General features: G+C 36.8%; 3 protein-coding genes across 3 annotated transcripts; 1 reads left to right on the forward strand and 2 right to left on the reverse strand.

Annotated features, from left to right (window-relative positions):
- The first annotated feature begins 23,670 nt into the window (after positions 1-23,670).
- On the forward strand, positions 23,671-24,000 carry LOC102664705 (uncharacterized). The gene has a single exon (XM_006573925.1). The coding sequence runs from the start codon at positions 23,671-23,673 to the stop codon at positions 23,998-24,000; it is 330 nt and encodes a 109-aa protein (XP_006573988.1).
- Positions 24,001-52,464: 28,464 nt separating this feature from the next.
- LOC102664822 (uncharacterized) lies at positions 52,465-53,097 on the reverse strand. Its single transcript, XM_006573926.1, has one exon. It carries the CDS (start codon positions 53,095-53,097, stop codon positions 52,465-52,467), a length of 633 nt encoding a protein of 210 aa, XP_006573989.1.
- A 2,141-nt stretch (positions 53,098-55,238) lies between these two features.
- LOC102665216 (uncharacterized) lies at positions 55,239-56,217 on the reverse strand. The gene is made up of 2 exons (XM_006573927.1): positions 55,788-56,217; positions 55,239-55,444 (listed from the first exon to the last, which is right to left on the reverse strand). Exons 1-2 carry the CDS (start codon positions 56,215-56,217, stop codon positions 55,239-55,241), a joined length of 636 nt encoding a protein of 211 aa, XP_006573990.1.
- Positions 56,218-72,089: the final 15,872 nt, after the last annotated feature.

A 72,089-nucleotide genomic window follows, 5' to 3' on the forward strand; every position in this document is an offset into this window, starting at 1 on the left:
TCATGAAGGAACCTCCAAAGTGAAGATGTCCAGATTGCAACTATTGGCTACAAAATTCGAAAATCTGAAGATGAAGGAGGAAGAGTGTATTCATGACTTCCACATGAACATTCTTGAAATTGCCAATGCTTGCACTGCCTTGGGAGAAAGGATGACAGATGAAAAGCTGGTGAGAAAGATCCTCAGATCTTTGCCTAAGAGATTTGACATGAAAGTCACTACAATAGAGGAGGCCCAAGACATTTGCAACATGAGAGTAGATGAACTCATTGGTTCCCTTCAAACCTTTGAGCTAGGACTCTCGGATAGGACTGAAAAGAAGAGCAAGAACCTGGCGTTCGTGTCCAATGATGAAGGAGAAGAAGATGAGTATGACCTGGATACTGATGAAGGTCTGACTAATGCAGTTGTGCTCCTTGGAAAACAGTTCAACAAAGTGCTGAACAGAATGGACAGGAGGCAGAAACCACATGTCCGGAACATCCCTTTCGACATCAGGAAAGGTAGTGAATACCAGAGAAGGTCAGATGAAAAGCCCAGTCACAGCAAAGGAATTCAATGCCATGGGTGTGAAGGCTATGGACACATCAAAGCTGAATGTCCCACTCATCTCAAGAAGCAGAGGAAAGGACTTTCTGTATGTCGGTCTGATGATACAGAGAGTGAACAAGAAAGTGATTCTGACAGAGATGTGAATGCACTCACTGGGAGATTTGAATCTGCTGAAGATTCAAGTGATACAGATAGTGAAATCACTTTTGATGAGCTTGCTATATCCTATAGAGAACTATGCATCAAAAGTGAGAAGATTCTTCAGCAAGAAGCACAACTAAAGAAGGTCATTGCAAATCTGGAGGCTGAGAAGGAGGCACATGAAGAGGAAATCTCTGAACTTAAAGGAGAAATTGGTTTTCTGAACTCTAAACTGGAAAACATGACAAAATCAATAAAGATGCTGAATAAAGGCTCAGATTTGCTTGATGAGGTGCTACAGCTTGGGAAGAATGTTGGAAACCAGAGAGGACTTGGATTTAATCATAAATCTGCTGGCAGAACGACCATGACAAAATTTGTTCCTGCCAAAAACAGCACTGGAGCCACGATGTCACAACATCGGTCTCGACATCATGGAACGCAGTAGAAAAAGAGCAAAAGAATGAAGTGGAGGTGTCACTACTGTGGCAAGTATGGTCACATAAAGCCCTTTTGCTATCATTTACATGGCCATCCACATCATGGAACTCAAGGTAGCAGCAGCGGAAGGAAGATGATGTGGGTTCCAAAACACAAGACTGTTAGTCTTGTTGTTCATACTTCACTTAGAGCATCAGCTAAGGAAGATTGGTACCTAGATAGCGGCTGTTCCAGACACATGACAGGAGTTAAAGAATTCCTGGTGAACATTGAACCTTGCTCCACTAGCTATGTGACATTTGGAGATGGCTCTAAAGGAAAGATCACTGGAATGGGAAAGCTAGTCCATGATGGACTTCCTAGTCTGAACAAAGTACTGCTGGTGAAGGGACTGACTGCGAACTTGATCAGCATCAGTCAGTTGTGTGATGAAGGATTCAATGTAAACTTCACAAAGTCAGAATGCTTGGTGACAAATGAGAAGAGTGAAGTCCTAATGAAGGGCAGCAGATCAAAGGACAACTGTTACCTATGGACACCTCAAGAAACCAGTTACTCCTCCACATGTCTATTCTCCAAAGAAGATGAAGTCAAAATATGGCATCAAAGATTTGGACATCTGCACTTAAGAGGCATGAAGAAAATCATTGACAAAGGTGCTGTTAGAGGCATTCCCAATCTGAAAATAGAAGAAGGCAGAATCTGTGGTGAATGTCAGATTGGAAAGCAAGTCAAGATGTCCCACCAGAAGCTTCAACATCAGACCACTTCCAGGGTGCTGGAACTACTTCACATGGACTTGATGGGGCCTATGCAAGTTGAAAGCCTTGGAGGAAAGAGGTATGCCTATGTTGTTGTGGATGATTTCTCCAGATTTACCTGGGTCAACTTTATCAGAGAGAAATCAGACACCTTTGAAGTATTCAAAGAGTTGAGTCTAAGACTTCAAAGAGAAAAAGACTGTGTCATCAAGAGAATTAGGAGTGACCATGGCAGAGAGTTTGAAAACGGCAAGTTTACTGAATTCTGCACATCTGAAGGCATCACTCATGAGTCCTCTGCAGCCATCACACCACAACAAAATGGCATAGTTGAAAGGAAAAACAGGACTTTGCAAGAAGCTGCTAGGGTCATGCTTCATGCCAAAGAACTTCCCTATAATCTCTGGGCTGAAGCCATGAACACAGCATGCTATATCCACAACAGAGTCACACTTAGAAGAGGGACTCCAACCACACTGTATGAAATCTGGAAAGGGAGGAAGCCAACTGTCAAGCACTTCCACATCTTTGGAAGTCCATGTTACATTTTGGCAGATAGAGAGCAAAGGAGAAAGATGGATCCAAAAAGTGATGCAGGAATATTCTTGGGATACTCCACAAACAGCAGAGCATATAGAGTATTCAATTCCAGAACCAGAACTGTGATGGAATCCATCAATGTGGTTGTTGATGATCTAACTCCAGCAAGAAAGAAGGATGTCGAAGAAGATGTCAGAACATCGGGAGATAATGCAGACACAGCTAAAAGTGCAGAAAATGCAGAAAATGCAGAAAACTTTGATTCTGCTACAGACGAACCAAACATCAATCAACCTGACAAGAGACCCTCCATTAAAATCCAGAAGATGCACCCCAAGGAGCTGATTATAGGAGATCCAAACAGAGGAGTCACTACAAGATCAAGGGAGATTGAGATTGTCTCCAATTCATGCTTTGTCTCCAAAACTGAGCCAAAGAATGTGAAAGAGGCACTGACTGATGAGTTCTGGATCAATGCTATGCAAGAAGAATTGGGGCAATTCAAAAGGAATGAAGTTTGGGAGCTAGTTCCTAGACCCGAGGGAACTAATGTGATTGGCACCAAGTGGATCTTCAAGAACAAAACCAATGAAGAAGGTGTTATAACCAGAAACAAGGCCAGACTTGTTGCTCAAGGCTACACTCAGATTGAAGGTGTAGACTTTGATGAAACTTTCGCCCCTGTTGCTAGACTTGAGTCCATCAGATTGTTACTTGGTGTAGCTTGCATCCTCAAATTCAAGCTGTACCAGATGGATGTGAAGAGCGCGTTTCTGAATGGATACTTGAATGAAGAAGTCTATGTGGAGCAGCCAAAGGGATTTGTAGATCCAACTCATCCAGATCATGTATACAGGCTCAAGAAGGCTCTCTATGGATTGAAGCAAGCTCCAAGAGCTTGGTATGAAAGGCTAACAGAGTTCCTTACTCAGCAAGGGTATAGGAAGGGAGGAATTGACAAGACTCTCTTTGTCAAACAAGATGCTGAAAACTTGATGATAGCACAGATATATGTTGATGACATTGTGTTTGGAGGGATGTCGAATGAGATGCTTCGACATTTTGTCCAACAGATGCAATCTGAATTTGAGATGAGTCTTGTTGGAGAGCTGACTTATTTTCTGGGACTCCAAGTGAAGCAGATGGAAGACTCCATATTCCTCTCACAAAGCAAGTATGCAAAGAACATTGTCAAGAAGTTTGGGATGGAAAATGCCAGCCATAAAAGAACACCTGCACCTACTCACTTGAAGCTGTCAAAGGATGAAGCTGGCACCAGTGTTGATCAAAGTCTGTACAGAAGCATGATTGGGAGCTTACTATATTTAACAGCAAGCAGACCTGACATCACCTTTGCAGTAGGTGTTTGTGCAAGATATCAAGCCAACCCTAAGATAAGTCACTTGAATCAAGTAAAGAGAATTCTGAAATATGTAAATGGCACCAGTGACTATGGGATTATGTACTGTCATTGTTCAGATTCAATGCTGGTTGGGTATTGTGATGCTGATTGGGCTGGAAGTGCAGATGACAGAAAAAGTACTTCTGGTGGATGTTTCTATTTGGGAACCAATCTTATTTCATGGTTCAGCAAGAAGCAGAACTGTGTGTCCCTATCTACTGTAGAAGTAGAGTATATTGCAGCAGGAAGCAGCTGTTCACAACTAGTTTGGATGAAGCAGATGCTCAAGGAGTACAATGTCGAACAAGATGTCATGACATTGTACTGTGACAGCTTGAGTGCTATTAATATTTCTAAAAACCCTGTTCAACACAGCAGAACCAAGCACATTGACATTAGACATCACTATATTAGAGATCTTGTTGATGATAAAGTGATCACACTGAAGCACGTTGACACTGAGGAACAAATAGCAGATATTTTCACAAAGGCATTGGATGCAAATCAGTTTGAAAAACTGAGGGGCAAGCTGGGCATTTGTCTGCTAGAAGACTTATAGCAATTACTTCTATCTGAATGTGCTCAAACGTTAATAGCACGTTCACTACTGGGCCAAAACAGATTCGACCGTTGCTTCACACGTCCCTCTACATTCCTCATTCAAATTTACATTTTCGTGGCATTCTCGTTTTCATCAGCATTCCCCAACACCTCTCAGATTTTCACGAAACCATTTCAAAAGCTCTGCTTCTCCATGGCTACCTCATCAAAAGATACTTCATCTCCTGGTTCACCCTCTGTACCATCATCTCCATCATCCACCAAAGCACCATCAAACCAGGAACAACCTGAATTCCATATCCAACCCATACAAATGATTCCTGGTCAAGCCCCTGTTCCTGAGAAACTGGTTCCCAAAAGACAACAGGGAGTGAAGATTTCTGAAAACCCTAGCCTTGCAACAAGTCCTAGGGAAGTAGACCCGGAGATGGATAAGAAGATCCGCAGTATTGTGAGTAGCATTCTGAAAAATGCTTCTGTCCCTGATGCTGATGAAGATGTTCCAACATCTTCCACCCCAAATGTTTCTATCCCTGATGCTGATAAAGATGTTCCAACATCTTCCACCCCAAATGCTGAAGTCCTCTCTTCATACAGTAAAGAGGAATCAACAGAGGAAGAGGATCAAGACACAGAGGAGACCCCTGCACCAAGGGCACCAGAACCTGCTCCAGGTGATCTCATTGACCTAGAAGAAGTAGAATCTGATGAGGAACCCATTGCCAACAAGTTGGCACCTGGCATTGCAGAAAGATTACAAAGCAGAAAGGGGAAAACCCCCATTACTAGGTCTGGACGAATCAAAACTATGGCACAGAAGAAGAGCACACCAATCACTCCTACCACATCCAGATGGAGCAAAGTTGCAATTCCTTCCAAGAAGAGGAAAGAAATTTCCTCATCTGATTCTGATGATGATGTCGAACTAGATGTTCTCGACATCAAGAGGGCCAAGAAATCAGGGAAAAAGGTGCCTGGAAATGTCCCTGATGCACCATTGGACAACATTTCATTCCACTCCATTGGCAATGTTGAAAGGTGGAAATTTGTATATCAACGCAGACTTGCTGTTGAAAGAGAACTGGGAAGAGATGCCTTGGATTGCAAGGAGATCATGGACCTCATCAAGGCTGCTGGACTGCTGAAAACTGTCACCAAGTTGGGAGATTGCTATGAAAGTCTAGTCAGGGAATTCATTGTCAACATTCCCTCTGACATAACAAACAGAAAGAGTGATGATTATCAGAAAGTGTTTGTCAGAGGAAAATGTGTTAGATTCTCCCCTGCTGTAATCAACAAATACCTGGGCAGACCAACTGAAGGAGTGGTGAATATTGCTGTTTCTGAGCATCAAATTGCCAAGGAAATCACTGCCAAACAAGTCCAGCATTGGCCAAAGAAAGGGAAGCTTTCTGCAGGGAAGCTAAGTGTGAAGTATGCAATCCTGCATAGGATTGGCGCTGCAAACTGGGTACCCACCAATCATACTTCCACTGTTGCCACAGGTTTGGGTAAATTTCTGTATGCTGTTGGAACCAAGTCCAAATTTAATTTTGGAAACTATATTTTTGACCAAACTGTTAAGCATTCAGAATCTTTTGCTGTCAAATTACCCATTGCCTTCCCAACTGTATTGTGTGGCATCATGTTGAGTCAACATCCCAATATTTTAAACAACATTGACTCTGTGATGAAGAGAGAATCGGCTCTGTCCCTGCATTACAAACTGTTTGAGGGGACACATGTCCCAGACATTGTCTCGACATCAGGGAAAGCTGCTGCTTCAGGTGCTGTGTCCAAGGATGCTTTGATTGCTGAACTCAAGGACACATGCAAGGTGCTGGAAGCAACCATCAAAGCCACCACAGAGAAGAAACTGGAGCTGGAACGCCTGATCAAAAGACTCTCAGACAGTGGCATTGATAATGGTGAAGCAGCTGAGGAAGAAGAAGAAGCAGCGGAGGAAGAAGAAGAAGCCGCTGAGGAAGAAGAAGATGCAGCAGAGGATACAGAATCAGATGATGATGATTCTGATGCCACCCCATGACCATCAGACCTTTATTTTTGCTTTTTACTAGCTATAGGGGCATGTCCCTTTGAACAATTCATTGCTATTGGTCTGTAATATTTTCATGCATTCTACTTTTGTCAAATTCTGTCTAAAAAGGGGGAGTAATAGTATTATGCATGATTTATGATTTTGAGTAGTAAGATACTATGTATGAAATAGTAGTATTATGCATGATTCATGATGTTGAGGGGGAGTTGTATGTATATGATTTTGAGGGGGAGACTGCTGCTGCTGATGATGACTGATGTAAGCTACTGTAACTACTAGTAGCTGATAGAAGATGCTGCAGTAAGAGCATGGAGACAGGGGGAGCAGAAAGCTGATGTCACATGAGATGTCTTGACATCCTGGAAAAGACTAGTAGCTGATAGAAGATGCTGCAGTAAGAGCATGGAGACAGGGGGAGCAGAAAGCTGATGTCACGTGAGATGTCTTGACATCCTGGAAACGACTTGCAACTTGCAGAATTTTGCTGTCGCCACTACAGATACCGCTGTGCTTGATTACTCTGATAATGAAAGTTGCTGATCCCACTTGCATAACTGCTCGTACCTGCTCAGGAAGTGTCTAAGTATGTTTTAGACAAAATTTGCCAAAGGGGGAGATTGTTAGTGCTTAGCTTTACTGAGTTTTAAAAGATTGGCTAAAATTTTGTTAAAACATAAGCACTTAGACATTGAAGGAAAGCTGGAGTTGCTGCACATGATGTCCAACGTTATGTCAAGGAATCAGATTGGGCTGCACAATGCACAAGGCAAGATAAAATGTCAAATGAAGAATTGAAGCTGCAGGATCCACGATGTCGGATACGATGTCCAGGACATCTTGCCCGAAAATACTGGACACATAAATCTGTTATATCTTTAACAGATTAATGTGCAGTTAGCAACAGATTTGGCGATCTATCTTTAGGAACGAATTAAAAGATAATTAAAGTTCGAATTACAAACTTGAATAGTTCGTTCAGGGATTAAAGATTAAAGATAAAAACTAAAAGATCAAACTTTATCTTTTAGATCTTTAAGTGCAGATTTTCAGGAAAATGATAGATCTCATCCAGCGCAAGTTGTTGCAGCCCAGATACGCACACTGCTATATAAACATGAAGGCTGCACGAGTTCTGGACCAAGTCCGGGATTGAAGAGTTATTTTGTGAGTTTTGGGACTTGAGTGTTTTTGTGAGCCACCTTGATGTTACCCTAACATCAAGTGTTGGACCTGAGTGTGTAGAGTTGATCTCTATTGTTCAGAGAGCAATCTCTGGTGTGTCTTTGATTTATTTGTAAACACGGGAGAGTGATTGAGAGGGAGTGAGAGGGGTTCTCATATCTAAGAGTGGCTCTTAGGTAGAGGTTGCACGGGTAGTGGTTAGGTGAGAAGGTTGTAAACAGTGGCTGTTAGATCTTCGAACTAACACTATTTTAGTGGATTTCCTCCCTGGCTTGGTAGCCCCCAGATGTAGGTGACGTTGCACCGAACTGGGTTAACAATTCTCTTGTGTTATTTACTTATTTAATCTGTTCATACAGTTAAATATAATCTGCTTGTTCTGAAGCGTGATGTCGTGACATCCTGTACGACATCTGTCATTGGTATCAGAATTTCAAAATTAGTTTGGGCCTTCAGCAACAATTAATTGTCTTGATAGTGTCTCTGCCTCTGGGCCTTCATCCATCTCCACTTGAGCCTTCATCCTTCTCCACTTGGGCCTTCATCCTTCTCCACTCGGGGGCTTTGTCCTTCTCCACTTAGGCCTTTGTCCTTCTCCACTTGGGCCTTTAGCCTGTATTTGGCCAGTTTCATGATTCTCATCAATAAGTCTGGGTAGACGCCACTTCCGGTGAAGGAAGATAAGTCTGGGTAGACGCCACAAGGATTACCTTGATAAGTCTGATAATTGGTTCAACAAGGAACCCAGAGAGAAACTCTCACCCAATTTTATGAAAATGCCAAAAGTCCTTTTTTATTGAAAATAAAAACCAATACTTATAGTGTATCTGAACAAAAAGATAAAAATAGACATGGGCCTTCTAAATAGGTTGGGCCAAAACTACAATAAATAAAAATTATAACTAAAAACATATTTAACTTGGGCCTTCAAATTAGTTTGGGCCTTCAGCAACAATTAATTGTCTTGATAGTGTCTCTGCCTCTGGGCCTTCATCCATCTCCACTTGAGCCTTCATCCTTCTCCACTTGGGCCTTCATCCTTCTCCACTCGGGGGCTTTGTCCTTCTCCACTTAGGCCTTTGTCCTTCTCCACTTGGGCCTTTAGCCTGTATTTGGCCAGTTTCATGATTCTCATCACCTTCCCTCTGCGGGTACAATGAAGAATCGAATATGGCGACGAACTGGATGGTGGCTTCGTCAACATCTCCGAATCTGATAATTATTTATTTATTTATTTTGTTTCTGTTTCATGAACTCTACCCGTATTTGGGCACTGACTACATCCATTGATTCTTTTATTTGTATTTATCTTGTTTTGACCCATGAAAATCATGGATGGTTTCTTTGTTTTTTTTTTTCTTTCTAATCTTAGTAGTTCAAGTATGATTTAGTTTGGACTTTGGAGGATTTAAAATTTGGATTAATTGGTTATTATTTGTGACAGATTTGTTGAAGAAATAGTTCCTAAATTTGGGATTATTCAGATTTAGGTCTTAGCTAGGATTTGGAGCAGAAAAAAAATGTTGATAGTAGGAATTAGGGAAGAGTTGAAGAAAGAAAAAAAAATGTATTAAAAAAATCGGTTCATCAAGTTTCCTTTCTAAAATCTCAATTAACATTTTCATGATAAACTAGTATTATAGAGTAGCATCTCATTTGATCATTTTTTGCGACGACAATTAAGTCCTTAATCGTCCGGAGATATATTATATTTAACATATCAAACTATCAATAGGATGGATCTATCAGTATTTTTATATAATTAGGAAAAAGAAAATAATTTTTCATCTTTTAATAGGAATGAAATTGGATATTTATAATTTTTTTTAATAAGCCAGAGAAATTTTATATATAAAATAAAGGGTACGAGTAACTAGACCCCTTTTAGTTTTACCTTAAGAACTTCTGCCCTGCAAAATAAATAACATACAACAAGAGTATATGCCCAACCCCTTCATACATAATCTGCTCCTCTTACATCAGGGAATACTCCCTTCATAAATGTACCCAACTTATATATTGATTTTCCCAGCCCATTGATGAGAACCCCTGATCGGATCAAATTTCAGTATCTCATACAAGAATTTTGTTAGATAATTTTTCAGAAAAATATATATAGAAAATCTAAAGGAAAAAAATGGATTGAAGTAAGAAATAATAGAATAACACCACAATTCGTATGAATTGATAAATTGAGATGAAGATCCATCACTTTAAATTATGAAATTCAAAAGATAAGAACTAAGGGTGTTCCTAAAAACCTAGAGAGAATTTCTTCCTGATAACTGTTAAACATGAGTTGTTTTTTATAATGAAAATAGAGTGAAAATATCTTTAAAAATGATCATTTAGCAGTTATTCATACTTAATTGTTAGGAATTGATGTTTTTCCTATTCATAGTTTGTAGATATGAAAATGAGGGATTAAAAGCGAAAAAGATGTAGGAAATAGCAAATATTTGAAGAAAAACAAAAGGCTCAGCTCAAGATGCGCTTAGCGTGGAAACAAGCACTGATGCTAAGTGAGGAAGAGGCGCGCTAAGCGCGAATACTGACACCCACGCTAAGTGAGCAAAACCCGCTAAGCGCGAGCACGCAGGCCTAAGTTCACTCCAACAACTATAAAAAGAGAGTCAAACCAAGGAGAAAAGACACACCGAGTCTTAGAGCACTCTAATACACACTCAAAGCCTGAGAACTCTCCCTTAAAGAATTTTTTCTTCTCTCTCATCATTTTCTATTCCCTTTTTTCATCCCTTCTCCTCCATCAGTTTCTAAACCCCTTTTCAAGTGTAAGACCCCTTATGGCGATGAGAGGATAAACCCTTAGTTAGGGTCTGGGAGGCCTAAAAAGTCAAAAGATGTATTGTACACTTCATATTTATCAATGTAACAGGTGTTTTCTTTCCTATTATTCTTTCTTACTTTTAATTTCATGCATCATTCATCCTTGCATTATTTTGGGGGTTAGGTGCTCGATAGAGGGTAATCCTTAATAGAAATACAAGGAAGGTTTTGCATGCATCAATTTTAGGAATTAGTCGTTCGGCAGAAGGTAATTTCTAATAGAACTAAAATAAATGAGTATCTTAATAAAATCATTGCTAGACATAGAATGATTGCACTATGCCCATGCATCAAAGCAAGCATCTAGAATTAGAACTTCATACATTTTATCTATTGAATCTTTGAAAAGAAATTTGGGAGATAGATAGGTAAAATATGTTTGTCATAGTGGGACATCAGGGGCAAGTAATCTAATAGATGTGGGTAGGATAAATTCACCTAATTGATAAAGAAATATAAAAATAATACATCTTAGGCAAATAAGGCATGTTAGGCTCTAACATTCTCATCTAATTGAATTCCCAGTTAATTCTTTTGTCTTCTATTATTCCTTTCGTCTATTAATATTTATTATTTTATATCCTGTTCTTTTAAATTCATTTTTTTACATCATTTTATCTTTTCTTCTTATAAATTGAAAATTATCCAAAACAAGTACAAAACAAAGTCCCTACGGAAATCGACACTTGAATTTCCGAGTCTTCATTACTTGGACATTTGGTACACTTGCCAAACGGTTAATAAGTTTTTGGTGCCGTTGTCGGGGACTTTGTTCTTAGTACTTGGATTCCATACATTTTCAATTTGTAAATATTAATTCTTTTATTCTTTATTTTTTTCTTTTTTATTTTACAGTTTTAATTTTATTCATTATTTTTCTTCTCCATTCTTTTCTTCTATAATTTGCATAATAGTGCTTGTTTTTGTGTATGTGTAGAACTGCAATCGAAGATTTAACTCCCCTAAATCTGGAATTTGAAGCCATTTGCAGGCGTAACAACGCTGCGAGAAAAAGAAGAGAGCAAGAAATACAAGGGAGCAACCAACCCTCACCTCCACCCTCTCCACAAAGCTACTATCAAATGGAAGAGGAGCATGCACGACGAGTGACACTAGAGGACTACTCTAGTACAACTACCCCATAATTCTTCACCAGTATTGCAAGGCCGGAGGTTCAAGCAGCCAACGTATCTTATCCCCACTCTCTCATACAGCTGATACAAGGAAACCTCTTCCACGATCTACCGAATGAGGATCCTTACGCTCATCTCACCACCTACATAGAAATATGTAACATGGTAAAGATAGCCAGTGTTCCCAAGAATGCCATATGCCTCAATTTCTTTTCCTTTTCTTTGGAAGGGGAAGCAAAAAGGTGTTTACACTCCTTTAAGGGCAATAGCTTGCGGACCTCGGAGGAAGTTGTAGAAAAGTTCTTAAAGAAATACTTTTCAGAGTCAAAGATTGTAGAGGGGAAGATGGAAATATCCTTATTCCATCAATTCCCCAATGAATCACTTAGCGAGGTGCTCGACCGTTTCCATGGATTACTCAGAAAGACGCCTACACATGGGTACAGTGAGCCAGTGCAACTAAACATCTTCATAGATGGTCTGCGACCACAATCAAAGCAACTACTTGATGCATTTTGATGCAATCCTACCCTGCAAGGGCATTGGATAGAAAACTCCAAGTAGATTGGGCTAGAGATGCAAGAGAAGACCCTAGCGTTCTTATGAGCCTTAGGGTAGATTTCGGGACCATGGGCTAAGTACGAGCCCATTTATCTTTGTAAATATTAGATTAAGGTTTCATTATTTTTGGGCCTTGTATTTAGGGCTCCATAATGTAGCTAGGGTACCCTAGAAATATAGGATTTTTCAGCCCTTGTATTTTAGGGCATCTAGACTAGTTTTTGTATTAAGGGTAGTTTTGTAATTTCACATGCACTAAGTGAATATTTGATGTGTGTTGGGAAATAAATTTAATTGAATTGGTAGAAGCCCAATCCAATTAAATTTTAGAGGGGGAGGTGAGCATTTGCTTACTACACCCCATTGCCACATCATATAGTCACACTTTGTGCATGTCCTTCATGCTTTACATGCCTCATGACACCTAAGCACACTTAGTGGAGAATCTTGAAATTGATCTTGGATTAGTGGGCTGAACCATAACTAAAATTCACTAATCATAATTAGTGAAATTTTGGCTCCAAAGTTTGGCTCCACAAATTCAATTTCAAATTCAAGTGAAATTTGAATTGAAATTCAAATTTCCCTCCAATTTTGTGTGACACTTAGACTATAAATAGAGGTCATATGTGTGCATTTTTTTTTAACTTTGATCATTTGAATATTAAACTTCAGATTTCAAAGCTCATTTAGAGCACAAAATTTCGTGCTCTTTTCTCCTTCACCCTTTATTCATCTCCTTCTTCCTCCAAGCTCTTATCCATGGCCTCCTATGGTGGTGAGCTTCTTCTAGACTCATCTTCTCCTTGAAGTGGCGTCTCCTCTCTCTCTTCCTTTCTCCATTCCGCTGCCATTCATCTTCCAAGAAGCAAAGGAATCCATTGATGAAGAAGATCCTAGGCCTACAAGCTCCAATGGAGCTTACATCATGTGGTATCAAGAGCATCTTCATCTAGGTGATGTTCTTTTGCTTCCTCTATCTTTTTGTTCGGTGAATTCTCTTTAATTCCTTGTTCTTCATCTTATTCTCCATGTATATCCTCCATTGTCTTGTGGTTGGTGCTGTTTAGAGTAGATTAAAAAAAAAATAAACCGATTAAATCTTAGATCTACACTTGTTCTTGCATTTCTATGGTTCAAATTTTGTAGATCTACTCTTGAATCTTGTTTTTGTGTTGCTTTTAGGTTCTATCAATTTTCATTCATAATATTCTTGTGCTGAACCTTTAGATCTAAATTTTGTTCCAAAATATTGATTAGAAAAAAAAAAACACAAAAATCTAAGTGTAAATCACTTAATCCATGTTGTCTTAGAGTCATGTTTAGTCATAGTAATTGTCACATTATGTTCTAAGTTTGTGTTGAATTTTATTTTGTTGATTGAATTCTAGATACATTTGTTCATGTATTCTTGTCATTCTTAGCCTATCTTTTGAATTTTGAGTCTAATTCATGCATGTTATTTAGTTCATAACATGTTCTAAATCAATTCCTAGAAGTAGTCTTGTTCTTGAACTTTTTTTTTGCTTTCTAAGTTTCCTACATGATGTCTATGATGAAGTTGAGTTGTGGTGCTGAGTTGTGGCTGAATTTGTGAATCAAAATAAGTCTTAAGCTCTCTTTAATTGTGTTATTCAAGATAATTGAGCATAATCAAACACAAATTGTAACTATCCAAGCCTTAAGCAACATAAGCACTACTCTTGATTTCTAGGTTGAAATCGCTGGTGCTGGCAGCTTGAACATACGAACTTGTATAAATTACTGGGAATTGGTCACTACGTTTTTTGAGCTGAAAGTTTTACTGAATTTTCTAGACATCTGGACAAAAATTATAAAAAAAGAACCAAGCGATTTGGATTAAAGGAAAAAATAAGAAAAATCGCACAAGTTGGCAGAAAAATCAGTGTCCAGAAAAAAAAAAAAGTGAAAGGAAAGTGTGCTTGTTGTTTTGGCTCAAAATTTGCTCTATAATTGGTGCCTATTTTATACCAATCCTAGTTCTGAAATTTCAATTTAAAATTATTGTGAAAACAAGTGCCAAAACTAGAGGTTTCTTAAGTCTTTTTTTTGTTTAGTTTTTCTACTCTACTCTAGAGCCATTTTAGGTTTCTCTTTGAGTCCTAGTTTGCTTTTTTGTGCTTTTCATTGCTTTAATTGTTGAATAATCCTTGAAAATTTATCTTGTTAAAACTCTATTGGTTTAGCTTTCATTTCATTTTTTTTTTGGTCTTTGGTTATTGCTTATCTCTTTGTTTCCTTGTTTGTGAGTTGCCATATAGGGAATTGGAAAGGAGGATTGATGCCATATCTTGAAGAATTTGAGTCAAGAAGCAAGGGGCCAGCCACCTTAAGAGCTATTGGACTAAGAATCACTCCAAATTGAGTGAAATACTAAAGAGAGAATAGCCACCACAATTGAGGACTTTTTTTTTTTGTAATTGGCAATTTGTTTTGCTTTCAAATTTTGTAACAAAAAGGCCTTTCATTGGAAGTAAGTTGGGAGCCTCCAATAGGTCACCCTACTTCCATTTGTGTGTAATAATTTTAGGCAATTTTCCCTTAGGATAGTGAGTGTTTTGTTGGGAACCTTAAATGAGGTCATCCAAACACTCTTAGGATCCGCCTAGTTTGCATTTCTTGCACTTTAATTTCTTGCTTACTTTCATAGCTTATTTCTTTTACCCTCCATTGTCAAACCGCCTAGATAACTTGCCTTTTACCAATTAGTTTTTACCTTATCTTTCACACCTCTTTTAGTGTTTATTTTGGCTAGTTTCAACCATAGTTTCTTTTACCTTTTGTTTTCAAACTCCCAACAAGAAAGAACCATAACTTGGGAACCAACATGAGTCTTCATTCTTCATCTAGTGTTAATGGTGAGGGTTCTACTCCTAAGGACCCCTTGTATAAGATATTAGATGAGTTGAGATCCTTTAAGTTGTGGAAAGAAAAACAAGAGAGAAAAGAAAAAGAAAAAAAAAAGAGTGGAAGAAATAAGTCAAGATGAAAGAGAGAAAATAAGAGAGGAAGAAAGAAGAAAAATAAGGAAAGAAATGAAAAGAGAAAAACATGCCTCCTATAGTAGTCATAACTCTTGCAAGAGCCTAAGTGAAGAACTTCGTGACTATTATGAAAGAAGGCATAGGTCACATCTTAGACCTCACTCCCATAGGAGAGAAAATGAAAGAAAGCCTCAAGAGGTTAACATTAAACTCCCATACTTCCATGGGAAGGACAATGTAGAGGCTTACTTAGATTGGGAAATAAGGGTAGAGCAAAAACTTAAAGAAAGTCTACTTTAAAATCTTATGGCTATCATTCTTATCCAAAGAAAGACCAAGGTCTAGGCATCTTAGGGGCAGCACTTTCTAAGCCCAATGATGATAAGGGGAAGACAATAGAAAAGCAACCCCCTAAGGCTAGTATGCAAGAAAAGACTAGCTCCATAAAGTGCTTTAAATGTCTTGGAAGAGGACACATTACTTCTCAATGCTCCACCAAGAAAACCATGATTGTGAGGAGCCAAGACATTTATAGTAGCCAAGATGAGGCTACTACTTCACCTTCCTCTAGTGAAAGTGAAGAAGCAAAAGGGGAAGAATCTAGTGAAGAAATCTACCCCCAAGAAGAAGGAAAACCTTTAATAGTTAAGGAGGAGTGTAAGGAGGTAAGTGTCTCCTCCAAGAGGTTAGCTAAGAAGGAAAGACATTTTGAAATAAAGACAAATATTAAAGAAATTTCCCTTCTTAAACAACCTCCACATTTTCTCCTTTGTAAAAAGACACTTGTTAGCATTGCCACACCTCTTAGGCTTGAGTTTATTCCTCAAGTAAAGGAGTTGTTGGATGAGGGTTTGGTTTGCAAGAGCTTAAATCCCTGTGCTTTGTTGGTGCCCAAAATAGGTATTATTAGGCACCAAATCCCTAAAATAGGTGGTATGATGAATGATTTGGGTGGTGCAACACTCTTTTGTAAAATCACTCGTGCACCCAACATCTTCATGATTTGTGTACATAGGGACTCATTAGGTAGGTTTGTTCTTATTTTTAGTTTCAATACAAACTTAGGTACTCATATGGGACACCTTAGGTTTGTCATACTTTTTGGTAGGAATAATCAACATGAAAATACAGAAAAAGGTACGTTCTATTGCTTTACTTTTCTTAATTTTTTAAATTGTGATCAAGGGGTTCCCATGAACCCTAAGAGAATAAAGGTCATTCCTGAGTGGCCCACTCCACCAAGTGTAAGAAAAATTTGGGGCTTCCATGACTTAACAAACTTTTACAAAAGGTTTGCCCCATATTTTTCTATACTTGTAGCACCACTCATTGAGTTGGAAAGGAACCATGTTCCTTCATGGGAAGATGCCCTGGAAATGAGTTTTCAGACCTTACCTTACTTCAACATACTAAACACCACTGATACATATGTTTTGGTTCTTTTTACAGGTGTTGAGGAAAAAAGCCCAGAGTTTCAAGAACCTCGGGATTTAAGGTCAAATCCTTTTCAAGGGGGAGAGAATGATGCAATCCTACCCTGTAAGGGCATTGGATAGAAAACTCCAAGTAGATTGGGCCAGAGATGCAAGAGAAGGCCCTAGCGTTCTTATGAGCCTTAGGGTAGATTTCGGGCCCATGGGCTAAGTATGAGCCCATTTATCTTTGTAAATATTAGATTAAGGTTTCATTATTTTTGGGCCTTTTATTTAGGGCTCCATAATGTAGCTAGGGTACCCTAGAAATATAAGATTTTTCAGCCCTTGTATTTTAGGGCATCTAGACTAGTTTTTGTATTAAGGGTAGTTTTGTAATTTCACATGCATTAAGTGAATATTTGATGTGTGTTGGGAAATAAATTTAATTGAATTGGTAGAAGCCCAATCCAATTAAATTTTAGAGGGGGAGGTGAGCATTTGCTTACTACACCCCATTGCCACATCATATAGTCACACTTTGTGCATGTCCTTCATGCTTTACATGCCTCATGACACCTAAGCACACTTAGTGGAGAATCTTGAAATTGATCTTGGATTAGTGGGCTGAACCATAACTAAAATTCACTAATCATAATTAGTGAAATTTTGGCTCCAAAGTTTGGCTCCACAAATTCAATTTCAAATTCAAGTGAAATTTGAATTGAAATTCAAATTTCCCTCCAATTTTGTGTGACACTTAGGCTATAAATAGAGGTCATATGTGTGCATTTTTTTTAACTTTGATCATTTGAATATTAAACTTCAGATTTCAAAGCTCATTTAGAGCACAAAATTTCGTGCTCTTCTCTCCCTCACCCTTTATTCATCTCCTTCTTCCTCCAAGCTCTTATCCATGGCCTCCTATGGTGGTGAGCTTCTTCTAGACTCATCTTCTCCTTGAAGTGGCGTCTCCTCTCTCTCTTCCTTTCTCCATTCCGCTGCCATTCATCTTCCAAGAAGCAAAGGAATCCATTGATGAAGAAGATCCTTGGCCTACAAGCTCCAATGGAGCTTACATCACATTTGCAGGGGGAAAAATCAAGTTGAAGACACCGAAGGAGGCAATGGAGCTGATAGAGAACATGGCGGCCAGTGATCACACCATTCTTTGTGATCGAGCATACACACCAACAAAGAGAAGCCTTCTAGAAATCACAACCCAAGATATAACACTGGCCCAAAACAAGCTATTGGCCCGATAGATAGAGGCCTTGACGGAGACCCTTAGCAAGCTCCCTCAACAACTACAAGCGGTAGGTCCCTCTCACTCTTCAGCCATGCAAATAGGGGGATGCCACATCTGCAGCGAAGCACACAAGATAGGACAATGCATAGCCCAAGAAGATTCTTCCAGGGAGGTGAAATACATAGGAGCTCAGAATCGCCACGGATTCCAAGGCTATAACCAAGGAGGACCGCTGGGATTCAACAATGGAGGACTTTCAAACAGGGCTCAAGCTGGAGGAATCATTTGCGAAACCAGTTCAACAAGGAGCAGAGAAGTCAACCGGTCCAGAATTCCAACCAAGGGGTTTGTTGGATCAAGTGGCCTCGGAATAATTAAGAAGGGGGGGTTGAATTAATTATTAACATGTCTTAACTAATTAAAAATTTATCCTTCTTAATTTTACTAGATTCAATTAGGCTTTACTACTAAGTTATGAGGAAGTAAAGAACAGAAACAATAACTTAGACAAAAGTAAAGCAGAAATAAAAAATACACAGCGGAAATATAAATAGTGTAGGGAAGAAGAAGACAAACACAAGATTTATACTGGTTCGGCCACAACCCGTGCCTACATCCAGTCCCCAAGCAACCATCGATTCTTGAGATTTTCAATAACCTTGTAAAATCCTTTACAAGCAAAGATCCACAAGGGATGTACCCTCCCTTGTTCTCTTTGAACAACCAAGTGGATGTACGCTCCACTTGAACTGATTCACAAGAGATGTACCCTCTCTTGTTCTCAGTATCACAACCCAAGTAGATGTACGCTCCAATGTGTTAAGACAAAGAATTCTTAGGCGGTTAGTCCCTTGAATCTTTGTAAGGGGAAACAAAAGATATCTCAGGCGGTTAGTCCTTTGTAATCTTTTGTTTAAAGGGAAGAGGAAGAATCAAAAGAATTCTCAGGAGGTTAGTCCTTTGAATCTTTTGGCAAGAGGAAGAAGGAAGAATCAAAAGAATTCTCAAGCAGTTAGTCCTTTGAATTCTTCTGGCAAGAGGGAGAAGGAATGAAGAAGAAGAATAACACAAGTTTTTGGAAATTGAACTTTTCTTAAATAAAGAAAGTTTTGAACAAAAACTCTTAGAAGAATGCTTTGAATGAATGAAAGAAATCTGAAAGTTGTTACTTTAAAATTCATGCCATGGTCACATATTTATAGCCATTTGATGGCTCTTGAAAAAACAAGTTAAAAGTTGTGACTCTTGGCAATTTCTTCAAAACTAGTCACTTTTTAAAAGTTGTGACTCTTTTGAAAACTAGTCACTTTAAAAGTTGTGACTCTTTTGAAAACTAGTCACTTAAAGGTTGTGACTTTTGAAAAAATCTTCAGAAACAAGTCACTTAAAGAATTGTGACTTTTGGTAATTTATTTTTCAAAATAAGTCACTGGTAATCAATTACCATTGTAGTGTAATCGATTATACATCAACAGATGTGACTCTTCATGTTTAAATTTGAAAATCTAAATGTTTAGAAACGCTGGTAATCGATTACAAGTATTGTGTAATCGATTACACAAGTTTGAAATGATTTGAATTTTTTTTATCACAAGTTGCGACTCTTGAAATTTGAAATCTAACGTTTTAAAACATTGGTAATCAATTACATGATTATGGTAATCGGTTACAGCTTTGTAAATCAGTTTTGAAAAGAATGCTGGCTACTGGTAATCGATTATCGCCTTCTGGTAATCGATTACCAGAGAGTAAAACTCTTGGTAAAAGATTTCTCTTTGAAAAATTCTCTTGAACAAAATTGTGCTATTCAATATTTTGAAAAACTCTTTTAATACTTATCTTAATTGAGTCTTCTCTTGAATCTTCACTTTAATCTTGAATCTTGATTGAACGGCTCTTTGATTCTTGAAACTTGCTTTGATTGAACAACTCTTTGATTCTTGAAACTTGCTTGACTCTTGATTCTTGACTTGAGTCTTTGGCATCATCAAAATAAACTTGGAAAGCATTGCTTCCACAGGGTTGATCTTTATGAAAAGACCAACAAGCTTGGGGAGACACTGAATCAATTCTTGCAGTCATCCATCAAGAACCTGGAGATACAAGTGGGACAATTAGCCAAATAAATGGCTGAAAAACCCACTAGAAGCTTCGGAGCCAACATAGAGAAGAACCTGAAGGAGGAATGCAAGGCAGTGTTGACTAGAAGCCACCGGAGAGCGCAAGGAGAAGGAAGGGAAGTCGAAGGAGACTAGTTTGAGGAAGGAAGGGCAAACAAAGAATGAGAAAAGGAGGAAAAAGAGAACAAGGAAGAAGAGAAAGAAGAAAATAAGAAGGTCTTAACCTCTAAGACCAAAAGCCAACTAACCCGAGAGGCTAGGAAAAAAGAGCCACCAGCCCCTCTAAAGGAGCCCCCATATCCTTTAGTACTGTCGAAGAAGAATAAGGAGCTCTACTTCAAGCGTTTCTTGGAGATATTCAAGGGACTGGAGATAACCATGCCATTAGGGAAAGCCTTGCAGTAGATGCCGCTCTACACCAAATTGATGAAGGACGTCCTCACCAAGAAGGGGAAGTACATTGACAATGAGAGCATTATGGTGGGAGACAATTGCAGTGCAGTGATACAGAGGAAGCTGCCCAGGAAATTCAAAGACCCCAAGAGCATGACAGTCCCTTGCACCATAAGGAATGAATCAGTAGGGAAGGCTCTCATTGACCTAGGGGCAAGCATCAACTTGATGCCCCTGTCAATGTGTAGAAGAATTGGAAATCTAAAGATAGACCCTACCAAGATGACACTCTAGCTCACAGATTGATCAATCACCAAACCGTACGGGGTAGTAGAAGGTGTCCTCATCAAAGTCCGCCACTTTACTTTCCTAGTGGATTTTGTCATCGTGGACATAGAAGAAGACCCTTCATGCTGACTGCCAATTGTGTAATAGATATAGGGAATAGTAATATGGAAATGAGTGTTGATGACCAAAAGGTAACCTTCAACCTTTTCAAAATTAAATACCCAGAGGAAGATATGAGGTGCTTCAAGGTGGAGGAGGTCGATAAAGAAGACATCAGTGCTCTTCAGACCACACAGACTTCACTAGAGAAAGCTTTGATCAATGTTATGGATTATCTAATCAGTGAAGAGGAGAAAGATCTAAGGGCTTGCTTGGAAGACAAAGATCGTGAAGAAAATATTCATGCAGGGGCAAACCAGTTTTGAAGAACTGAAAAATGGGAGTCCATTTGAGAAGACCAAGGTGGAGCTGAAGATCCTACCCAACCACCTAAAGTGTGTGTTCTTGGAGGAAAACGAGACGAAGCCTGTGGTGATCAACAGTGAGATAATAGCAGAAGAAGAGAACATGTTGGTAGAGGTCCTCAAGAGACGCAAGGAGGCACATATCATATATCAAAGGAATCAGCCCTGCCTATTGTATGCACAAGATAATGATGGAGGACGATTACAAACCAGTCAGACAGCCCTAGAGAAGGCTCAACCCATCAATGAAGGAAAAGGTACAGAAAGAGGTGCTCAAGCTTCTAGAGGCTGGGCTTATCTACCCCATTTCTGATAGTGCTTGGGTAAGCCCAATCCAGGTGGTACCAAAGAAAGGGGGCATGAGAGTCATTCGAAATGAAAAGAATGACCTAATCCAAACAGGGACTGTCACTGGCTGGAGAATATGCATCGATTACCGCAAGCTCAATAAAGCCACAAGGAAAAACCACTTTCCTTTGCCTTTCATGGACCATATGTTGGAGAGGCTTGCTAGACAAACTTATTACTGCTTCTTGGATGGATATTCTGGATACAATCAGATTGCGGTGGACCCCAAGGATCAAGAGAAGACGACCTTCACATGCCCTTTTGGTGTCTTTTCCTATAGAAGGTTGCCATTTGGGTTATGTAATGAACCTGCCACATTTCAGAGGTGCATGTTGGCCATATTTGCAGATATGGTGGAGAAAAGTATTGAGGTATTCATGGATGACTTCTTAGTATTTGGGCCCTCATTTGAATGCTGCTTGAAGAACTTGGAAATGGTGCTACAAAGATGCATGGAGACAAACCTAGTTTTGAACTGGGATAAGTGCCATTTCATGGTTCAAGAAGGCATAGTCTTGGTTGACAAAATTTTGGCCTGAGGGATTAAGGTAAATCGGGCCAAGATTGATGTCATTGAGAAGTTGCCACCACCATCAAATGTCAAAGGCATTAGGAGCTTCCTAGGACATGCAGGGTTTTACAAGAGATTCATCAAAGATTTCTCCAAGATTGTAAGACTATTGAACAATTTGTTGAACAAAGATGTTTTGTTTAAATTTGATGAAGAGTGCTCAGCGGCCTTCCAGACCCTAAAAGACAAGCTCACGACTGCCTTGGTGATGATCACACCTGACTGGAGTAAAGAGTTTGAATTGATGTGCGATGCTAGTGATTATGCAGTGGGCACAGTTCAAGGACAGAGGCAGGACAAGACATTCCACGCCATTTACTATGCTAGAAAAGTTCTCAATGAAGCATAAATGAATTATGCCACTACGGAGAAGGAGATTCTAGCCATTGTCTTTGCCTAAAAAAATTCAGGCTATACTTGGTGGGGTCAAAGGTAGTGATTTTCACTGATCATGACGCCATCAAGCACCTTCTCACCAAAGCATATTCAAAACTAAGGCAGATTAGATGGGTCCTACTCATTCAAGAGTTTGATATAGTTATGAAGGACAATAAGGGATCTAAGAATGTGGTGGCTGATCACCTCTCCTAGTTGAAGAATGAAGAAGTGACCAAAGAAGAACCAGAGGTAAGGGGAGAATTTCCAAATGAGTTCCTCTTACAAGCCACCACAATACCTTGGTTTGCTAATGTGGCCAACTACAAAGCCACAAGAATCATTCCTAAAGAGCTTAACTGGAGTCAGCGAAAGAAATTTCTACATGATGCCCGCTTCTATGTGTGGGATGATCCACATCTATTCAAGTTAGAAGCATACAATCTGCTGAGGAGGTATGTTATGATGGAGGAAGCACATAGCATCCTATGGAATTGCCATAATTCACCATATGGCGGTCCTCACAACGAAGATAGGACAACAACAAAGATGCTACAAGTAGGTTTCTTTTGGCCCTTAATCTTTAAAGACGCTCATGAATATGTGTGTCGTTGTGACAAATGTCAGAGAACAGGGGGAATTTCCAAAAGGAACGAGATGCCTCTGCAAAACATCATGGAGGTAGAAATCTTTGACTATTGGGGGATTGACTTTGTGGGGCCTCTCCCATCTTTATACGGGAATATCTATATCCTGGTAGTTGTTGATTTTGTGTCTAAGTGGGTGGAAGCCATAGCCACTCCCAAGAATGATGTCAGGGCAGTGATAAAATTCTTAAAGAAAAATATCTTTTCTCGTTTTGGAGTACCACGAGTCCTGATCAGTGATGGGGGAACACACTTCGCAATGCACAACTAAAAAAGGTTCTAGAGCATTACAATGTCAGACATAAGGTGGCCACACCTTATCATCCCCAGACAAATGGCCAAGAAGAAGTTTCAAATAGAGAGCTAAAGTGAATCCTTGAGAAGACTGTCGCATCATCAAGAAAGGATTAGACTTTGAAGCTAGGTAACGCTCTCTAGGCTTACATGAATGCATTCAAGACTCCTATAGGCCTATCACCATTTTAGCTGGTCTATGGGAAAGCATGCCACTTACTGGTGGAGTTGGAGCACAAAGCCTATTGGGCCCTCAAACTACTAAACTTTGATGAAGCTGTAGCTGGAGAGAAAAGGAAGTTGTAATTGTTGGAGTTAGAAGAAATGAGGATGAATGCCTATGAGTTATCCAAGATTTATAAACAGAAGATAAAGGCGTATCATGACAAGAAATTGCAAAAACAGAACTTCCAACCAGGCCAACAAGTCTTGCTCTTCAACTCCAAACTCAGGCTACATCCAAGAAAGCTAAAGTCAAAATGGTTAGGGTCGTTCGTAATCAAGGAAGTAAGACCCCATGGAGCTGTGGAATTGGTGGACCCTACAACAGGCACATCAGAGAAAAGATGGGTCCTCAATGGACAACGCTTGAAAATTTGCAATGGAGGCCAGTTAGAAAAATTAACAAGTGTTGTCTACCTGAACGATCCATAAAATGAAGAACAATGTCTAGCTAAAGACGATAAATTAAGCGCTTATTGGGAGACAACCCAACATTTTTGTTTTTCAATTGTGTAAAAAAAAAAAAGCAGGATTGGGGGATGAATCCACCATTGATGACCCCAGAGGCCTTCATCCAGCAGGTTGCTTGGTCAAGAGTGCAACCCTCTATTGATGTAGGGGGGTGAGCCCTTTGAGGTCAGAGATACCACTAAAGCTAGAGCTGGGGATGACACCATTGTAGATCTGGCGGCTAATTGGGACCCATGACCAGACTTGGGTTGAAGAAAACAGGATTTTATTCAATCATTATATATTTTTTTAAATTTTTTTCTCTCAAATAATTGCATGATATTTATGAAGTCACTAGTGCTAAGGCTTTTTTTGAAGGACATAAACACTTGAAATGCTGCATACCAATTTTGTGAAAATGCTGATTCCTTGAAGGCAAGCGTCAGTTCAAATGGTGGAGTATGAATCACAAAAAAGAGAGAAAAGGTTATCCTGTCTAAAAGAAATCATGGTGCGGTAAGCCAACAACTTTGTCTTTTCCCGATGAGTTGTGTGAAACCTACTTATGAGAGAACATCTGTTTTTAATTTCCTAATTTTGCATCATTCTTAGTCTGTTAGATTAATTACATGAAGTGAAAATGATCAAGGCCCTGTTTCTTTTTATTTTAAGCCTATTGTCTCAGATATCTCTTACCTTATTTTAGGGTATTAAGAGAGCATAAGGGTTTTAGTCATGATATGCCCCTAATTTGGGGGAGGACTAGGGTAAAAATTGTCTCAGGAAGGTGAAACAACACACGGTAAGGCACCCTCAAAAAGCTTGTAAGCCCAAAGTTTTCTTTTCCAAAAAAAAAGGAATAATAAAGGCAAAAAATAAATAGGTGCCATAAGTGCTATTAGAATAATAAATTGAGGTTGAAAAACAAATAAGTCTAGGCTGAATAAGTAGAAGTTTTTATAGGGGGGTATCTTAGTAAAATCATTGCTAGACATAGAATGATTGCACTATGCCCATGCATCAAAGCAAGCATATAGAATTAGAACTTCATGCATTTTATATATTGAATCTTTGCAAAGTATTTGAGAGATAGATAGGTAAAGTAGGTTTGTCATAGTGAGACATCGGTGGCAAGTAATCTAATAGATGTGGGAGGATAAATTCACCTAATTGATAAAGAAAAATAAAAAATAATAGATCTTAGGCAAATAAGGCTTGCTAGGCCCTAACATTCTCATCTCATTGAATTCCCTATTAATTCTTTTGTCTTCTATTATTTCTTTCGTCTATTAATATTTATTATTTTATATCTTGTTCTTTTAAATTCATTTTTTTACCTCATTTTATTTCTTCCTCTTATAAATTGAAAATTATCCAACACAAGTACAAAACAAAGTCCTTGTGGAAATCGACACTCGGACTTCCGAATCTTTACTACTTGGACATTTGGTACACTTGTCAAACAGTTAACACTTCCCCACATGAAACAACCCACAAAAATCACACCTCAATTATTTTTTCGATCCCTATTCATTGCGATCAATAATTGATCTAGATTGGGCACAAAAAATCCAAAACGATGCATAAACTAAAACAAACAAAAATTACAAAGTATACATCTAGATCCAACACAAGAAAATTTTTAAAAATACATAAACTAAATAAGCGTGTTTAGAATCTACTGTGGGCATCACTATTACTTTTGGTAGGCTCGAGAGGATTGGCCTTAGGGGCGTTAGATGAAAAAGATGCTTGGTAGTGGATGATGACAGAGCATGTTGGTGGTGGAGGACTCCAAGATCTCCATATCTTGACTTGTGGTTCTCAGAATGATGTTTGGATTGCGCTTTGTGGAGATCAAGTTTTGCATTGAGATCTGTAGATCTGAGGCATGGAAGTGCAGCAATGAGGAACATCATTTCTTCATTGTAAGCATGGCAATGGGGTGGGATGGGTTTTGTCTTCTCTCCCCCTCACCCCTGACTTCTCAAGTCCTCCCCGCCCCCGATCCCCGTCGGGGTCCAAAAATTAAATCGATCCCCGCCCTTGCTTAGGGATAGGGTTTCCTCGCCCTTGCTTAGGGATTGGGTTTTCCCACCCCGCTCCACTCTTGATCTCGTCTTGTATTTTTTAGTCATAAAAAATGGAGAAAAAAGGACAAATATTTTTTGTAATTGGACTGGATCTATTTCAACATGCTAAATTGAAATTTCAAGTAAAAAAATTTTGATCTCATTTATTTTTGGATAGTTTAAATAAATAGTGATCATGACACCTTGTTTACGAAGGTTGAAATTCCAAGTGCTTTGCAATAGATTAAGTAAAAATTACTTGCTCTCATTTATTTTTTGAGCTTAACATGGAATTAAGTAAAAATTGTACACAATTTTAAGGAAAGCAATAATTCCATACATAAAACAAGTATTAATCCATTAAAATTATAAGGTTATAATAATAATAATTTAGAATATTTATTATATCTAAATAATAGTGGGACAGGGACGGGGACTAACATACTCGACCCCATCCCTGAATCTGACTTTCTTAGTCGGGGGAAACCTGAACTCGAACCCAACCTGGGCCAACTTGATTTTCCCTTGTCAATGTTAGGGCAAGTCCAGGTCAGTCATCATGGGGATAGGTACACTTGCCATGCTTACTTCATTGAAGTCACTGGCTATTAAAGTCACTAGATCCATTCCAATTTGACTTACTTTAAAAATATAAAGAATTAAATTGAATTTGTTTTAAAAGATGTCAAACCAAACTGAATAAAAATAAGTTTAAACTATATATTTTGGTTTCCTAACTTATTTTTCGATTCTAAATTGATTCCTATGTTTTAAAAGTCCTAAAATGGTTCCCTAAAGAATTTTTTTTAGTAACATGTTTTCCCTTCAATTAGTTTTAATTCAAACAACATTAAACACCCGTCACTAGCGAGTCAATTATAACTACTCCGCCATGGAATGCAACAATGGTAACATTGTCCTATTGACCACTACTTTGGCAAAATTCACCCTAAACGACATCGACGAACTGAATTTCTTCAACATGAACCTTGTCGACGGTTACAATCTTTCCATGATCGTGGAACCATAGGGCGAAACCTTTCCACGTGTCGGAAATTACACTGCCATAGGAGCCAGAGTAGCCATAGTTGTTGGTGACACAAGTTTAAGGTCGGTTGGGTTAAAACTAAAGGAAGGACGAACTTGTTACCAAAAAATTTCTTTAAGGGATCATTTTAGAACTTTTAAAAAATAGGGGACCAATTTAGAACCAAAAAAATAAGTTAGGGGACCAAGCATATATTTTAGCTTATAAAAAAAAAGAACTAAATGTATTATAACCTATATTAAAAATGAGTCAAAAAATTAATTTTATGACATTGGCATAGTAGAATCATTTTTAGAGTGTAAATAAATATAATTTTTAGGTTCTGCACTTTTAATCAAGTTTGTTTAGGCCTGTTTGGGATAGATTTTAGTTGAGTTTTGAAAATTGTAAAAAGAACAAGTTTTTTAGTTTTAATTTTTTAATCAATTTTTAGTTTCAAAATAAATTCATTTTTAAAGTTTGTTTAGGCCTTGTACATATAATACTTGTTTTGTCCGGTGACGAAAACAATGACGACTATGACGACAACGGTGATGGTGGTGTCGACGTCGATGACGATAGCTGTAATGGTGGCAGTGATGATGATAAAAATGATGATGGTGACAATGACAATCATAAAGTTGGTGATATTAGTGCCGATGGTAGTGGCGATAGCAGACTAGAAATGTTGGTGGTGGCATGATGACGACGTTGGTAATTGGTGGTGCTGATAGCAACAAAAAAGACCAAATTCATAGATTATGTTTTTATAAAACTAAAAATCAATCACAAAACATTTTTTTATTTTGAAAATCAATGTAAAAGTGAACTGAAAGTGAGTTAATTAAAAATCATTTCATATTCATTTTTACCAAACACGTTTTATCTTAAAAATTACATTTAAAAATTAAAAATTAAAAATTCACAATCACCCCAATTGGCAAAGAAAAGATTTAAAAATTTATTTCCCTAAATCTAATCTACTCAATCACAAAATTAATTTTAAAAACTGAAAGATTGTCAATTAAAATAAAGTCTTTTGGAATTGATTTGATTTTGTTAGCTGCTAATTACCAAACGTGTACTTAATTAATTATAGGTTCCATGGATTTTAAAAAATTGACTAGTACTGTTACGTGGAAAGAAAATCACATGGAGACGGCGGTTAGGTCTATTAGGTTAGGGCTACATATGCTCATCTACTAACGTCATATTCATTAGAAGGCACACAACTATAGCTGAAAAGAGGAAAAGAAAAAAAGAAAAAGAAGTTGGCAACCGGATCCATATATCTTGTGAAGATAGAAAACTTGTATTATCCCTTTATAAGTTATTAAATATGATATTAAAAAAAGATCTTTATGTGAATTTATCTAAATAATAGTCTCTTTATATATATATATATATATATATATATATATATATATATATATATATATATATATATTTTTTTTTTTTTTTTTTCACTAAAAACTCACTCTTTCGTTTCTTTGAACATTGAAGTCATAGAAAGTGAATAGCTCGTGTGTGTGTTTTTCTTAGACAAATTATTACAATATCGTATCATATCTTGGAAGTCATTTGATCAAACTTGATGTTTGTCAATATTGGTATATACCAGTGAACTAAAACAATTAACTTTTTTAATATTTTTTTCTTATGCTTTTTTTGGGGACAAATTTTAGTGGGCGAACTAATTACCTCTACACGAAAAAAGTTATATTTTTCAACTGATCACTTCTGTTGGTTGCTCAACTTGCCTAACATAAGGTGGGTTAAAAATGGATCGAATGAGTTCAGGCAGGTGAACTCGCTTTGCTACTCCTATACAAAATTCTATATGAATTTGGATGAAATTTTTACCACATCAATCCATGAAGTTAAGGTACATGGTGAGAGACTTGGGGACAAGCCATTTTTTTTTCTTTAATTGCCTCAAGCAAAGATGCATCCATTAGCAAGATTGATCTTAAGGTTTCTAGTGCTATTGAATGAGCTTTCTTCTCAACATTTAAAAATTTGGAATGTTGTATGTCAGCTGAAATACACAAAAATAATGAAGTTAATAATTAATTACAAAAATAGATACAAATGATGCACATCCAGGATACTTTGCTAAATTTTCTTCACACGCTCCTCTAAGTCATTCTACTCATTCTTAAGGATGTTCGGGTTACTTTGTCCCAAAAGGGCAACAAACCTATGGTTTCTTTTTCATATTATGAAGAAAGTGATCAAGAAATTATAGCTTCCACTCAGTTTTCTACTCCACCTCCTTTATCAACTCTTTTGATTCATGAAACCTGATTTTTCAAAGGGAGTTCAAGTGAAAGATTGAGAAAAATAAAAAGCATTTGAGGGATATATGATGAAATTGAAATTATAAATGATTTGTTTTATCTTTTTATTGATAGTGAGTGTGCCTTTAACTTTTAATTTGATGAAGCAATAGAACAAAAACGTCGAGACAAGCCATGAAGGAAGAAATCAATGACATCAAGAATGACACTTAGGAGTTATCAAAACTACCTAAGGGTCATGAAGCAATTGAAATCAAGTGGGTGTTCAAGTTTAAGAAAAAGATTGCCGAAAAAGAAGTGGAGTTAGTTCATGTGAATACACAAGATCGATCAAGTTGCAGACTTCACTAAGCCCCTCAAGTTTATAGATTTTAAATGGAGTGAATAGACAATTTAGTCCCTGAGATTGTACCCATTTTGCATATTAGTCCCTAACTTAATATTAAATTCAAAATAGTCCCTATCTTTACAAAAGTGTTGCAAAATAGTCCTTTCGTTAAATTTTAAAGTAACGCCGTTAGTGAAGTCAATTTTAGTGCCACGTGGACTATCCAACGTGGCACTAAAGGATGACGTGGCATGACACGTGGATGTGCCTCCTAAAAGATGTCACGTCATTTGATGATAACAAAACGAGTAAATAGGCAATTTAGTCCCTGACTTTGTACCCCTGTTGCATATTAGTCCCTAACTTAATGAAAAATTCAAAATAGTCCCTATCTTTTGCATAAGTGTTGCAAAATAGTCCCTAACTTAAAAGATGCCGAAAATCGTGCTTAAAGTGTCCATGTATTGCAAAGGTTGTGCCTAGCACGATTTCTGGCGGCGCAGATTCCTCCTTGGATTCCTTGTCATCTTTTGATTCCTCTGGTTTTTTCTCTTCTTCTTTCTTTTCTTCTTCATTTGGTTTTTTCTCCTCCACTTTGTTTTCCTCTGGTTTTTTCTCTTCCTATTCAAAACACACACAAAAAAAAATCAGAACCCGGAATGATATATTGATGGTAATTGAAGAAAAAAAAAGGAAAAGAGAATGGTTATGCAGACCTCGCCCATTGGTGTTGACGGCTACAGAGATAAGGTTGTTGCTGTGGATTTTTGGTTCTTTTTATTTGTGCAAGTGTGTGTGGGTTCTTTTTCGTATATATGCCTCAATTGGTTCAGACCCATCAAATTTGAAGAAGCCACTCATTTTATCATCATCAAATGATGTGGCACTAAAATTGACCTCACTAACAACATTACTTTAAAATTTAACGAAAGGACTATTTTGCAATACTTATGCAAAAGATAGGGACTATTTTGAATTTTTCATTAAGTTAGGGACTAATATGCAACAGGGGTATAAAGTCAGGGACTAAATTTCCTATTTACTCGTTTTGTTATCATCAAATGACGTGACATCTTTTAAGAGGCACGTCCACGTGTCATGTCACGTCATCCTTTAGTGCCACGTTGGATAGTCCACATGGCACTAAAATTGACATCATTAACGGCGTTATTTTAAAATTTAACAGAAGGACTATTTTGTAACACTTTTGCAAAGATATGGACTTTTTTGAATTTAATATTAAGTTAGGGACTAATATGCAAAATGGATACAATCTCAGGGACTAAATTGCCTATTCACTCATTTTAAATGATTGGTCTTAAGGGGTCCCTTAATTACTTAAAAACTATCCCTTTTAGTCTTTGTAAAACACTTGGATTTTTGCTAGTCCTTGTTATTATAAAGTAACAACTAAAAGTTAATGTTTGTGTAAGGTTGGATTTAAAAGAGAAGTGTTTGTACAAGGACTAAAAGAGATGGTTTTTAAGAGTAGGGACTAAAAACAAATTTTTGTGTAACTATAGGAATCAAATGAGTAATTTTTTACTACTAGAAAAAATGACTTTAATATCATTATGTAAACATCGGTTTTTGATAAAACCGATGTTAACAAAAATGTGGTGACATATTTGTAAATAACATAAATTCATTAACATCAATTTTTTCAAAAACTATGTTAATATGAATTCGTTAACATTGTTTTTTCAATAATTGGTATTAACAAACTCATGTTAACATCGGTTTTTTCAAAAATCGAAGTTGTGAAATGATAACTTACATGGGTTTTTAGTGAAAACCAATGATGAACCTACATTTTAAAAAATATGTTGCCTCCATGAACCCTAATTTCTCGCGCTTTCTTCCTCTTTGTCTCGGCTCCTTCTCTCGCACCTCTCTGTCTCGGCTCCTTCTCTCGCACCTCTCTGTCTCTCTATCTCCACTCTCTTTCTATTTGCCTTCTATCTTTCGCCACCACAGCATACTACAGCGTTGTGTCTTCACACTCCGCTTTTAACGTCTTCCGCCACCGTCACATCTCATCGAGGTGTCGTGTCTCTGTCAGGTACCTCTCTTTCTGTTTCTATTTCGTCTAGCATGATGAAAAGTGAGCTAAGCAACCTAGAGGATGCACAAGCACAAGGCCAGTGCCCATATTAATAGTTGAGGAGAGTGGTGGGAGAATTTGCAAGCATACTCAATGGTGCTTGTTGTTGTTGTTGAGGAGAGGAACAAAATGATAAAGAGAAGAAATGTGGAAGTGGAACTCCATTGCCATTGCTTTGATATCTCACTCTTTCTTCTTCTCAGTTTGATGCATAGTTGTTGATCACTCACTATTACAGATCACACCTCAACTACTGTTTCTATTTATATCTATATATATATATATATATATATATATATATATATATATATATATATATATATATATATATATATATATATAGATAGATAGATAATATACTTTCTATTCAGGAATATGATTTGACAATAAAGATATGGACTTTAACAGTCATATATACAGTGACAGGATTCCAATGGTGATTACCTGCAGAGAATTTGATAATTAATCAGTATGTGAAAGAGAGAAAGTAATGAATTATCATTGATGATATGTACCTAATGATGACTTTGCTTAAATACCTTAAGTTTTGACAAGAAATTTTGTTAGACACTAATTTTCCTAGTGACAATTCACTTCATGCAATATTTATGTGTGACTCAAACCACATCAAGTCTAGAAAACTATCAATATACATTTTCCTTCAAATACATTTTTAGTGTAAGAAATTTGACGGAAGAACATAATTATTCCCTATATTCAATTGACATCATGATAATTTCTCTATTTTTTTTTCCTTCAAATACATTTTTAGTGTATAAAACAATAATTAATTTAAATTTAAGAATTCATACAAATTATTTGAATTCTTTATCATTATCAAAATAATTATATAAAATTCACTTGACCTTATGAAAATATTTTATAATTTTATAATTTATTTTAGGCTTAAATAATATTTTGGTCCCTATAAAATAGGAGTTTTTTTAGTCCTTTAAATATATTTTTTTATTTTAGTCCTTTTAAATAACAGTTTTGTAGTTGTAATTGTAATTTGTAGGCACTTTTCCTTTTGTTGTTTGCATCGTCATCACAACATTGATTGTTATTGTTAGTGACCATCTTCACAAGTATGAATGTCTTTCATGATCTTTTTTGATATGAATGCTTTTATAACTTGTGTTATGTGATTAATGACTATTGTTTTATATACAAGTTATGTTCATTATGAGTGAACCTTAGTTTCCCATTTGAGATTCAACATAATGATTCTTTCAGACAGTTTAGATTAATCGTTGTATTGAATCTTGATTTGTCCATTTGGACAGTTAAGAAAGAGTCATGTTTTTATAGTAGATTCATATGTATAGATTAACTTTCTTTTCTTAAATTTTATGAAATTTTAGTACAATGCATTTCACTTTGTTCCCTGAGTGCATACTTGATTGTGGTGGAATTCATGTCACTGCTTTCATGTCGTGTACTTAGAGATCAATCTGAAATGCTGCCGAAATTTCATCAAATTTAAGAAAAGAGACTTAACCTTTATGTATAAATCTGAAATGTTGCAGAAATTTCATCAAATTTAGGGCCACACCTATAGTGAAAAAAGTGAGGTTTTCATGTATGAAATAACTTTGTGAGTATCACAGAGTTATTAATTAGATGGATCGAAGCTGGGTGAATGCAAGTCGCATGAGCCTTGCGTATGAGGAAGGCGTTGAACAGTTCTTGCAATTTACCTCTGAAAGAAGTCGACCGAATGAGGATAGAAAATATTTTTGTTCTTGTATAAAATGTTTGAATGGAGATGACAAGTACTAGACGACATACGCGAATATCTTCTGTGTGATGGGATTAAGAAGAATTATACGAGATGGATATGACATAGTGAATTCATAGACATGCAGAGGGTGTCTCAAACTAAACCAGTTGATTTAGAAATAGGAGATCGATTAGAGGATATAATTTGTGATCTTGGACAAGAGTCTTTTCAGCAAGCACATTCCCCTATGTATGATACATTAGAAAGTGATTCGAAGAAGCCTTTGTATCCGAGGTTGAACAAGTCTTTGACGCTGTTATCAGTGGTGTTAAGTCTAATTAATGTGAATACTAGATATGGGTGGAGTGACAAAAGCTTCACTTCACTGCTTCAGGTAGTGTTGGATATGCTTCCAAAGGAAAACACATTGCCAAAAAGTTACTATTAGGTGAACTGTGTTCAATGGGTATGGAGTATCAAAAAATTCATGCATGCCCTAATGATGGCATACTATACAAACATGAGTTTGAAGAAATGCATAAATGCCCCAGGTGTGGGGTACCACGGTACAAAGTGAAAGATGATGACGAGTGTAGCAATGATGAAAACACAAAAAAAGTCCCCCAGTGAAGGTGTTTAGGTATCTTCCGATCATTCCAAGGTTTAAGCATCTATTTGTTAATGGAGATGATGCAAAAGACATTACGTGACATGCAAATGGAAGAAATTGCGATGGAATGCTCCACTATCCAGCTGATTCCTACCAGTGGAAGAAGATTAATCATTTGTATCCAAATTTTGGCAAAGAGGCAAGAAATCTTAGGCTTAGACTTGCCATTGATGGAATGAATCCCTATGGCAGTTTAAGCACTTAACACAGTTCATGGCCTATTTTGCCAGTAATTTACAACTTGCCTCCTTTGTTATGCACGAAGCGAAAATACATGATGTTGTCTATAATGATATCGAGCCGAAGACAGCCAAAAAATGACATCGAGGTTTATCTCAGTTCCTTTATTGAAGACTTGACAAAGTTGTGGAACGAGGGGTTGTCGTGTTTGATGGGTATCAAAATGAGACATTCAAGTTGCATGCAATGTTATTTTGTACCATTAATCACATTCCAGCATATAGGAATTTGAGTGGATACAGTGTTAAGGGCCATTGTGCATGCCCTATCTGTGAAGAAAACATAAGCTACGTATAATTCAAACATGGAAGAAAAATAGTATACACTCGATATCGATGTTTTATGAAACCTTATCACCCTTACCAGTGATTGAAAAAACTTTTAATGGAAGTCAAGAGCATGAAAGTGCGCCGATACCTTTAACTGGTCAGCTGGTTCTTGAGCGGGTTGAGGACATCAATACTATATTTGGAAAGACCCAAAAGAAGTTGACCAGTAAAAGTTGCATATCAAAGAAGAGGTCGATATTGTTTGATCCTCCATATTGGTTTTATCTAGATATTAGACATTGTATCGATGTTATGCATGTGGAGAAAATGTGTGTGATAGTGTCATCGAAACACTTCTTAACATTCATGGCAAGACAAAGGATGGTTTGAATACTCATCAAGATCTAGCTGAGATGGATATACGTGAATAGTTACATCCAATGTCTAATGGTAACAAAATATACTTGCCTCTAGGATGTCATACTTTGTCAAGAAAGGAGAAGACATGTTTCTGTCAGTGTCCGCGTTGTGTCAAACTGTCACAAGGATACTCTTCAAATATTAAGAGCCTTGTGTAGCTGAAAGATCTAAAATTCATGTCTTGATGCAACAATTGTTAGTCGTGGCAATTCGACACATTTTACTTAATAAAGTGAGGCATGCCATAACTCGCCTGTGCTTTTTCTTCAATGTTGTTTGTAGAAAAGTCATTGTCCCTATAAAGTTAGATGACTTGGAGAGTGAGGGTGGTATTATCTTGTGTCAGTTGGAGATGTATTTTCCTCCTTCATTTTTTGACATCATGGTTCACTTAATTGTTCATCTTGTAAGGGAAATTAAATTGTGTGGTCCCGTTTATTTATGGTGGATGTACCCGGTTGAGAGATACATGAAGATCTTAAAAGGGTATACATAGAATCTACACTGTCCTGAAGCATCAATTGTTGAAAGCTATATTGTAGAAGAAACTATTGAATTTTGTTTAAAGTACATTCAAAAGGCAAAACCAGTTGGGCTTCCTCAGTCTCGGCATGGCGAGAGAGAGAGAGAGAGGTAAGGGTTCACGAGAGCTGCATGTTATAACTCTGGGTCCAGAGGAATTGTAACAAGCTCATTTGTATATACTAAATAATAGTAAGTTCTGTCATACATAGTTTGTCAATTGTCATGAAGCCTTAGTCAAGGAAAGTACCCAAAAATGACCAAGAATAGGGTGTTGAAAGAGCATAACAAGACTTTCCTAAATTGGTTTAAAGGATCTTTGGTGATGATAATACTTTTGAAATGTTAAGAAAGTTAGCAGACGAGCCTAAAAGAAATGTTAGAAGTTGGCAGAGATACTAAATGTGACACCTTCTACCCTCACAAATAACGAATAAAAGGAAATAAAATCATGCAGAATTTTTTTCTTCTAAAAACACATTGACTTTAGATCAATTGAAAAGAATAAAAGGTTCATATATACTTAGTGAAAACATAGTAGAAATTGTTCAAATAAAAAAAAAGGTTATCCCGGCTCAAAACAAGGTCGTTCATCTGAATAACAAAAAACTAAAATAGAAGATATAACACAATCATATCATTAACGGAAATTATAACATGCGAAGTACAATCCTATGCCCCAATGTCACACTTATCAGAGCATATCCCTATCACAGACTAAGTCTCTCCATCTCTAGCGTGGAACTCATCATGTGATGGCTCACTTGAAAAAAATGGCAATCAGCCCAAACACAAACGCACATCGAGAATGAATTATCACATTCATATATAATAAAACATTAGAGCATGTAAAACATATAATACTCAAAGCTGAATTTGTATAAATAACATCACTTCACAAAATCACACACATTATTCACGTCCATTCAAGTTCACACACTCCAGAAAATAACATCAAATCACAATTGTTAACTGAATGAAAGTCAAACACATGTGTTATGCAACAAATACTCTATACTCAAGCCTACATGCAATGTGGTACCATTTTTCAGTGAAAAACCTTGTTGAGCACCTAGGAGTACATGACAAGACACACCACACAATGGGTATTTTCGATCACTCTCACTAAGTAAAATCATAGGGAGACCAGTCAGGGTCATGCTGTTTTACGAGAATGCTCCAACCATGTGAGATTGACACAGGCTTAAAGGAGCACTCAAACCGAGTGACCCCGAAGGCTTACACTCCAAAGAGTCCGTTAGGGCCTCTCCCTCCTGATTCAGGTCCAACCCAGAAAAAAAACCTATGGATTATGCAATGCACACAACTACTCAATTGTTTTCAAAATCCCAATTATTGTTTTTTAAATTATTTTAACTCATCGCACCTCATCGCGTATTAACTCATCGTCAGGTTCCCACAGTGGATCCCATCACAACTCATCGCGTATTAACTCGTCGCCCTTAAAGGGTCTTACAGTTGTGTGATTACATAATTCATAGCTCACAACTCAATACATACAACATCTCAACAATCATGTAATTCACAATTTATAATATAATAATTTATCGCATCCCATGCATCCTACACATATCATTCAATAGTAACATTTACTTGACGCAACAAAACAAAAAAAAAATATAAATTAAATTGAAATATATTAATTCAACAAAATAATAAAAAAAGCTTCTACAACAATTAATTTATAAAGTAACAAAAATAATCACTGTGAAACAATAGTTTCTATAACCTTATTTTATTTATTCCTATTATTATTATTATTATTATTACACATCACGATGAAGATGCATACTTGAAATACACTAAGACAAAAATAAACACAGTACCAAACCATTTTGTATACTTCCCAATGTTTCTTAATGCTCCAATATATATGTTAAACTGCTATAGGAAATCTCAAACAGCAAAAACAGTGCCACGAGGAATCACGTACAGGGCACTTTCACCAAAAAGCCTGATATCTACTTTATATGTGTGTGTGTGTGTCTATATATATGTAAATTAAAGCTTCACTACTACACAACCGTTTATGAATTAATATTTCCAATTATTAACATATATTATTGCACCTTGAAAGAATGCTCACCTGCCACAATCCGTTTATCAATTTAATATTAAAAATTCATTAACATATTAAACATACATACTACACCTTAACATACCAGTTCTTTTTTCTTTACCCGCTGCAATTCTTTTTAGACCATTAAACATTTGGAAAGCAACTCTTATATCCATCTTCACAACTAATTAATTATTATAACCAAAGGACATAGGGGTGCGATGCTGCTTAATGCCAAACTCAGAAAGTCCAGGCCATAAGAATCATTCATACAAAAAAAAAAATCCATTTGAGGTTTGGTCATTAACGTTAGGGGATCGTATATAAAAAGGAATTAACGCGTATATTATACAATTCAAAATTTGAAATCAAAGCTTGAAGCATGTAAATGATTCATGTAAAATTCAAAGCTGGAAACATATAAAAAAAACAAATCTTGCACGAGTAAAATTCAATCACAATGACAAGCGAAACAATTTAAAAAAACATAGAACTTAATTTTAGAGAAAAAAAGAAAAAGAAACAACCCAAAATAACCCAGAATTGATCCTCTAAGGATCCCTATACATGCTTCTTCTAATCCTCAAGTATGAGTAACTCATCCCTTACCTCAATATAGTCGCTCAAACATTCTCCATTAGCAATTGTGGCGTTTCTGATGCTCTCTAGAGCTTCTCCTCCGGTTGCTCTGTTAGGGTTCTTGTGCGTCAGTAAAAGAAAAAGGGACAGAAGGTGTTTTGTAAAAGCTTCTCTAGGTTAAAAGTAGGTTTATATAGTGGGGAAATTATGACCTAACTGATTTTATTTGTTTATCATTTATTTATAGGAAAGCTTAAAAGTTGTTACAATTCCATCCCCCTTAAAAGAAATTTCGCCCCCGAAACATACCGGTATCAAATAAGGTAGGATATGTTGGATCAATTGGCCTCTGAATAATTAAGAAGAGGGGGTTGAATTAATTATTACTGAACCTTTACTAATTAAAAAATCTACCCTTCTTAGGCTTTTACTATAATGTTAAGAAAGTAAAGAATAGAAATATAAACTTAACCAAAAGTAAAAGTGATAATTAAAGTGCACAACGGAAATTAAAAGAGTAGGGAAGAAGAAGACAAGCACACAAGAGTTTTATACTGGTTTGGCAACAACCCGTGCCTACATCCAGTCCCCAAGCGACCTGCGGTCCTTGAGATTTATTTTTAACCTTGTAAATTCCTTTACAAGCAAAGATCCACAAGGGATGTACCCTCCCTTGTTCTCTTTGAACAACCTAGTGGATGTACCTTCCACTAGAATTGATCCACAAGAGATGTACCCTCTCTTGTTCTCAATCACAACAACCCAAGTAGATGTACCCTCTACTTGTACCACAAAGGATGTACCCTCCAATGTGTTAAGACAAAGTTCTCAAGCGGTTAGTCCTTTGAAACTTTGTGAATGGGGAAACAAAAGAATTCTTATGCGGTTAGTCCTTTGAAATCTTTTATTTATGGGAAAGGGAAGAATCAAAAGAATTCTCATACTGTGTCGTTTTGAATTCTTTGACAAGGGAGAAGGGAGACACAAAATAATTCAGGTGGTTAGCCCTTTGTTCTTTTGGAAAAGGGAGAAGATAGACACAAAAAGAATTCAGGCGGTTAGTCCTTGGCGAATTCTCTTTGGCAAGGGAGAAGGGAATGAAAAAGATGAATAGCACACTTTTGTGTTCAAGGTTTGGAAAACCAGAAAACTTTAGAAAGCTTTTGGCAAAGGAAGAAGAAGAAGAAATTCAAGAAGATGCTTAACGAGATTCAAAGGTTGTAAAGGATTGTAATCAATTTATATAAAAATTCAAGTTAAGGTCTTGCTTTTAGAGACTCTTCAAGTCTGGTCAAGAAAACCATTAGAAGAGTTATAACCTTTAGAAAAACTTGAAAGCCATTGGAATGTTGGATCGAGTGACCTCAAAATAATTAAGAAGGGGGGTTGAATTAATTATTCCTAAACCTTTACTAATTAAAAAATTACTCTTCTAAGGCTTTTACTAAATTGTTAAGAGAATAAGGAGTAGAAGAGAAACTTAACAGAAAGTAAAAACGGAAATTAAATGCACAGCGGAAAGTAAAAGAGGTGGGAAGAAGGAGACAAACACACAAGAGTTTTTATACTGGTTCGGCAACAACCGTGCCTACATCCAGTCCCCAAGCCACCTGCGGTCCTTGAGATATCTTTCAACCTTGATAAAATCCTTTTACAAGCAAAGATCCACAAGGGATGTACCCTCCCTTGTTCTCTTTGAACCTAATGGATGTACCTTCCACTAGAATTGATCCACAAGAGATGTACCCTTTCTTGTTCTCAGTCAAACCCAAGTAGATGTACCCTCTACTTGAACCACAAAGGATGTACCCTCCAATGTGTTAAGACAAAGATCTCAGGATGTTAAACCTTTGATAGTTTGGGAATGGGGATACAAAAGAATTCTCAGGCGGTTAGTCCTTTGAACACTTTTGTATTAGGGGAAGGGAAAAATCAAAAGAATTGTCAGACTGTGTCGTTTTGAGTTCTTTGACAAGGGAGAAGGGAGACACAAAAGAATTCAGGCGGTTAGTCCTTTGTTCTTTTGGAAAAGGGAGAAGAGAGACACAAAAAGAATTCAGGCGGTTAGTCCTTGGCGAATTCTTTTTGGAAAAGGGAGAAGAGAATGAAAAGATGAATAGCATAAGTTTTCAAGGTTTAGAATACCAAAAAACTTTAGAAAGCTGTTGGTACAAAGAAGAAGAAGAAGTTCAAAGAGATTCAAGGCTTGTAAAGGATTGTAAGAGATTGATTAGAAAAGTATTCAAGATTGAATGAATGTATGAAAATGGAAAAGAAAGCTTTGCTTTTATAGACTCTTGATGTCTGGTCAAGAAGACCATTTAGAAGAGTTATAACTTTTAGAAAAACTTAAAACTAATTTGAAAAAGTCAAAAACCTTTTAAAGAGTTACATCTTTTGATTTATTCAGAAACAATAACTGGTAATCGATTACCAAATCAGTGTAATCGATTACACAAGGCTTTTATGTGAAAGGATGTGACTCTTCACATTTGAATTTGAATTTCAACATTCAAAGGCACTGGTAATCGATTACCAAAACATTGTAATCGATTACAACTTTTTGAAATTAATTGGAACGTTGTAAATTCAATTTGAAAACTTTTTCAAAACAATTTTGCTACTGGTAATCGATTACAAAAATCTGGTAATCGATTACCAGAGAGTAAAAACTCTTTGGTAAACATGTTTTGAGAAAAATCATGTGCTACTCAATTTTTGAGAAAAAAACTTTTCATACTTATCTTGATTAAGCCTTCTCTTGATTCTTGAATCTTGATCTTGATTCTTGAGATCTTGAACCTTGAATCTTGATTCTTGACTCTAAACTTTCTTCTTGAGTCTTGAATTGTTCTTGATTCTTATCTTGAACTCTTGAATTGTTCTTGATTCACTTGAGTTGTTCTTTGATTGATCTTTGAGTCACTTGAGTTGTTCTTTGATTGATCTTTGAGCTTTTTGTCATCACCTTTGTCATCATCTTTTTTTATCATCATTGTTATCATCAAAACACCTTTGAATCACCTTTGATTCACCATGATGCTTTGCTTCTACAATCTCCCTTTTTTTGATGATGACAACTCCTGAAATCAAGAAACACACACACACACTTTTTCCTAGTCTATCACTCACATAAATTCTCCCCCTTTGTTTTTGAATTTATGCTTATCTTAAAATTAAGTTGATTACTCATGTGAGTTCTTGATTTAATCCCATTTCTCTCCCGCTTTGGCATCAACAAAAAACCAAAGTGCGTATCAAAATTTAAGTATGCAAATATAACTAAACATTCAAACAACATTTATGAAGAACCATCAACCAAATCATGAAGCAACAATCATAAATAGATTAACTATAAAATCCACATAGCCAAATAACATACTTGTTCAACCAAACCATGCAAATAAGGAAATAGTAAATTGTTCAAATACCATAATAATAGAGATTTATTTTGATAAGTCACTAACATCTATTAGTCCTAACTCTCTTCTAATGTTATAGAAGGTATCTTTACTTAGTGGTTTTGTAAAGATGTCTGCAAGTTGATTTTTAGTATCAATAAACTCTAAAACAACATCACCTTTTAAAACATGATCTCGAATAAAATGATGTCTAATTTCTATATGCTTAGTTCTAAAGTGAAGAACTGGATTTTTAGATATGTTTATGGCACTTGTGTTGTCACATTTTATGGGAATGTGATCTAATACTATTCCATAGTCAGATAGTTGTTGCTTCATCCACAAAATCTGTGCACAACAACTACCAGTAGAAATGTATTCTGTTTTTGCTGTGGATAATGCAACACTATTTTGTTTCTTGCTATTCCAAGAAACAAGTGCAGACCCTATGAATTGACATGTACCACTAGTACTTTTCCTATCTGTTTTTTATCCAGCAAAATCTGAATCTGAGTATCCTACTAGGTTGCATAAAGAATTCTTAGGGTACCATAATCCTAAACTAACTGTTCCTAATAGATATCTTATGATTCTTTTTACTGCCATTAAATGTGAAAACTTTGGATCTGATTGAAATCTTGCACATATGCATACACTAAACATAATATCTAGCCTACTTGCAGATAAGTAAAGTAGAGATCCAATCAGACCTCTATATTGCATTGGATCAACAGGTTGACCGGATTCATCTTTGTCAAGATAACAACTTGTATTCATAGGAGTAGCCAAGTGTTTTGAGTTTTCCATTCCAAATCTCTTAATGAGTTCTTTGCAATACTTTGTTTGATTGACAAAGATCCCATCATTTGTTTGTTTGATTTCTAGTCCAAGAAAGTAATTTAACTCACCCATCATGGACATTTCAAACTCACTTTGCATATCAATAGAAAACTCCTTGCACAAAGATTCATTAGTAGATCCAAAAATTATATCATCAACATAAATTTGTACCAACAAGATATCGTTATCCTTCTTTTTTATGAATAATGTGGTATCTACCTTCCCTCTATTAAAATTCTTTTTTAATAGGAATTTACTTAATCTTTCATACCAAGCCCTAGGTGCTTCTTTTAAGCCATAAAGTGTCTTCTTTAATCTATAGGCATGGTCTAGTTTTTGTGACTCTTTAAACCCAGGAGGTTGTTCCACATATACCTCCTCCTGAATTAGACCATTTAAGAAAGCACTCTTGACATCCATTTGATATAATTTAAAATTCATAACGGATGCATATGCTAATAACATCCTAATGGCTTCTAATCTAGCTACAGGTGCAAAAGTTTCTTCATAGTCTATACCTTCTTCTTGGTTATATCCTTTTGCTACAAGTCTAGCTTTATTTCTAATTACTATACCATTTTCATCCAATTTATTTCTAAATACCCACTTAGTTCCTATGATTGGATAATCTGAAGGTTTTTCTACTAATTCCCATACATCATTTCTTTCAAATTGATTTAATTCTTCTTGCATAGCTACTATCCAATGGTCATCTATAATAGCTTCTTTAAAGTTTTTAGGTTCTATTAATGAAACAAATGCCATATTATTGCATAAATCTTTAAGAGAGTGTCTAGTTGTTACCCCTTTTGAGATATCACCGATGATGTTGTCAAGAGGATGATTTCTTGAAGTTTTCCATTCTTTGGGAAGATCATCGTTTTCTTGTGCTGTGTCATCTTGATCATTCTTGTCTTCATCATCTCTCTTTCTTTTCAGATTTCTTTCTTCATTTTGAGTATCTTCCAAAGTATCTGCAATATCATCAACAAACTCCTTTCTCGAGGAGGTGATATTAGTTTCACCAAAAGTAACATGTATTGATTCCTCAATTTTCATGGTTCTTTTGTTGTATATTCTAAATGCTTTACTATGTAAGGAATACCCAAGGAAGATACCTTCATCTGCCTTGGCATCAAACTTTCCTAGGCTTTCTTTACCATTGTTTAGAACAAAACATTTACATCCAAAAACATGTAAATGAGCAATATTTGGTTTTCTATTATTAAAAAGTTCATATGGGGTTTTCTTAAGAATGGGTATGATTAAGGCTCTGTTCATAATATAACATGCGGTGTTAACCGCTTCTGCCCAAAAGTATTTTGGAAGTGGTGTGTCATTTAAAAGAGTTCTAGCAATTTCTTCCAGGGCTTTAGTTTTCCTTTCTACTACTCCATTTTGTTGGGGTGTCCTAGGGGTAGAAAAGTTGTGTTCTATTCCATATTCATCACAAAATATTTCAAAATCATTGTTTTCAAATTCACCTCCATGATCACTTCTGATGGAGATAATTTTGAGATTCTTTTTGTTTTGAATGACTTTGGCAAGTCTTCTAAATGCATGAAATTCATCATTTTTATGAGTAAGAAATAAAGTCCAAGTATACCTAGAATAGTCATCAACAATTACTAATGCATAGTAACTTCCGCCAAAACTCATGACCCTAGATGATCCAAACAAATCCATGTGTAATAATTGCAATGGTTGAGTGGTGGAAACAATATTTTTAGATTTAAAAGATACTTTTGTTTGTTTACCTTTTTGGCATGCATCACATAACTTATCTTTTTCAAATTTTAATTTTGGCAAACCAATAACTAGATCTTTTGAAATTAGTCTATTTAGATGATCCATGTTAATATGAGCAATTCTTTTATGCCATAACCATGGATCACAATCTTTACTTAAAAAACATCTATCATTTTCAGATTTTTGTTTTAGATCAATCATGTAAACATTATTTTCTCTAAAACTTATATGTTCAATATCTTTGTCATGCTCATGTTTAATAACACATTTTTCAGAATCAAAAGATACTTTATATCCTTTATCACATAATTGACTAACACTTAATAAACTATGCTTCAAACCTTCTACAAGCAACACATTTTCAATAGGAGTAGAAGAACTCGTACCTATTTTATCGACTCCAATAATTTTGCCCTTGTTGTTGTCGCCGTATGTAACATGTCCACTATTCTTGGGGGAAATAGTTGTGAATTTGGATACATCATCCGTCATGTGCTTGGAACATCCACTGTCTATGTACCATTTCTTCCTTACTGAATCTTCTTTGTTATTATCATCAGATTTTGTCATGAGACACAAGTTGACATGGTCTTCATCATGATCTTGGAATAACCTATTCCTGAAAATACTTTTGAAAAACAAAGAATCTAAAGAGGCCATTAATCTTGAAGTTGTTAAACTATCTACAAGAAACCTGCTCTGATACCACTTGTTGGATCAAGTGGCCTCAAAATAATTAAGAAGGGGGATTGAATTAATTATTCCTAAACCTTTACTAATTAAAAAATTACTCTTCTAAGGCTTTTACTAAATTGTTAAGAGAATAAAGAGTAGAAGAGAAACTTAATAGAAAGTAAAAACGAAAATTAAATGCACATCGGAAAGTAAAAGAGTAGGGAAGAAGGAGACAAACACACAAGAGTTTTTATACTGGTTCGGCAACAACCCATGCCTACATCCAGTCCCCAAGCCACTTGCGGTCCTTGAGATATCTTTCAACCTTGATAAAATCCTTTTACAAGCAAAGATCCACAAGGGATGTACCCTCCCTTGTTCTCTTTGAACCTAATGGATGTACCCTCCGCTAGAACTGATCCACAAGAGATGTACCCTCTCTTGTTCTCAGTCAAACCCAAGTAGATGTACCCTCTACTTGTACCACAAAGGATGTACTCTCCAATGTGTTAAGAAAAAGATCTCAGGCTGTTAAACCTTTGATACTTTGGGAATGGGGATACAAAAGAATTCTCAGGCGGTTAGTCCTTTAAACACTTTTGTATTAGGGAAAGGGAAGAATCAAAAGAATTCTCTGACTGTGTCATTTTGAATTCTTTGACAAGGGAGAAGGGAGACACAAAAGAATTCAGGCGGTTAGTCCTTTGTTCTTTTGGAAAAGGGAGAAGAGAGACACAAAAAGAATTCAGGCGGTTAGTCCTTGGCGAATTTTTTTTGGCAAAGGGAGAAGAGAATGAAAAGATGAATAGCAGAAGTTTTCAAGGTTTAGAATACCAGAAAACTTTAGAAAGCTTTTGGTACAAAGAAGAAGAAGAAGTTCAAAGAGATTCAAGGCTTGTAAAGGATTGTAAGAGATTGATTGGAAAAGTATTCAAGATTGGATGAATGAATGAAAATGCAAAACAAAGCTTTGCTTTTATAGACTCTTCATGTCTGGTCAAGAAGACCATTTAGAAGAGTTATAACTTTTAGAAAAACTTAAAACCAATTTGAAAAAGTCAAAAACCTTTTGAATAGTTATATCTTTTGATTTATTCAGAAACAATCACTGGTAATCGATTACCAAATCAGTGTAATCGATTACACAAGGCTTTTATGTGAAAGGATGTGACTCTTCACATTTGAATTTGAATTTCAACGTTCAAAGGCACTGGTAATCGATTACCAAAACATTGTAATCGATTACAACTTTTTGAAATTAATTGGAACGTTGTAAATTCAATTTGAAAACTTTTTCAAAACAATTTTGCTACTGGTAATCGATTGCAACAATCTGGTAATCGATTACGAGAGAGTAAAAACTCTTTGGTAAACATGTTTTGAGAAAAATCATGTCCTACTCAATTTTTGAGAAAAAAACTTTTCATACTTATCTTGATTAAGCCTTTTCTTGATTCTTGAATCTTGAGTCTTGAATCTTGATCTTGATTCTTAAGATATTGAACCTTGAAGCTTGATTCTTGACTCTTAACTTTCTTCTTGAGTCTTGAATTGTTCTTGATTCTTATCTTGAACTCTTGAATTGTTCTTGATTCACTTGAGTTGTTCTTTGATTGATCTTTGAGTCACTTGAGTTGTTCTTTCATTGATCTTTGAGCTTTTTGTCATCACCTTTGTCATCATCTTTTGTTATCATCATTGTTATCATCAAAACACCTTTGAATCACCTTTGATTCACCATGAAGCTTTGCTTCTACATGGAAGAGTTACATCTTTTGATTTTTTTTCAAAACTTATCACTGTTAATCGATTACCAAATCATTGTAATCGATTACACAAAGCATTTTTGTGAAATGATGTGACTCTTCACATTTGAATTTGAATTTCAACGTTCAAACACACTGGTAATCGATTACCAATATATTGTAACCGATTACACCATTTTGAAATTGATTGGAACGTTGTAAATTCAGTTAAAAGCTTTTTGAAAACAAAACTTGCCACTGGTAATCAATTACAATAAACTGGTAATCGATTACCAGAGAGTAAAAACTCTTTGGTAAAAGCTTTTGTGAAAACTTCATGTGTTACTCAATGTTTTGAAAAATGTTTTTGTACTTATCTTGATTGAGCCTTTTCTTGATTCTTGAATCTTGAGTCTTTAATCTTGATCTTGATTATTCTTGATTCTTGAAAACTTGAAACTTGAAACTTCTCTTGAATCTTTCTCTTGATTCTTGAATTGTTCTTGACTCAATCTTGAAATCATTCTCATGGGCTTTTTGTCATCATCTTTGTTATCATCAAAACACCTTGAATCAATCTTGATTCATCATCATGAAGCAATGAAGCTTGCTTCTACAATCTCTCCCTTTTTGATGATGACAACCCTGAAATCAAGAAACACATACACACACTTTTTCCTAGTCGATATCTCACTTAATTCTCCATATTCTCCCCCTTTGTTTTTGAGTTTATGCTTCACTTGAAATTAAGTTAATTACTTATGTGCGTTCTTGATTTAGTCCCTATTTCTCTCCCCCTTTGGCATCAACAAAAAGCCAAAGTGCGTAACAAGTAAAAAACATACATACACTACTAATCATTCACAAGACATTCATTAAAGAATATAAACCAATCATGAAGCAAGAAACATGAATAGATCAAATATATAAAAACCACATAGTCATATAGCATAATTCATAATTGTTCAATCATACCATGCAAATAAAAGAAATACTAAATTGTTCAAATATCATAATAATATAGCCAAATACACGACTAGAAATCAAAGTACTAATAATATTAAACATAATAGAAAACTAAGATGATGGTGGTGGTGGTGGTGGTAGATCAAAGCTTGTACAGATGTAAGAGACATCTTTTTCGACCTTGGTGATTCTTGACTCCATTTCATTGAATCGCATGTCCACTTGTAACTCCAAAGTATCAAACCTTTCACCAACGAAGGTTTGAAGACCATCGAACCTATCCAAAATCTTTTGAAGAAGAGAGGAATCTTCTCCACCATGTAAATGTCCTTCTTCATCAATGGGTCGAGCACCCTTTTTCACCCAAGAGCCATCATGCTCTTTTTGATAACCAAAGGATGCAATTATAGTAGTGCCTATTAGAAAGGATCTCTTGATTGGAACATAAGGTTCAAAATCAAGAGGGATGTTGAAGTGTTGAAGGAAGAGGGTGATTAGGTGTGGATATGGCAATGGAGCATTTAATCACAAAGTCTTATGCATGCGATATCGAACTAAGTGTGCCCAATCAATTTATCGGCCTTTATGAAAAGCCCACATAACAATAAGATCTTCTTCAGAAACCTGTGCAAGGTTTGAGGATCTTGGAAGCAAGATACGAACAATGAGGTAATGAAGGATGCGGCTTTCAAAAGCCAATGAACCGGCAAGAAGCCTTCCGGTCATATCCGCTTGGTTGGTGCAAACCAACCGGCAAGTATCATGCATAGAGAATTCATATTTCCAATCATCAATCAGTGTACCTTCAAATGGTACACCTTCATTGGATAATTGGGTTAAATCATAGAATAGGGATTGGTCAATGACCATTTTAATCCCATAAACTTCATAAATTAAAGTGCCTTCTTGGATTTCTAGGTTTGAATAGAAGGCTTTAACTAAATCAGAGTAAACAAGTAATTTTAAGGACATCAAAGGAATAAGATTGGAGTTTTCAAATGCCTAAAAGCATTCAAAACTCTCATTTGAAAAGAAATCCACATCAATGAATTTTGGATCAATAATGGAATGAGAAGAGAAGAGATTTGTGTACCATATCCGCTGTTCTTCAGATGAAAACAATGAGGTAGAGTGAATAGAGGAAAGATTCAGTGTTTCCTCAGTCTCAGAATGTCGTTGACTCTGACTCGAAGAACCCTTTCGCTTCTTTGATGGTTCTTCCATTAGAAGGGATTATTTGAAATTTCAATCGATTCAAATGAAAGAGAATGAAAAAAGATGAAGTTTGGGCTTTGTGGGGAGTGATTTGGACAAGAAATGAGTGAGATATGACAGAAGGAAGAATTGGGAACGAGGGTTTTTGAAAAAATGAGAAGTTGCAGATTTCTGATTTTGAATTTTGAATATATAGGGGCAGGGACGCGTTGTAATCGATTACAATATTTGGTAATCGATTACACCCTTCTTAACTGCCTGTAATCGATTACACTATTGTTGTAATCGATTACCAGAGAGCATTTCAGCCAAAACTAAATGCTGAATGACTTTTAAGGGAAAAAGGATTTGAATGAATATCAAAGTACCTTCTTAAAGAAAATATATATAACATTGAATTTAAAAAAAAAAAAACTTTATGAAAGAACCTTAATCAAGTAATTCACATATCATATTCAAAATCATGCATAATTATTTAAAGGAAACATATATATATATATATATAATTATATCACAATAATCAACACAAATATTGAAGAATAAAGATCATAGATATTATCAAAAATATTTAAAGGAGACTTCATGCTTTGAGAAATAAAATTAACTCAATCAAGAACATATAAACACATACTCACAATTTCAATTAATCAAGACAAACAAATAAAATTTTGTTAGTCATCATAATCGAAATTAATTGAAAGGAAAATTTCAATCAAAATAAAATTTTAAAAAGAATGGTTTTGATGTTACCTTTTTCATGATTAAAGCATCTAGTTCTTCAAAGATGGAAGTCATATTTTTTACTTTTTGCTTAATCTTCTTGAGAGATGTTCTCATCACTTTCATAGTCCTTGGTTAGAAGGTTGATTTCCTTTTCTGAACCATCAGATGAATCATTGTCATCCCATGCAATGTAGGCCTTCTTGGTCCTTCTTTCATCATACATTTTCTTATCACTTTTCTCAGGCCATTCTTCATTTGAAGGACAATAGCTTTGACGTGACCAAGTTGGTTGCACTTGTAACATCTAAGAACTTGAGAGTCTTCTTCTATTGTTGAAATTCTGACGCCTCTCAATTCTTCTTTTCTTGAGACAAATTTTTGAAACTTCTTCACAAAGAGTGAGAAGTCTTCTTCATCATCTGAATCTTCTTCTTCATTTGTTTCTTGCATTGATGATGAGGCTTTAAGGGCTATACTTCTCTTATTTTTTTCGGTTTCTTCATTTTGATTAAGACGTTGGAGTTCCATCTCATGTTCCTGCAATTTTCCAAATAAAGTAGCAAGAGACATAGAAGAGAGATCTTTACTTTCAAAAATATCAGTTACCTTGGGCTGCCATTCCCTACTTAAGCATCTTAAAACTTTATTAATCAAATCTTCATTAGGAAAGATTTTGCCTAAAGAGGCAAGATGGTTAATTATATGTGTAAATCTTTTCTGCATGCTATGGATGTTTTCATTAGGGTTCATCCTAAACAATTCATACTCATGTGTAAGGGTATTGACGCTAGATCTTTTTACATCAGTGGTTCCTTCATGTGTAAGTTGGAGAGTATCCCACATCTCCTTGGCATTTGTGCAGTTTGACACTCTAAAATACTCATCTATTCCTAGGGCTGAAGTAATAATGTTTTTGGCTTTAAGATCATACTGGATTCTTCTTCTATCTTCTTCTATCCACTTATCTCTAGGTTTTTATGTTGTGGTACTAGTGCTTACATCTACTACAGTAGGTATGTAAGGTCCTATTTCTATTGTTTCCCAAATGTTTAAATCTATGGCTTCAATGAAAATCTGCAAACGGGTTTTCCAATAGTGGTAACCCTCACCACTGAAGATAGGTGGTCTATGAATGGAATTTCCTTCAGGAAACAAAGAATTTGAAGAGGCCATGAATCTTGAAGTGGTTAAACTTCTACAAGATACCTGCTCTAATACCACTTGTTGGATCAAGTGGCCTTGAAATAATTAAGAAGGGGGGGTTGAATTAATTATTACTGAACCTTTACTAATTAAAAAATCTACCCCTCTTAGGCTTTTACTATAATGTTCATAAAGTAAAGAATAGAAATATAAACAACCAAAAGTAAAAGTGATAATTAAAGTGCACAACGGAAATTAAAAGAGTAGGGAAGAAGAAGACAAACACACAAGAGTTTTATACTGGTTCGGCAACAACCTGTGCCTGCATCCAGTCCCCAAGCGACTTGCAGTCCTTGAGATTTCTTTTCAACCTTGTAAATTCCTTTACAAGCAAAGATCCACAAGGGATGTATCCTCCCTTGTTCTCTTTGAACAACCTTGTGGATGTACCCTCCACTAGAACTGATCCACAAGAGATGTACCCTCTCTTGTTCTCAGTCACAACAACCCAAGTAAATGTACCCTCTACTTGTACCACAAAGGATGTACCCTCCAATGTGTTAAGACAAAGTTCTCAGGCGGTTAGTCCTTTGAAACTTTGTGAATGGGGAAACAAAAGAATTCTCAGGCGGTTAGTCCTTTGAAATCTTTTGTTTATGGGAAAGGGAAGAATCAAAAGAATTCTCAGACTGTGTCATTTTGAATTCTTTGACAAGGGAGAAGGGAGACACAAAAGAATTCAGGCGGTTAGTCCTTTGTTCTTTTAGAAAAGGGAGAAGAGAGACACAAAAATAATTCAGGCGGTTAGTCCTTGGCGAATTCTTTTTGGCAAAGGGAGAAGGGAATGAAAAAGATGAATAGAACACTTTTGTTTTCAAGGTTTGGAAAACCAGAAAACTTTAGAAAGCTTTTGGCAAAGGAAGAAGAAGAAGAAGAAATTCAAGAAGATGCTTAAAGAGATTCAAAGGTTGTAAAGGATTGTAATCGATGTATATAAAAATTCAAGTTAAGGTCTTACTTTTATAGACTCTTCAAGTATGGTCAAGAAAACCATTAGAAGAGTTATAACCTTTAGAAAAACTTGAAAACCATTGGAAGAGTTACATCTTTTGATTTTTGTTCAAAACTTATCACTGGTAATCGATTACCAAATCATTGTAATCGATTACACAAAACATTTTTGTGAAAGGATGTGACTCTTCACATTTGAATTTGAATTTCAACGTTCAAACACAGTGGTAATCGATTACCAATATATTGTAATCGATTACACCATTTTGAAATTGATTGGAACGTTGTAAATTCAGTTGAAAGCTTTTTGAAAACAAAACTTGCCACTGGTAATTGATTACAGTAAACTGGTAATAGATTACCAAAGAGTATAAAATCTTTGGTAAAAGCTTTTGTGAAAACTTCATGTGCTACTCAATGTTTTGAAAAACTTTTTTGTACTTATCTTGATTAAGCCTCTTCTTGATTCTTTAATCTTGATCTTGATTATTCTTGATTCTTGAAAACTTGAAACTTGAAACTTCTCTTGAATCTTTCTCTTGATTCTTGAATTGTTCTTGACTCAATCTTGAATTCATTCTCATGGGCTTTTTGTCATCATCTTTGTTATCATCAAAACACCTTGAATCAATCTTGATTCATCATCATGAAGTAATGAAACTTGCTTCTACAGGATATGGATCACGCATTTGGCCCTCTAATTCCCAGGTGGCATCCTCGCCCGAAGCACTTCCCCATACTACTTTGACCAAGGAAATCTCTTTCCCCCTTAGTTGCTTAACCATACGATCATCGATTCTCAGTGGTAGTGTTTCATATGTCAAGTTGTCTTTCACTTGGATGTTGTCCAACTCGATCACATGCGACATATCATGAACATATTTTCTGAGCTGAGAGATATGGAAGACACTATGGATATTTGAGAGAGATGGTGGCAAGGCCACTTGATACACAACTAGGCCAACACACTTTAGGATTTCAAAGGGACCAATGAATCTAGGTGTGAGCTTATGGGACTTCAACGCCCTACCAGCCTCAATCCATGGAGTGACTCTCAGAAATACATGATCACCTACAACAAATTCAAGGTCATTTCTTCTCCTATCATAGTAGCTCTTCTGCCTACTCTGGGCTGCTCTCATCCTTTCTTGGATCAACTGGACCTTTTCAGTGGTCTGCTGAACCACCTCAGGTCCTAAGGCAATGCTCTCACCGGGATCTACCCAACATAGAGGTGTCCTACATCTCCTACCATACAATGCCTCATAAAGCACCATACTTATACTGGAGTGAAAACTATTGTTGTATGTAAATTCTATCAAATGTAAGAAACTATCCCAACTACCCCTCTACTCTAACACACAGGCTCTCATGAGGTCCTCTAAGGATTGGATGGTGTGCTCGATCTGGCCGTTAGTCTGTGGGTGGTAAGCAGAACTCAACTTAAGTTTGGTCCCTAAGGCTTTATGAAGACTCTCCCAAAATCTAGAAGTAAATTTGGGATCTCTATCAGAGACTATGCTAAAAGGAACCCCGTGTAGTCTAACTATCTCACTGACGTACAAGCTAGTCAACCTCTCTAAGGAATATCTGATGTTAATTGGGATAAAGTGAGCAGATTTGGTCAACCTGTCTACAATAACCCAAATGGAATCTAAACCTTTGGGGGTCCTAGGTAACCCCACCACGAAATCCATGGAGATGCTATCCCACTTACACTCAGGTATCTCTAAAGGTTGCAACTTCCCTGAAGGCTTTTGGTGTTCTATCTTAACTTTATGACACACTAGGCATGCAAGGACAAACTCATTAACTTCTCTCTTCATACCCAGCCACCAAAACATCTGCCTAAGGTCCTGGTACATCTTAGTCGCTGCCGGGTGGATACTCAGACTACTTCTATGGCCCTCTTCCAAGATCGTTCTCCTAAGCTTGGGTACACTAGGAACACAAACCCTATCTTGAAATCTCAAGACTCCATCAGGCCCAACTCTAAACCTACTCTCTCTCTTTGCAACTATGGACTCTAACTGGGCTGACAAGAATAGGTTAGACTTCTAACCCTCACGGATGTCACTCAAGAGTTCACTGGTGACTCATACCCAACTTAATGCTACCAGAGGTGATCTCACATGCGAAACTCATGTCTCTAAACTGCTCTAAGAGGTCTAACTCTCTAGCCATCAAAGCAGACATTTGAAGGGATTTCCTACTCAAGGCATCAGCTACTACATTGGCTTTACCTGGGTGATAACTAAGCTCAAAATCGTAATCCTTAAGGAACTCTAACCATCTCCTCTGCTTCATGTTAAGCTCTTTTTGATCAAACAAATATCTAAGGCTCTTATGGTCACTAAACACCTCAAATTTAGATCCATAAAGGTAATGCCTCCAAAGCTTAAGAGCAAAAACTATGGTTACAAACTCAAGATCCTGTGTGGGGTAATTCCTTTCATGTATCTTGAACTGTTGAGAAGCATAGGTCACTACCTATCCTCGCTGCATAAGCACTCCTCCCAAAACCATCTTGGATGCATCATAGTACACCACAAAGGATTCACTCGGGTCAGGTAACATTAAAATTGGTGCAGTGGTCAACCTTTCCTAAAGGGTACAAAAACTACTCTTACACTGGGCATCCCACACAAAAACTTGACCCTTACGAGTAAGCTTAGTCAAAGGTAAGGCTAGCTTAGAAAAACCCTCTATGAATCTACAGTAATATCCTGCTAAACCAAGGAAACTCCTAATCTCAAACACTGACTTAGGACTCTCCCAACTCATCACCGCCTCTACCTTGGAAGGATCTACTGCTATCCCTCCCCTGGATATAACATGTCCTAAGAAGCTCACCTCCTCTAGCCAAAAATCACACTTGGACAACTTAGCATACATTCTATTGTCTTTGAGGGTTTGCAACATAACTCTCAGATGCTCCTCATGTTCCTTTCTTATCTTAGAATACACCAAGATATCATCTATGAAGACTACTACAAAACTATCTAGGTAGGGGTGAAAGATCATATTCATATAATCCACGAACACACCAGGGGCATTGGTCACACCAAAAGGCATAACCAAGTACTCATAATGGCTGTAACGGGTCCTATAGGTAGTCTTCGGAACATCTTCAGGCTTCACTCTAATTTGGTGGTAACCTGACCTAAGATCTATCTTACTAAACACACAAGCCCCTACTAATTGGTCCATTAGTTCATCTATCCAAGGCAAAGGGTACCTATTGTTAATCGTTACCTTATTCAACTGACGATAATCTACACATAGCCTCATTGTCCCATCCTTCTTCTTAACTAACAACACCGGCGCTCCCCAAGGTGACACACTAGGCCGCACAAACTGTTTCTCTAAGAGTTCCTCTAACTGTTTCTTAAGCTCACTCAACTCTACAGGGGACATCCTATAAGGTGCTATGGATATGGGTCCAGACCTTTCTCTCAAGTGGTAATCCCGACACCTCGTCAAACACCTCTGGAAACTCTCTCACCAATGGTATATCACTCACAGGGGTTTTGGTCTCGACACTCATACTAGCTAAGATCATGTATACTCGTGCATCCTCCCTCAAAGATGCCTTAACTTGGTTAGCAAACAAAAACATATCACCTTCACTCACACCAGACTCAGGAAAGACAACAGATCTCTCAAAAACAATTTAATAAGACGTGATTGGAAGATAACCAGTCTATACCAAGAATAACATCAATCTGACCCTACGGTAAAACAACTAAATCAATTAGAAATTGTCTATTAGAAATTCAGACAAGACATTGCAAGCACACATCAAAAGTTAAAATAGACCCACTAGTAGGTGTATTGACAATCAAGTCAAATTTCAAGGAAGACACAGGTAAGGCAAGTTTTTCAACACAGACACGAGAAATAAATGAATGGGTCGCACCTGAATCATATAATACAACCAAGGGAACTTGACTTATGAAACACATACCTTGAATGAGATCATCAGACTTTGCAGCATCAGCACCACTAAGAGCAAACACTCTCCCTGTGGTCCTTGGTCGTCTGCTCTGGTTATTCAGACTTCCACTCCTCAGATGTGGGCAACTAGTACTGAGGTGGCCCTTACCTCTGTAGTTGAAACAAGTCACGTCACTATCTAGGCACTCACGAGCAAAATGACTCATCTTACCACACTTACCACATCGGGTTGGCATAGCAGGTGTAGCAAGAGCACCACTACCACCACCTCTACCAGCAGGCTGAGACACTCTGTTAACTGGCTGAGAACTCCCGGGAGGGGCAGAATATGGCTTAGCACGACTGTGAGTCATAGGCTTCTTTTCTTTCCCATGACTAGCATTGGCATTCCTGTAAAATGCAACCTTCTCCCGTTGATCTTCGTCAAAGATCCTACACATGTGTTTGACGGCTGGCAAGTGCACCGGATTGCGCAAGTAGTATAAAACAGTAAGCGAATACCGAGTATCGATCTCTCGGGGAACTTGTTTTACTTGGAAAAGTTGTGGTTTAGTAAATAGGTGTCTTGTGATAAAAGGTTGGTGTATGGTATGAACAAGTATGTAAACTAAACTATTCAAAAGCAAGTAGAGGTGAGTAGCGGTGTGTAAAGACAGATAGACAACTTGTTGGTCTTCATACACGGTGGACTGATGTTATTAAGGATGTTCTCTACCTAACAATGTTCATCTGTTCTATGTTGTCTCCTGGACTACTAAACCCCGATGTCTCGCGCATGTTTAGCCTAATCCTAATCAAGTGTCGTCCTCAGATGTGTCTTGTTGGACTAAACTTAACCAGAACCGCATTAAGACATAACATACCAAAAACTAAGTTATTGTACTCGATGTCTCATGAAAATACGATAAGCTAGTCCCATCCTATCAAGTTTTAAGGATCAAACCATTTCCCAATGTGAGTGACCCTGACTAAGCATGCAATTACATGATCAAGGCAAAGGCACACTAGAATTGAGTATTGATAGCACAATGAGCACATAAAACATCATTAGATAAATATGAAAGTATTTACATCAAGTACCCCATAGGAAGAACCAACTGAGGATTTAGCTCTCCATAGCAGGGAAGCTTCTTTTACAACAATTAAAAAAATGAAGATGGTGAAGATAGGCTCGCTTAGCGCACGTAAGTGACTTCTGGCTTAGCGCTAGTTACGCTCACTCAGCCTGGAGGTGAAGATGGTGCACTTAGCGAGTTGGCTTTCACTCAGCGCCTCTATACAACTCATCCTTCTTCCAGAATTTCCATGCGCTTAGTGGATGATGCGCTTAGCCAGAAGATGAGTGGCTGAGCGAGTTCATGAAATCTGCACTTCACCAATCTTGCCTATTTTACCTAAAATTGAAGTGGAATGATCATTAAATACACAAAATTGGGATACTAAAGTATCTATTACTTAAATTATCAAAAAGTAATTACAATACTACCAAAAACAACTATACATGGGAGGAGTTGTATACAATTTACAACAGTTTTTTTACACAAAAGTTAGTCGTATTGACTGACTAACAAACTCACCCAAATTTATAGCTTTGCTTGTCCTCAAGCAAATAAAGAACAACTCACTGGTCCCCAAGTGACAAAACATGCAGTGATTATGTACAAAGGTGTGTGATTCACAAAATATTAATTACATGATAACAAATGAAACAAAAATGTTATTATCAATTGTGTTTCACAAAGCATGCAATTATTCAAAGAGAAGAACATAATGTATGCAATACAATTAGATGAAGTTAGGCACGAGACAGATATCAAGGAAAGTAGCTTAAACCAAAGTCTCACGGTTACTGTTTCACTCAAGCTCAAGTGTTTAGGCTATTAAGCAATAACAACCAGCAAGAGTTCTAATCTTTGTACTTCATCTCATGTCATAAAGTCATAAATACATTAATAGAATCAGAAGGACTTTCAGAGGCTTGTAGTGAGGCTTGGCTACAAGAATTATTGGTTTTTCTAGGATTCAAAGGCTTAAATTCTAAGAGAGCATAGATCCTAGACTCACCCAATTTATTCCTTTTCCATTAATTTAGCCCACTCACTTGCCTTGCACTTGGCCTTATTACAACAACACACTCTCTCTTTATTTTCATTTTACTCTCTCTTTCTCTCTGTCTCTTTTGAACACATAAAACTTATTTGTTGTGTGTGCTGATGTGTCTTACCCTTTTCACTTCACATCTCAACTAACTCCCCCAAATTTGGGGCAAATTGCCTTGAACCATATGCTCTCCTAGAACCTAAGCAAGGTAGATGGAGATATCCATTCAAGTTCAGGGTTCGATTTGAAAATTCAATTTAGCTCAGAAAGGGTGGAAAGGATACAATTATAATTTAAGGTAAGCCTTATGGTCAAGTAGTTTAAAAATAGAACAATGGCCTTCATCACTTTGAAACTTATGCATTTCATTCTAAAATTCAGAGATTGATACAAAAACTATTGCTCAATGCTAGTCGTTCACTCACAATTTAAGATCACACTCTCACTGGGTTATGCTTCAAGCTTTTTTGTCTCAATCAATCTGTCTATTGACAAACATTTCTAATTGCAAGCTTACATTCTTATTCTTTCTTTGTCTAGCTTACACACTTGCTCAAACTTATGATAAAACATAAGCTTCATTCCAATCATGCATTCAATCCACAATCACTATTTCAAAACTATACCAAAATTTCAATTTCAAGGAGTCAAGTTAAACTGTTCTATATGCATCAGGACTTGCATACTACTATCCACAATCAAAAAAGTATAAACCCATATCACAACAAAAAGTGTACTAAAGGCATAATTATAATAATCATAATTGTCATCAAAACAAAAGCAGGAATTTAAAATTCCTGTGACAGGTCCTGTGATTGAGTATCCTCATCCTGATTGTCCTCCTCATCTGTAAGATGTAGCACAGGAGTTGTCGGAGGAGTGGTAGTCAATCCCAGGACTAGTGTAGAAGGGTCCTCTGGAAAATCAAGTAATGGTGTAGACGGGTCTACTGGCATCTCATGCACTAGTGTAGGAGGGTCTGCTGGCTACTGAAGAGAAGATTGATCCACCACTGGAGAGGGTGGATTTGGTGAAATCTTTGGTGATCTTTCTGGAGTAGCAGCCTCCTGCCTTACCTGTGTCTCACCTGCTTCAAAAATAAATGGCTCAGGGATGGTGGCCTCAGAAGATGCATCATGTACCTGCTGAGGTACCTGAGCACTGGGACCCCCACCTTTTCTCTCGAGAGAAGGCAGGGTTCCTGGCCAGGGTACCTTCTCCATGAACTGTTACATTGTCAGAAAGGATCCTAGAGGAGCTACAACCTGCAAGCTTTGCATTAACAAAATTTGTCCTTGATGAAGACTCTAAAGCATGGATTCAAAGCGCTAAGAGTCTTGAGTAGATGGGCCTGGAGGAGCTGGTGTAGGAGTAGTAGAAGTGGAAGGAGCTGGTGGAGTAGAAGAAGAAGGAACATCAGCTGGTCAAGCCCATACCTTCCTTGCCCCTCTGAAGTTAACTGTCAGATCATCCACATTCTGTGGAAGCAAGACTACAAGAGATTTTGATGATGCCAACAGTCAAGTGTTCTTCATGGATAATTCAAGTGAACTTCAAGAAATCCAAGAGATACAAGTTACATCTACAAGTTAGATTCTCAAGTTGGAAGTAGAAGTTACTGGAAGTTGGAAGTTAGAAGTGAAAGTTATTGGAAGTTGAAAGTTGAAAATGGAAGTTGGAAGTTAGAAGAAGTTGAAGTTGGAAGTGGAAGTTGTGTAATCGATTATAGTGAGTTGGTAATAGATTACCAGTATTTAAAAATTCAAATTTCAAATGTGAAGAGTCATAACTCTTCAGAAGTAATTGTATAATCGATTACACCATTATGGTAATTGATTACCAGTAAGGATTTTCAAAAAATATTCCCAACAGTCACATCTTTTCATTTGAATTTTAAATGGTCATCAAAGGCCTATATATATGTGTGACTTGGGAACGAAAAGAAAAATGAGAGTTTTGCTTGTCCAAAATGTTTTATCCTCTCAAAAGATTATGAGAGTTTTGCTTGTGCAAAATGTCTTATCCTCTCAAAAGATTAAGAGAGTTTTTGAATGCCCAAAAAGTTTTATCCTCTCAAATCATTAAGAGAGTTTTTCACTGAGTTCAAAGTTCTTATCCTCTCAAATACAAATCATCTTATCTTCACAATTCCTTGGCTAAACACTTGTGAAATTCAATAAGGAATTGAGTGCTTCATTGTAAAGATATATCTCTTTCAAGAGAGATTATCTTCTTCTTCCTCTCTTTCAAATCAAAGGGCTAAGAGACTGAGAGTCTCTTGTTGTAAGACATATGATCACAAAGGAAGGGATTTCCTTGTGTGTTTAAGAAGTTGTAAAGGATTTACAAGATAGTGGAACTCCCAAGCGGGTTTCGTGGGAACTGGACGTAGGCAACAGACTTTGCCGAACCAGTATAAAACTGAATTTGCATTCTCTCTTCCCTCAAAATCCTTTACTTATTGTTGTTTATCATTTCTGTTCAGTAAGTTTAATTTGAATTATTATTTAGTAATTCATTTTAAAAGGAATCTTGGGACTTGGGTTAAAAGATGTATAGAAATTTTAATTGGGGAATAGTTTGTGAAATCTTAATTCAACCCCCTCTTCTTAAGATTTCTGAGGCCACTTGGTGAACAAGTTGTATCAGAGCTTCATTCTTGTATAAAGCTTAGAAGCTTCAAGAATTATGGCCTCATTAAACTACTTGTTCGCCGAAGGCAATTCAATTAATAGGCCTCCCATTTTTAATGGAGTGGGTTACCACTGTTGGAAAACCTGCATGCAAATTTTTATAGAGGCTATAGATTTAAGCATTTGGGAAGCCATTGAAATAAGACCTTGGCTGGAAATACAACAATAGAAAAGCCTAGAAAAGAGTGGACTGAGGAAGAAAGAAGATTAGTGCAGCTTAATTTGAAGGCATCTTTCTTGGATATTCATTGCAAAGTAAGGCATATAGAGTATATAACAAAAGAACTATGATTATTGAAGAATCTATTCATGTTTCTTTTGATGAGTCTAATTCTATTCTTCCAAGAAAGGATATTCTAGATGACATTTCAGATTCCTTAGAAGAAATGCACATTCATGGAAAAGATTCTATAGGAAAATGAGAAGGAAGCAATAAGGATTTTCAAGTTGATGAAACCAAAACAAATTATGATCTTCCAAGAGAATGGAAAGCTTGTAGAGATCATCCCCATGACAACATCATTGGTGATATCTCAAAAGGGCTAACAACTAGACATTCTCTTAAAGATATATGTGATAATATGGCTTTTGTTTCAATGATTGAACCTAAAAATTTAAAAGAATCCATAATAGATGAACATTGGATAGTAGCCATGCAAGAAGAATTAAATTAGTTTGAAAGAAACAATGTTTGGGAACTAGTTGAAAAACCAGAAAGAGCACAAGTGGGACATGTCAATTTATTGGATCTACTCTTGTATCATTGCATAGTAAGAAACAAAATAGTGTTGCTTTATCTACTGCTGAAGCGGAATATATTTCTGTTGGCAGTAATTGTTCCCAAATTTTATGGATGAAGCAACAACTATCCGACTATGGAATCCTTCTTGATCATATACCCATTAGGTGTGATAATACAAGTGCAATCAATCTATCCAAAAATCCAGTACAACACTCTGGAACCAAGCATATAGAAATTAGGCACCATTTCTTAAGAGATCATGTTTTGAAGGGAGATTGTGTTCTAAAATTTGTTGATACAAAGAATCAGCTTGCTGATGTCTTTACAAAACCTCTCCCTAAGGAAACATTATTTGCCATTAGGAGAGAATTAGGCCTCTTAGATGTTAGTGATCTAAATAAGGATTGATTGGTTGATTGAAACATTTGTGTTTAATGATTGATTGAATTTGATTGTGTTTAAATGATTGTGTTTGATTATTCTGTTTGATTGTGTTTAATGATTATGCTTGATTGAATTTGATTGTGTTTAAATGTTTGTGTTTGATTGTGTTTAATGATTGTGCTTGATTGACTTTGATTGTAAAGTGTTTGACTGTGTTTGCTTGAGTTTGATGATGTTTTGCTTGATTGCTAGTAAATACTTGTTAGTATGACTGATTGATAGAGTTTGATGATGTTTTCAGACATAGCCATAGGTACTTTTTAGGTGAAAAGCCTTGACTGGTATTTTAGATCTCCATGCACTTTGGCCTTTTGATGTTGCCAACGGGGGAGAGAAACAGGCTTAGAAATCAAGAGATAAATTTCAGAAAAATTAGGTATAATCTCCAAAAGAAATGGGGAGTATGGGATGAGTGAATATTCTATCAAACTTGTATATACTATCTTAATTTCAGGAGTTGTCATCATCAAAAAGGGGAAGATTGTGGAAGCAAGACTACAAGAGATTTTGATGTTGCCAACTGTCAAGTGTTCTTCATGGATAATTCAAGTGAACTTCAAGAAATCCAAGAGATACAAGTTACATCTACAAGTTAGATTCTCAAGTTTGAAGTAGAAGTTACTGGAAGTTGGAAGTGGAAGTTGTGTAATCGATTACAGTTAGTTGATAATCGATTACTAGTATTTAAAAATTCAAATTTCAAATGTGAAGAGTCATAACTCTTAGGAAGTAACTGTGTAATCGATTACACCATTATGGTAATTGATTACCAGTAAGGATTTTTGAAAAATATTCCCAACAGTCACATCTTTTAATTTGAATTTTAAATGGCCATCAAAGGCCTATATATGTGTGTGACTTGGGAACAAAAAGAAAAATGAGAGTTTTGCTTGTCCAAAATGTTTTATCCTCTCAAAAGATTATGAGAGTTTTGCTTGTGCAAAATGTCTTATCCTCTCAAAAGATTAAGAGAGTTTTTGAATGCCCAAAAAGTTTTATCCTCTCAAATCATTAAGAAAGTTTTTCACTGAGTTCAAAGTTCTTATCCTCTCAAATACAAATCATCTTATCTTCGCAATTCCTTGGCCAAACACTTGTGAAATTCAATAAGGAATTGAGTTCTTCATTGTAAACGTCTATCTCTTTCAAGAGAGATTATCTTCTTCTTCCTCTCTTTCAAATAAAAGGACTAAGAGACTGAGAGTCTCTTGTTCTAAGGCATCTGAACACAAAGGAAGGGACGTCCTTGTGTGTTTCAGAAGTTGTAAAGGATTTACAAGATAGTGGAACTATCAAGCGAGTTTCTTGGGGACTGGACGCAGGCAACAGACTTTGCCGAACCAGTATAAAATTGTGTTTGCAGTCTCTCTTCCCTCAAACTCTTCTACTTATTGTTGTTTATCATTTATGGTTAGTAAGTTTAATTTGAATTGTTATTTAGTAATTCATTTTAAAAGGAATCTTGGGACTTGGGTTAAAAACTATATAGAAATTTTAATTGGGGAATAGTTTGCAAAATCTTAATTCAACCCCCGTTCTTAAGATTTCTGAGGCCACTTGATTAACACATTCCAACAGTTTTTCTTAATGTAGGCCAAGTTGATTGCCGGGCTCAGGCTCTCATAAGTCATACTGTCAGAGATAACTCCTCTAGCTCTGCATAGGGCAATGTTCAAGGCTGGAAATCCGAGCCTAGAGGAGTTACTCTGAGCAATAGAAGAAATCTGACCTGAGATAAGGGCTCTGATGTTCATGTCCATGTTAGACACCAAGCCATAGACCAACCTAGCTATATCCATATTCAAATCTGAGGTGTGGGATGTGGGAGCTAGGTTGGAGTAAGAGAAGACACTCCATGTCTGGGCCAGTGTCATCAGATCTTTTATGAGAAGTTTCCATGGTTGGCCCTCAGCATTCAAAACAAACCCCTTGCGGTGAATACAAAGCCTGGCTTCAATCTCCTGGTGGTTAGTCCTCAACCTGCAAAATCTAGAGTAGGTGGGTAAAGATTCCCCCTCCTCTAACACCACTGGAGTCTGAAGAAATTCATTCAGCCTGTCTGCATCGATCTTAATCAGATGTCCTCTTACTCTAGCTTGTTTAGGAGCTTGGTCCTCTGGGCTGTATAGATTAGGATAAAACTCTTTCACCACAGCTACATCTATGCTTCCATCTTGGAGGTTGGTGAGGCGTTTGTGTAGATTACACCTCTCCAACTCCACCTTGAACTCGTCAAACTCAGTATGATAAAGCTTCACATTTCTCTCCGGAAGAATATTCCGGCCGAGAATGTTGTTAGTGTATCTATTCCAAGCTTCCAAAGATTGGAATCACCTGGTATCATACAGAGTTATGGGTCTAGAAGCAGTGCTCTTCCTCTTCCTGGATGCCATCTACGATAAAAAAAAAAAAAGAACCATCAGTTTATTAGACTAGAAGTTTATCTAAATTAAAACCAAAATTAAAAACTGAAATTGGCAACGTGCGTTTAGCGAGACACAGCTCGCTTAGCGCGCCTTAGGAAAAACAACACACCGGCTTAGTGCAACAGGTCGCGCTTAGCCAGTGATAACAAAATTTTTTTTTTTGCATAATTGGCTTAGCGAGATAAACACTCGCTTAGCCTTATGCATGCCGCAACGAATAGCGCTTGGCCCATGGGAGGCGGTGCTTAGCGCGAGCAACACTTCCAAAATATGACTAAGTTATATGGGCTTAGCGACTAGGCTCGCTTAGCCAAACCACTTCCACAACAAATAACGCTTAGCTGGGACTGGTGCGGCTTTGCGCGAGGTAGTCAACAAAAAATATCTGTCAAAGGTACCTGGGCTTAGCGAGAAAGCACTCGCTTAGCTACAAGTATGTCATTAATGACGTGTACAATGGCTTAGCGCACACGGCGGTCGCTCAGCCATGATGTTAATAAGGAAGATAAACATTCAACAAAATGGATGAACTAGCTTAGCGCATGCATGTTGGCTAAGCGAGTTCGTCTGGAAATGTATACATTCAAGGCTTAATTAATGAACTCGCTTAGCGCATTAGACGCGCTTAGCGAGTTCATCACGTTTTCCAGGAAAAATGCAGACGAAGAAGTCTTTCGACTTCCTCTTGTAGGCCTCTAATAGGCCCTTATCAAACATGCAACACAGTCAACATTATCTACCACTTACAACTCCTAACAAAGTCCTAATTTTTATCTATTCTACTTACAATCTAACCCTAAAAATTAAATTGCTATCCTAAAGTATCAATAATAGAAAAGAATAAGGGAAGTTAGAAACTTACATGAATCGCAGATGCTCAGTGAAGATTTGATGAAGGATGCAAGATTGAGGTCGAGGATGCAATGTGCAATTTTTAGAGGAGAGAGGTTGCAGAAAAAGCTTTTCAAATTTTTGGGATAAGTGTAAGTGTAACTGCTATTGCACTTCACTTATCCATTTTCGACCAACTCGCTTAGCGAGTCAACCCGCTAAACGAGAAAGAGACGTTTGGCTTTCCGCCTCCTCTCTTGGCGGGCCAACATGGGGCCCATTTAAAATTCAAATTATTATATTGTTTATTTATTTTTTTGAACTGCGCTTAGCCCAAAGATGTGCACTAGCGAGTTGTGAAGATAAGAAATCATGCAACTCTCGCTAAGTCGGGCTCAATGTCGGCTTAGCGAATATAATGCATCCTATATGCAGGAGGGGCACGCGCTTAACGAGTGAGTGCCAGCTTAGCGCTATACATGCCGCAATGAATTGGGCTTAGCATGGATACACTGCGCTTAGCCAGTGAACACGATGCGCTTAGCAAGCGGGCTCTCGCTTAGCTCAATCTAGATTGAATTGAATTGGGCTTAGCTCACCTATGGCAGGCTTAGCGAGCCAATCAAGACCTCTTGTTCAACCTCCCTTACCCGCAAGCAAACATTTTGTTCTAGCACAGGCTTGTCTTTTACAAATAAATCAAAATCAATTCTTTGATCTTCAAAGGCCATTTCCAGTTTCTTTCTTCCCATGTCAACTACACAGCTTGCAGTTAACATAAATGGCCTTCTCAAGATTAAGGGAATGTCATTATCTTCATAGGTATCCATTACAACAAAGTCTGCTGGGAAGATAAAATGTTTTACTCTGACCAAAACATCTTCAATTACTCCATATGGTCTGGTAATGGAGTGGTCAACCAACTGTAAAGTCATTCTAGTGGGCATGATTTTCAACTCTCCCAGTCTTCTGCACATGGAGAGTGGCATCAGATTGATACTGGCTCCCAAGTCAATGAGAACTTTTCCCACTGTAACTTCACCTATTCAGCAAGGAATGGTCAAACTCCCAGAGTCTTTGTGCTTTGGTGGAAGAATTTTCTGAATCATAGCACTGCAATTACCCTCCACAACTATATTTTCCTGGTGAATGTACTTGTGCTTCCTTGTCAACATGTCTTTTAAAAACTTTGAGTAAAGTGGCATTTGTTGCAAAGCTTCTCCAAATGGCATAGTTATTTCCAGTTTCCTTAAAATATCTAGGAATCTCGCCAGGTGGCGTTCCTTATCTTTCTTGGAAGGTACCAAAGGGTATGACACTTCTTTTCCCTCATTTAAAGCTATTTCTTTACTCTTTTATCTTGTTTTTTCACTCTTACTCTTTTCTTTTTTATTTTTTTCAACTTTTTCTTTTTGTTTTCCTCCTTCTATTTCTTTTTCATTGTCTTTTATTTCATCCCTTCCAACAATTATTGGTTTTTCTCTCCACTGACTCCTCTCATCTCTTACCTCATTCTTATTTATATCAGTAGTGTCCTTCAAAGCAACAACATCCTCATCCTCAGCCGCCACAAGCTTCCTGCTTCTTGTCATAACAGCTTTGCACTCTTCTTTGGGATTTTTCTCGGTATTTTCTCCAAAGCTGCAGGATGACTTCTCAGCTAACTGTTTGGCCAGTTGAGCCACCTGGATCTCAAGGTTTTTCAGAGCTGACTCAGTACTCTTATGGTTGGACATGGTCACTTGCATAAATTGAGCTAGTGTCTCCTCTAGTTTGGTGGTCCTCTGGAAAATATTTGGCCCTTGTTGAGGTGGTTTGTTGGAAGGTCCACCCTGGTCCTTATTAAATTGATTGTGATGGTGTGATCTCCATTGCCCTTGCTGATTATAAAATCCTCCTTGGTTGTATCCTTGTCTCTGTTGATTTCCCATGAACTTTCTGAGTGTGTTCTTCAATGGGAATGCAATGACCTAATTCATGAGCCTCACCATAAATGGTACAACCTGTAACCTGCAAAATAGAAGAATGTGAAGGTTGACCAGTAGACAGTTTAGTTGGCAACTTACCAAGTGTTTCTGTTAAGATCTCAAGTTGCTTAGAAAGCAACTTATTTTGTGCCAACAAAGCATCTTGTGATGATAACTCCAACAAGCTTTTCTTGGTGGGTTGATGTACTCTATCTCGTAGAATGGCATGATCACTGGCAGACATATTCTCAATTAATTCAGTTGCCTCTTCAGGGATTTTCAACTTTATCTTCCCTCCTACTGAAGCATCTAACAACTACTTGGTTTGCGGTCTCAGCCTATCTATAAACATGTTCAATTGAATTGGCTCAGAGAATCCATGTGTGCGAGTCTTTCTTAACAAACCCCAAAACCTCTCCAATGCTTCACTCAAGGACTCATTAGGGAACTGGTGAAATGATGAAATAGCGGTTTTCCCTTCTGCAGTCTTTGACTCGGGGAAGTATTTCTTCAGAAATTTCTCAACAACTTCCTCCCATGTCTTCAAGCTGTTACCTTTGAATGAATAGAGCCACTTCTTGGCTTCTCCTGCCAAAGAAAATGAAAATAAATTGAGCCTGATGGTATCATCTAGCACTTCTACAATCTTCACAGTGTTACAAATCTCTATGTATATTTCTAAGTGTTCATAGGGATCCTCGTTTGGTAATCCATGAAATAGGTTCCCATGTATCAGATGAATTAAAGAATGAGGGTAGTTTATATTATGTGCTTGGACTTCTGGCCTTGCAATACTTGTAAAGAATTGTGGCACTAAACTACTGGAATAATCCTCAAGGGTAACCCTGTGTTGATGTTCATCAGCCATGACAGAGGCTTCTGGTAAATATGTAGTGGATTCCCTTGATGACGGTGAATAAGACGATGTAAAGTCAGAGGATTGAGCTTCTTCTTCTAGAATGAAAGCTACTGTCCTGTCTTGCAACAATTTCCTTCTCCTTTTGGCTCTATTCCTTCTTAACGTGGCTTCAATTTCCAAGTCCAGAGGAACTAAATTACCTGTAGGAGATCTATGCATACAAAACACTGACATAAACAACGGTTATCCAATTCAAGAAGAAAACAACTATAAACAAAACAAGTATTCACAAGTAATAAAAGAATAAAAAATAGACACTTAAAGAATTGAACTAAACTTCCCAAATAGAAAGAAGTTCCCCGGCAACGGCGCCATAAACTTGTTTGACGGCCAGCAAGTGCACCGGATCGCGCAAGTAGTATAAAACGTTAAGTGAATACCGAGTATCGAACTCTCGGGGAACTTGTTTTACTTGGTAAAGCTATGGTTCAGTAAATAGGTGTCTTGTGATAAAAGGTTGGTGTGTTGTATGGACAAGTATGTAAAATAAACTATTCAAAAGCAAGTAGAGGTGAGTAGTGGTGTGTAAAGACAGATAGACAACTTGTTGGTCTTCCTATAGGGTAGACTGATGTTATTAAGGATGTTCTCTACCTAACAATGTTTATGTGTTCTATGTTGTCTCCTGGACTACTAAACCCCGATGTCTCATGCATGTTTAGCCTAATCCTAATCAAGCGTTGTCCTAAGATATCTCTTGTTGGACTAAACTTAACCAGAACCGCATTAAGACATAACATACCAAAAACTAAGTTATCGTACCCCGATGTCTCGTGAAAGTACGATAAGCTAGCCTCGTCCTATCAAGTTCTAAGGATCAAACCATTTCCCAATGTGAGTGACCCTAACTAAGCATGCAGTTACATGATGAAGGCAAAGGCACACTAGAATTGAGTACTGATAGCACAATGAACACATAAAACATCATTAGATAAATATGAAAGTATTTACATCAAGTACCCCATAGAAAGAACCAACTGAGGATTTAGCTCTCCATAGCAGGAAAGCTTCTTTTATAACAATGAAAAGAGAAAATGAAAGACTGAAGAAGTACAAGTAGTGGGGATGTCTCCTCCACCTCTAGAAATCTCACAATCACTCTAGATCTCATCCAAAGCTCCACAAGATGGCTTCCTCGTCAAGCTCAGCTATCTCTCAGTCTCTTCACAGCCAAAACCAAAAGCTATCTCTCTAAAATGCTCACCCTCTTTTCAGAAATCATGATTTCAGCTTAAGTAGGCAATCTTGTCGGTGGATGCACGCTTAGCGGAAGATGAGCTCGCTTAGCGCATGTAAGTGACTTCTGACTTAGCGCTAGTTACGCTCGCTCAGCCTGAAGGTGAAGATGGTGTGCTTAGCGAGTTGGCTTTCGCTCAGCGCCTCTATATAGCTCATCCTTCTTCCAGAATTGTCCATGCGCTTAGCCATCAGATGAGGCGCTTAGCGGATGATGCGCTTAGCCAGAAGATGAGAGGCTGAGCGAGTTCATGAAATCTGCACTTCACCAATATTGCCTATTTTACCTAAAATTGAAGTGGAATGATTATTAAATACACAAAATTGGGATACTAAAGTATCTATTACCTAAATTATCAAAAAGTAATTACAATACTACCAAAAACAACTATACATGGGAGCAGTTGTATACAATTTACAACAGTTTTTTTACACAAAAGTTAGTCGTATTGACTGACTAACAACATGTTGGTCAACTATGCAAAGTTGTGAATACTGTGATAATTCACCATCATCTTTACTTCTGGTCAGAGGCCATTGACAAATTTCACACATTTGGACCTCTCCCCAGCTTCCCCCTGATAATGAGGAAAATACCTTACAAGGTTCTCAAACCTCGCTGCATACTCTGCCACTGTCATACTTCCCTGTTTTAGCTCGAGGAACTCCATCTACTTCCTATTCTTCCCATGGGACAATAGCACCACCTGCTCCCTCTAGACATGGGCAAGTGTTCTCCCACCAGTACTCTACCTCATCTGCTAGCATGTGAGTAGCAAACAACACCTTTTGCTGGTCCTAACACTCCGTCACCAGAAAGATCTTCTCAATCTCCCTCAGGATCATAACCCCCTTTGAAGGTAGGTGGGTTGTTCCTCTGAAAGCAATCTAACCCATGGTACATAGCTGCTCCTCCACCGCCTCCCTGATTGGCCATAACTTGTGCCAAGTTGTTCAAGGCCTCAGTAAGAAGTCGTTCTCACTCATTTCTTGCAGCCATTACTTCCTATGTCACGCAAGAAACAAAACTATGAAAAGGAAGAGAAAAAAATGTACCAACACAATAGAGTACACTTTTAATCAAACAAAACAAACACAACACATCAAAGTACACAAGGAAACACAGAAATCTCATAACACACATGGCTGAAAGGTTCGACCTGCTTTAATACCACTAAATGTGACACCCTTTACCCTCACAAATAACGAATAAAAGGAAATAAAATCATGCGGATTTTTTTTTTTCTAAAAACACATTGACTTTAAATCAATTCAAAAGGATAAAAGATTCACATCCACTTAGTGAAAACATAGTAGAAATTGTTCGAATAAAAAAAAAGGTTATCCCGGCTCAAAACAAGGTCGTCCGTTTTGAATAACAAAAAACTAAAATAGAAAATATAATGCAATCATATCATTCACGGAAATTATAACATGCGAAGTACAATCCTATGCCCCAATGTCACACTTATCAGAGCATATCCCTATCACGGACTAAGTCTCTCCATCTCTAGCGTGGAACTCATCATGCGATGGCTCACCTAAACAAAATGGCAATCAGCCCAAACACAAACACACATCGGGAATGAGTTATCACATTCATATATAATAAAACATTAGAGCATGTAAAACATATAATACTCAAAGCTGAATTTATATAAATAACATCACTTCACAAAATCACACACATTATTCACGTCCATTCAAGTTCACACACTCCAGAAAATAACATCAAACCATAATTGTTAACTCAATGAAAGTCAGATACATGCGTTATGCAACAAATACTCTAGACTCAAGCCTACATGCAATGTGGTACATTTTTAAGTGAAAAACCTCGTCGGGCATCTAGGAGTACATGACAAGACACACCACACAATGGGTATGTCAGATCACTCTCACTAAGTAAAATCATAGGGAGACCAGTCAGGATCACGCTGTTTTGCGAGAATGCTCCAACCATGTGGGATCGACATAGGCTTAAAGAAACACTCAAACCGGGTGACCCCCAAGGCCTACACTCCGAAGAGTCCGTTAGGGCCTCTCCCTCCTGATTCAGGTCCAACCCAGACAAAAAACATTTGAACACACAGACTCTACCTATGAATTATGCAATGCACGCACCTACTCAATTGTTTTCAAAATCCCAATTATTTTTTTTAAATTATTTTAACTCATCGCGCCTCAAGTGATTAAACTTGTCGGGTTCCCACAATGCATCCTATCACAACTTATCGCGCATTAACTCGTCACCCTTAAAGGGTCTTACAGTTGTGTGATTACATAATCCATTGCTCACAACTCAATACATACAACATCTCAACAATCATGTAATTCACAATCCATTACGTACCAAATGATTATCACTTACACACAATCTCAATCACAATTTCATAATAAAATAATTTATCGCATCCCATGCATCCTACACATATCATTCAATAGTAACATTTACTTGACGCAACAAAACAAAACAAAAAAAAATATAAATTAAATTGAAATATATTAATTCAACAAAATAATAAAAAAAAACTTCTACAACAATTAATTTATAAAGTAACAAAAATAATCACTATGAAACAATAATTTCTATAACCTTATTTTATTTATTCCTATTCTTATTATTATTATTATTATTATTACACATCACAATGAAGATGCATACTTGAAATACACTAAGACAAAAATAAACACAGTACCAAACCATTTTGTATACTTCCAAATGTTTCTTAATGCTCCAATATATATGTTAAACTACTATAGGAAATCTCAAAAACAGTGCCACGAGGAATCACATACAGGGCACTTTCACCAAAAAACTTTATATATATATATATATATATATATATATATATATATATATATATATATATATATATATATATATATATATATATATATAAAAAAATTAAAGCTTCACTACTGCACAATCATTTATGAATTAATATTTCCAA

This window comes from Glycine max, chromosome 1 (genome assembly GCF_000004515.6).
Source record: "Glycine max cultivar Williams 82 chromosome 1, Glycine_max_v4.0, whole genome shotgun sequence".
In the NCBI taxonomy this organism is placed as follows: Eukaryota; Viridiplantae; Streptophyta; class Magnoliopsida; order Fabales; family Fabaceae; genus Glycine; species Glycine max.

Bases quoted from the DNA above. Each gene is read 5' to 3' on its own strand.
- LOC102664705 (XM_006573925.1), top strand. From the start codon at position 23,671: ATGAGGATGAATGCCTATGAGTTATCCAAGATTTATAAACAGAAGATA.
- LOC102665216 (XM_006573927.1), bottom strand. From the start codon at position 56,217: ATGTGTAGGATCTTTGACGAAGATCAACGGGAGAAGGTTGCATTTTAC. The intron at 55,445-55,787 runs GTATGTGTTTCA...GTGTGAGTGAAG, and splicing joins GTCTGATGATCTCATTCAAG to GTGATATGTTTTTGTTTGCT.
- LOC102664822 (XM_006573926.1), bottom strand. From the start codon at position 53,097: ATGGTGCTTTATGAGGCATTGTATGGTAGGAGATGTAGGACACCTCTA.